This window comes from Balaenoptera ricei, chromosome 10 (genome assembly GCF_028023285.1).
Source record: "Balaenoptera ricei isolate mBalRic1 chromosome 10, mBalRic1.hap2, whole genome shotgun sequence".
Lineage (NCBI taxonomy): Eukaryota > Metazoa > Chordata > Mammalia > Artiodactyla > Balaenopteridae > Balaenoptera > Balaenoptera ricei.
In genome coordinates this window covers 64,709,339-64,781,427 of record NC_082648.1, presented here as the reverse complement: position 1 = coordinate 64,781,427, position 72,089 = coordinate 64,709,339, and the positions used below count along the sequence as shown (strand labels likewise).

The following is a 72,089-nucleotide window of genomic DNA, read 5'->3' as shown; positions in this document are numbered from 1 at the left end:
TACACTAATGATGAAAAATCTGAAAGTGAAATTAAGAAAACACTCCCATTTAGCACTGCAACAAAAAGAATAAAATATCTCAGAATAAACCTACCTAAGGAGACAAAAGACCTGTATGCAGAAAATTATAAAACAATGATGAAAGAAATTAAAGATGATAGAAACAGGTGGAGAGATATACCATGTTCTTGGAAGAATCAACATTGTGAAAATGACTGTACTACCCAAAGCAATCTACAGATTCAATGCAAGCCCTATCAAACTACCACTGGCATTTTTCACAGAACTACAACAAAAAATTTCACAATTTGTATGGAAACACAAAAGACCCCGAATAGCCAAAGCAATCTTGAGAAAGAAAAACAGAGCTGGAGGAATCAGGCTCCCTGACTTCAGACTATACTACAAAGCTACAGTAATAAAGATAGTATGGTACTGGCACAAAAACAGAAATATAGATCAATGGAACAGGATAGAAAGCCCAGAGATAAACCCACGTAGATATGGTTACCTTATCTTTGATAAAGGAGGCAAGAATATACAGTGGAGAAAAGACAGCCTCTTCAATAAGTGGTGCTGGGAAAAATGGACAGCTACATGTAAAAGAATGAAATTAGAACACTCCCTAACACCTCACACAAAACTAAACTCAAAATGGATTAAAGACCTTAAATGTAAGGCCAGATACTATCAAACTCTTAGAGGAAAACATAAGCAGAACACTCTATGACATAAATCACAGCAAGATCCTTTTTGACCCAGCTCCTAGAGAAATGGAAATAAAAACAAAAATAAACAAATGGGACCTAATGAAACTTAAAAGCTTTTGCACAGCAAAGGAAACCATAAATAAGACGAAAAGACAACCCTCAGAATGGGAGAAAATATTTGCAAATGAAGGAACTGACAAAGGATTAATCTCCAAAATTTACAAGCAGCTCATGCAGCTCAATATTAAAAAAACAAACAACCCAATCTAAAAATGGGCAGAAGACCTAAATAGACATTTCCCCAAAGAAGATATACAGATTGCCAACAAACACATGAAAGAATGCTCAACATCATTAATCATTAGAGAAATGCAAAGCAAAACTACAATGAGATATCATCTCACACCAGTCAGAATGGCCATCGTCAAAAAACCTACAAACAATAAATGCTAGAGAGGGTGTGGAGAAAAGGGAACCCTCTTGCCCTGTTGGTGGGAATGTAATCTGATACAGCCACTATGGAGAACAGTATGGAGGTTCCTCGAAAAACTAAAAATAGAACTACCATACGACCCAGCAATCCCACTACTGGGCATATACCCCGAGAAAACCATAATTCAAAAAGAATCATGTTCCACAATGTTCATTGCAGCTCTATTTACAATAGCCAGGACATGGAAGCAACCTAAGTGTCCATCAACAGATGAATGGATAAAGAAGATGTGGCACATATATACAATGGAATATTACTCAACCATAAAAAGAAATGAAATTGAGTTATTCGTAGTGAGGTGGATGGACCTAGAGTCTGTCATACAGAGTGAAGTAAGTCAGAAAGAGAAAAACAAATACCATATGCTAACACATATATATGGAATCTAAAAAAAAGTGGTCATGAAAAACCTGGGGGCAAGACGGGAATAAAGACACAGACCTACTAGAGAATGGACTTGAGGATATGGGAAGGGGGAAGGGTAACCTGGGATGAAGTGAGAGAGTGGCATGGACATATATACACTACCAAATGTAAAACAGATAGCTACTGGGAAGCAGCCGCATAGCACAGGGAGATCAGCTTGGTGCTTTGTGACCACCTAGCGGGGTGGGATGGGGGGTTGGGAGGGAGGGAGACGCAAGAGGGAAGAGATGTGGGGATATATGTATATGTATAACTGATTCACTTTGTTATAAAGCGGAAACTAACACACCATTGTAAAGCAATTATACTCCAATAAAGACGTTAAAAAAAAAAGAACAGATGTCAACAAAAAGAGCAATCAAAGAAATCAGAGAAATTTCTGGAATGGAGCAGCTCCACCAGTAATTTCAAAGCCTTCCTGACTGTAGCACCCAAATTAGAGGCCATGTTCCCACTCCACTGGCCATTGAGAACAGCCATGTTAAACTAAGCTGAGGCGATCAGACATTGATTTCTTTGCCATCCATCTTTTAAATCAACTTTATTGAAGTGTAATTTACATATGATAAACTATTTAAGTATGCCGTTAGAAGCATTTTTACAATTTATAACTACCACAATGTGTAACTACCACCATAATCCAGATACAGAACATTTCCTCACCCAAAAATGTTACTGTGGCTCTTTGTGGTCAACCCCATCTCACTCCCAGCCCTAGGGAACCGCTTACCTGCTTTCTATCCCAGTAGGTTACATTTTGCATTTTCTAGAATATCAAGTAAACAGAATCACACAAAATGTACTATTCTTTGGCTTCTTTGCTGCATAATAATATTTTTGAGATTCTTCTATGTTGTTGTGTTCCTTTCTCTTTATCACAGAGCAATATTCTGTCATATGGCTATACTACAGTTTGTTTATTCACTCACTTCTTGATGGACCTTTGAGTTGTTTCCAGTTTGGTGCTATTATGAATAAAGTTGCTATGAGCTCATGATTAAGGCTTTGTGCTGACACGTAATTTCACTTATCTTAGGTAAATACCCACGCATGGAATTGCTAGATAATATAACTGCATGTTTAACTTAAACTACATAACTCTTTTCCAAAGTGTGTGTACCATTTTATACTCCTTCCAGCAATGTATAAGTTACAGATGCTCCACATCTTTGCCAACACTTGATACTGTTAACCTTTTTCATATTTTAAGCATGCTACGGGGTCAGTAGCGGTATATCACTATAGTTTTGATTTGCATTATTCTGATAAATAATAATGCTGAGCATCTTTTTATGTGTTTATTGACCATTTGTATATCTTTTTTGCCACGTATCTGTTCAAATCTTTTGCTCATTTATTATTGGGTTGTTTGTCTTCCTATTTTTGAGTTGTCACAGAGCTTTATGCATTCTGGATGCCAAAAAAAAATTCCAGAACAAGGATAAAAGTACCTTTTTCGTATATATATATTGAGAATAATTTCTCCCAGTCTATGTCATGCTTTTCACTTCCTTAATGGTGACTTTCCAAGAATAAAAGGTTTTAATTTCAATGAAATCTAATTTATCCTTTTTAAAGATTTTACAGTTTGTACTATCTCAAAAACTATTGCCTACTCCAAAGTCACAGATATTGTCTCATACTTTCCTCTTAAGTTTTATAGTTTTGGCTTTTACATTTAGGTCTATGATCCATTTCAAGATAATCTTTGTGTAAAGCGTGAAGTATGTGCTGAGAGTCATTTTATTCCATGTGGATATCCAATTATCTCAACATCCTTTGTTGAAAACATTACCATTTAATCCACTGAATGACCTTGAAATCCTATCAAAAATCAATTAATGTGTGTATATATATATATATTTTTTTTTTTCTGGACTCACTATTCTATTCCATTCATCTGTGTGTCTACTCTTATGCCAAAATTCATTATCTTAAGTCCTATAACTTTATGACATCTTGAAATTAGATAGCATAACTTTTCTAACTTGATTCTTATTTTTCAAATTACACTGGATAGTCTAGATCTTCTGTATTTCCATATAAATTTGCCAATATCTATAAAAGAAAGGCTACAGGAATTTTGACTGGGACTACATTGAATCAATAAAACAACTGGGGGAATTTTGAAATTTTAATAGCATTGATTCCTCCAATCCATGAATCTAATTATGTGCATCCCCATTTGTTTATATCTTTAATTTTCCTCAGCAATGTATGGTAATGTTCTATATGCAGATATTCAATATATTTTGCTAAATTTATTTTTAGGTATTTTATTTTTATGCTATAAAATAGTATGTGTTTCTTTTAATTTCATTTCCCAATTATTTGTTGCTAGTATTAAAAAAATTCAATAAAATTTTGTATATTGAACTTACGTCATCTGGCTAAATTCACTACTAGTTCTAGTAGTTTTTTTGCAGCTTCATTGGGGTTTTTTACATATACTATCATCTTCTACAAATAGAAAGTTTTACTTCTTTCTTTCCAATCTATACACCTTTTATTTGGTTTCTTGTCTGTTGCAACAGCTATAATCTCCAGGAAAATCTTGAACAAAACTAGTGAAATCACGTACTCTTGCGTGTTCCCAATCTTACAGGGAAAGTATCCAGTATTTCACTATTAAATATGGTATTAGTTGCAGGGTCTTCAAACTCCCTTTATCAGGTTGAAGAAGTGTCCTATATCTAGTCTCCCAAGGATCTTTTAAATCATTAATTAGTGTTGAATTTTTAAAAGTACTTTTACTGTACCTATGAAGATAATAATGTTTTTTCCCTTTTATTATTCTTTAATTACATTTGAATTACATTAATTGATTGTTGAATACTAAACCAATCTTGCATGTCTGGGATAAATCTAATTTGGTCATGTGTGTTATCCTATTTATAGATGATGAATTTGATTTGCTAATATTCTGTTAAGAACTTTTCTGTGTTCCTAAGGAATAATGGTCTTATCTTTTAATATCTTTGTTATCAGAGAATTTCTGGTCTCATAAAATGACTTGGGAAGGGTTCCTTTCTCTTTTATTTCTGCAAGCTTTTATGTATGACTGGTATTATTCTTTCTTAAATTTTTGGTAGAATTCACTAGTAAGTCCATCTGAGACTGGAGTTTTCCTTTTGGGAAGGCTTTTAATTATAAATTCAAATTATTCAAAATATATAATGCTATTCAGATTTTGTTTCTTTTTGTGTCCACTTTGATTATTTGTGACTTTCACTTATGTCCATTTTCATTTATTTCAATTTTAGTAATGTATTTCTGTCCTTTATATCTTTTTTGTCTGATACAAATGTGTAAGAATTTCTGTAGGATATATACTTAGATGCGAAATTTAGTGCTTTGTTTATCCTCTCCATTGTATCTTTATTTTCGTTTACATTAATCTCTGCTTTTATTTTTATATTTTGTTTTCTTTGGCTTTCTTTTTCTTTATTCCATTTTTTTATAACTGTATGTCTTCCTCCTTGATTTTCAACCTACACTCTTTTTCTTTAAAAGAGCATTTATTACTATAAATCTCCTTCTAAATACCTTACTTGCCCATCCCTCAAGTTTTATCCTTAGTATCTTCATTATCATTGAGCTCTAAGTATATTTTAATCTTCATTATTATTCCTTTTTGACTTAGAGTTATTTAAAAATACATTTTTAAATGTTCAAAAGTGTGAGGTTTTGCATTTTTTAATATCTTTGTTATTTTGATTGTATACCAGATTGCATTACTGACAGAAAATATGAATTACATGATACCTAATCTTTGAAATTTGTTAAGGCTTATTTTATGGCCTAGCACATAGTCAGGTTTGTTTGTTTGTTTACTTGTTTGTTTTAATGTTCCTCATATTCTCCAGTATAATATGCATTCTTTCATCAGTGGTTCTAGAAACATGGTTCTATACATATCTATTAACTCACAGCTGTTAAATGTGTGATTCATCTTCCATATATTCATTATATATTTGGTCTACATGACCATCAATAATTGACAGTCATGTGTTGAAATATTCCATTCGAATATTTCATTTGTCCACTTCTCATATAGTTTTATCAATTTTGTTCTATATATTTTGAGGATTTATAAATCTTACATTGTATTTTAGATATTTTATTGAGCTCTGTAAATTTAGAATTACTAGAACTTCCTGTTGAAATAAACCTTTTATCATTTTTATGACTCTCTTATCCATAACAATATGTTTTGTCTTAAAGTCTACTTTAATATAACTACAGAAACTTGAACTTTCTTTTGGTTAGTATTTTCCTGGTATGTCTTTTTAAAATTCTTTTAATTCTTTTACTTTTCCTTCACTTTCAACCTTTCTTAGTCCCTATGTTTCAGGTGTGTTTCTTATAAACATGCAAATGGATTTTGCATTTTTATATCTAACAACCTCTGTCTTTTAGCTGATAAGTTCAGATGATTTACAGATACTGTTACCTGGACTTGTTCCTATCATCTTGCTCTTTCTCTTTACTGTACTTTTTAATGTTTTTTTAATTCTTTCTTTGAGCAAATTGTTGGTTTGCTCTCATTTAAAAAATAATTTTTACAGTGAAATACAAATAACATAAATTTGCCATTTTAATCATTTTTAAGTGTACAATTTAGTGGCATTAGTTACATTCACAATGTTGTGTGACTATCACCACTATTTCCAAAACTTTTTCATCACCCCAAACAAACTGTAACAATTAAACAATAATTCCCTTATTCTTCCTGTCCCCCAGCCCCTGGTAACTTTAATCTACTGCTGTCTGTATGAATTTGCCTATTCTTGATATTTCACATAAGTACACTCATGCAGTCTTCGTCCTTTTGTGTCTGGCTTATTTCATGTAGCATAAAATTGTCAAAATTCATCCATGTTGTAGCATGTATTATAACTTCATTCCTTTTTATGGCCGAATAATATTCTATTGTATGTACATACCATAATTTGCTTAGCCATTCACCTGCTGATGAACATTTGAGTTGTTTCCATCTTTTCTATATTCTGAATAACTGTGCAGCAAAAATGGGTATGCAAATATCTGCTCAAGTCTCTGCTTTCAACTATTTTGGGTATATACCTAGGAGTGGAATTGTGGTTTGCTTTCTTATTTGATTTTTTCTTCGACTGGCTGAAGATTACAGACTCTGTGTCTACTCTTTACTGATTATCTTTTAAATAATATTGGGTTGGCCAAAAAGTTCGTTCGGGTTTTTCCGTAAGACATTACGGAAAAACCCAAATGATCTTTTTGGCCAACCCGATATCTTGCATTCATAATAACTAACAGTCTATAGTTAATATTTTAACCCCCTCCAAACAATACACGGAGTTTAGAAACTTAACTCTGATATCCTCCCTCTTGGCCTACATATATTTGTTATCTAGAATTAGGTTTGTCTTCTTTTTAACCCCATAAATTATTTATTATCATCATTATAATTATTATTACTGGTATGCTGATATGATACAAGTTAAATAACACCACTGAAAGAGTATAAGAAGAGTAAGACTTAAAAAATAAACAGGAGAAGAAAAAATAAAATCTCGATTTAAAAAAAATTGTAAAAGTATCCAGATATTTTTAGCCACTAATAATAAAATAAATTAAAAAATTAAAATTCTCAAAAAAAATCAATACTGTGCAGAGCAAACAAAACACCAGGGTAGCAAATTTCTGCTCAAGTTTAAAAATCTGTGATGTTAGGTTGACATCGCCACTATGTCTAACTCTGGTTTGCTCATATTTACAAACTGATAGAATATATCATTTATCTTGACTGTACTAATGAGTTCTGAATTAAGTACCTAATTTCCTTCCTCAATGCTTTATCTGTGGCTTAGCGGGCCAGTAAGGTTCAATTGTTTATTTGGTCAGCATATAATCCTTGAGTGTCTGGTACATGGCAGCACAGTTCCAGGCACGAGTAACACAGCACTGAATCCACAGATGAAAATCAATGCCTTCAGATATTATTAAACATTTCTCCAAAGACATACAAATAACCAATAAGCACATGAAAAAATGCTCAATATCACTAATCATGAGGCAAATGCAAATCAAAACCACAATGAGATACTTCCTCACACCCATTAAGATGGCTACTATAAAACAAAACAAAACAAAACAAAAAAACAGAAGATAACAAATGTTGGCAAGGATGTTGGGAAATTGGAATCCCGTGCATTGTTTGGAATGTAAAATACTGTAGTCACTGTGAAAAACAGTATGGACATTGCCCAAAAAGTTCAAAATAGAACTACCATGTGATCCAGCAATTCCACTTTTGGGTACATATTCAAATGAATTGAAATCAGGGTCTCTGTGGGATATTTGGGATATCAGGGATATATGTATACCCATATTCATAGAAGCATTATTCACAATAGCTAAAATGCAGAAGTCATCCAAGTGTCCATAGACAGATGACTGAATAAGCAAAAGGTGATATATACATAAAATGGAATATTATTCAGCCTTAAAAAAGAAGGAAATTTTGACACAGGCCACAACATGGATTAATCTTGAGGACATTATGCTAAGTGAAATATGCCAGTCACAAAAAGACAAATACTGTTTCATTCTAGTTATATGAGATACTTACAGTAGTCAAAATCACAGAGACAGAAAGTACAATGGTAGTTGCTAGGAGATGAAGGAAGAGGGAAATGGGAAGCTATTGTCTAATGGGTATAGAGTTTCAGTTTTGCAAGATGAAAAGAGTTCTGGATATGGATGGTGCTGCATAAAAATATGTTTTTAATACCACTGAATGTCATACATAAAAATGGTTAAGATGGTAAATTTTACATTGTGTATATTTTATCACAATAAAGAAATTTTAAAAAAATTATTTCAAAGAGTTTACATATAGTGAGAAAGAAAGAAAATGAACAAATACACAAAACATATGATGTGTCAAATCGTGGAATGTTCTAAAGAAAAACAAAACAAGGAAGGAAGACAGGGAATGCTAGGGGTGGCCCGTAGGTGGCTGCAGTAGTCAGGGAAGACTTCTGAACCAAGGAGATGATGTGTGAGCAAAGACCTCGTGTCGGAGAGAGCTATCTGTCCACAAACATTTGCACTCCCCTTCTGAGAGTAGAACTGTTGCTACGAGGTGGCCTCTGAGCCAGGATGACATTTCCCAAGCCCTCTCACATCCGGACATAGCCACGTAACTAATTCTCACAATGGAATTTGAGCAGATGAGCTTTCTCTTACCTCTAAGCTGGGTTTTTTATGAATCTGAAGTGGCTCCTCCACTGTCTCTTTCCCTTTCTGCCAACTGAAGCAGAAGACTCTGAGGCTTTAGAACAGGGCTGTCCAAGAGAAATACAATGTGAGCCATATATGTAATTTTAAGTTTTCTAGTAGCCACACTAATATATGTATTATTACTTTGTGTGAAATATATATATATATTATAGCTTTGTGTAGTGCCAGTATTGTAGCCAAGGAAGTTCATCCAAGATGTGATTATTGCTAGCAGAAATGGGTTAAATTCATTTCAATAATGCATTTTTGAGCCCAGTATCTCCAAAATATATTCCAGTATGTATTCAATATAAAATATTCATGAATACTTTATATTCTTTTTTCAAAATCTAGTTATGTGTTTTGCACTTACAGCATATTTCCAGTACTGATGGCCACTTTTCAAGTACTCAGTAGCCACAGGTGGCACCACATTGGACACTGCAGGTTTAGAATATGCTGGAGCCAAGATGAAAGGAGGTGGGTCCCTGAATCTCCATGTGGAAGACAGCCACCCACCAACAGGATATAATAATTTTTAGTGTTATATGAGAGAAAAATAAACTTCTTTTATGTTAATCTTCCAAAGTTTTGAGGTCCATTTGCTACAGAAACTGATTCCTTGAAGTGGTGTCTTAAAAAAAAAAAAAACTAACTAAAATATAGAGCATTGACTTAGCAATCAGGTAGGAGACGGCACAAAATAGACATTAGAAGCTGGAAATCAGAGATCCACGTAACGTTAAACTATTAGGTGTGCACACTTGTAAGACAAAACAAGTACCTAGTGATCCTGTAGCATTAGAATAAGTATTTTGAAAGATCCAGAATGCCAAAAGATGCTGCATTAGTCTACTAGGGCTGCCATAATAAAATACCACAGACTGGGTGGCTTACACAGCAGAAGTTTATTTTCTCACAGTTCTGGAGGCTGGAAGTCCAAGATCAAGGTGCCAGCAGGGTTGGTTTCTGGTTAGCCCTCTCTCCTGGGCTTTCAGATGGCTGCCTTCTTGCTGTGTCTTCACATGGCCTTTTTTCTGTGAATATGTACTCCTGGTGTCTCTTCCTCTTCTTATAAGGACACCAGTCCTATTGGATTAGTGTCCCACCATTATTACATTGTTTAACCTTAATTACCTCTGTAAATAAAGGCCCTACCTCCAAAAACAGTCACATTGAGGGTTAGGGCTTCAACATATGAATTTGAGGGGGTAAAATTCTGTCCAAAAAAGATGCTGAATGCTCCTCTCTGTACTGAACAAAGAGTTCAAGAAAGAAATGTGCTCAGGAAAGAACTGGCTAGCTTGCAAACAGAAATGGAACAGAATAAAGAAAATCTAGGAATTAAGGTGGGTTTGAGGCCTTGCAGGCTTAGAAAGCTGACTGCTTCTAGACACCAAGCAGTAGGAGATAAGACCTGAAGTGTTTTGAGCAAAAGCACCCATTAAGTTGCTTTTGTTAAGCAGAGGTGTGCAAAGCTGAAACACAGATCATGGGAACTTACTCTCTTCTCATCAAGCCTATTGCTTCAAGGGGCCTCCAGCAAGCCCCATTAAATTAAGGGAAGTATAGGGGCAAGAAAGGAAAGAAATAGAGCAGGTGTAAGAATCACTTCTAAGAAAGAACTTGGGATATGGTTACTGCACATGGAACTAACTAGAAATCAAGGGAATAATGTTTCTGAAGAATAGTGGTCTGGGCCTTACAAAGCCTGTGACTGTAAAACATCCTCCCAAGGACCTCAATATCCACCAGCAGGAAACAGGCTGTAAAAACCGTGCAAGCTCCAAGGAGGTCATATTCCTTAATGCTCACCTTAGGTATTACCAGAAAGGATAATGGACAAGAAAGAACATCCCAGAGGCCAGAGCCAAGGACCACAGAGAACAGTGAACAAGCAAGTTCCGCCCCTTGAGCGGGAGCATGGTCTAAGGAAGAATCTGCACCACGTCCAGGGCAGGGAGCTTTCACAGCACCTGCCCAGTCGGATTCCTCATTGTTATGGACCAGTTACCGCCAAGGATCTCCCAGTCTGCCCTTTCACACATACAAGTTTCTGTTGTGGTTATCCTGCTCCTGGTCCATATTTTTTATACGAGGTTTGTTGGGGGTGGAAGGGAGAGGTGGCAGGCACTTTGTTTTTGAATTCATAGGTCTCTGGACCAAAGGAACACATTACCCAGAGTGCCTGGACTTTGTCATGGATGAGGCACCTGGGTGGTACTCTGGGTTGTTTCCTTTAGGGAGGAGGTCACACAGATATTTGGTGGCCAGAAGGCAGTCTGTGACAGAAATGACCAGCTGCCCCAGGAGTCCTTACTCCCTGTTCAAAGTGTTAAATTTTTGCTGGGACATGCTACAGAGCCAGTGACCATGATCACAGCTCCCCCTTGAATCCAGCGTGGCCCTGTGACTAGCTGTTCTCTCAAGAGGATGTGAGTACAAGTGACGTATGCCATGTCCACTGTCTGATTTCCCTTCCACTAACAAGAAACAGAGGCCCTGGGGGCCTGGCCAGAGAGACTGCAGGGTCACAAAGAGAAGGAGCCTGGGTCCCAGAGTTGCCACTTACAGGAAAGCCACCTGCCATCCAGGTACACCATTATCAGCTGTCATAGGAGTGAGAGGTAAACTTCTGCTTTGTTAAAGGCGCTGTAAATGTAAGGTTTCTTTGCTACAGAAGCGAACAGCACCCGAATTAATGCTCCTGAAAGAAGTGAAGGAGAGAGGTAAGCAGCTCTCTGGACAAAGAGCATTCCAGGCGGAGGGAACAGTCAATACACAGCCCTCAGGCAACAGAGTAAGTGTGTCCAGGGATCAGCAAGGAGCAGCGTGTGGCCAAAGCCAAGCAAACAAGGGGAAAAGCTGAAGATGATAAGATCAGAGGTGTAAGAAGAGGTCAAATCCTTAAGACCTTGTTGGCCATTGTAAGGACTTTGGCTTTTACTTTGAATGAGTTGGGGAGCCACTGAAGAGTCTGGAGAATGAGAACATGACCTTTTAATTTGGACCACTGTAGCTGGTGCTTAGGGATAAATTACAGAGGGACAACAAATAGAGAGATCTATTAAAACAATCCAGGGAGGAGGTGAAGGTGGCTTGGAATCAGGAGGTGGTGGTGGAGGCCGGGAGCAGTGTTTGGATGCTGGGTATGTCTTTAAGGTAGTGCCAAAGGCTCCGTGTCGGAAATTCAGGCATAAATGCTATTTATGCTTCTGGTTGGCTCACGTCAGACAACTATATCTGCATCAAGAGCAGAAATCGGCTCCCAGCAGCTCATAAAGTACTTACTTGGTGTCCTCTATAGTGAAAAGGGCTCTGCCAATGACTAAAAGCATTATTGTTCCATTACAGGTATTAATAAGTGATGTGCAGGGACTTCCCTGATGGCGCAGTGGTTAAGAATCTGCCTGCCAATCCCTGACCACGGGTTCGAGCCCTGATCAGGGAAGATCCCACACGCCACAGAGCCACTAAGCCCATGCGCCACAACTACTGAGCCTGCGCTCTAGAGCCCGCGTGCCACAACTATCGAGCCTGTGAGCCACAACTACTGAAGCCCGCGTGCCTAGAGCCCGTGCTCCGCAACAAAAGAAGCCACCGCAATGAGAAGCCCGCGCACCGCAACAAAGAGTAGTCCCCGCTCGCCACAAGTAGAGAAAGCCCACACACAGCAACGAAGACCCAAGACAGCCAAAAATAAATAAAATAAATAAATAAATTTATTTAAAAAATAAATAATTGATACGTAAAAAGTAAACAAAACTAACTGAAGGTCTTATGAATGCTTTCTGAGCTACCCAGCCCGTAACAACTTTTCACTGAGATTTAATACTATTAAAATATATTCATCCTCAGTGCTGTCATTAATATTAACCATGAAACTGCCATTAGCCTGAGAGACAAGATTGCTTTGGGTTCTTTCAAACAGCCAACTGTGATTGTTCTAAAACAAACAAAAATGGCAGGCTACCACTTTAAATAGGAAAACGATCAAGATGTCAGTTTTATAGCCATGAAAGTCAGTGAAGCTTGACTCACAGACTGCATGGAGGGTTACCCTCTCTTACTTCTAATTGCATATTTAACAAGAGAATTATTAGATAATGGTGAGAGCAAAATTAATTTCTTACTATTGTACAAATTTTAATCCATCTCTCGCTTTTCCTTTTAAAATTTTAGTCCTATCGTTACAACGTGTGGTATTCCTCTCTGGCAATATTGTCTGCTTTCCTCTCTTTATAATATGTTCTCAGTTATGTCTCAGCTGAGTTTGTAATTTTTTACTCATTTAGAAGAGTCACTGAAAAAAAAAAAGGAATCCATTTACATAACTGTACTGTTCTCCAACTAGCAACTTCGCCTGGTTTAGGCTGACACTGACTAAGGTGGAAACTTCTTGAAATCTGTAATTGTTTTTTAAAAATCACAAGATTACAAAAGGTTTAGGAAAAGAGCAAACACAAAGTACCCTGAGGATACTCTAGCATCATGTCACTGTAATTGCAAACATCAATAAAATATTTAACCATGAGACAAGAAATCAGTAAAATGGAAAAACCAATTCCAGAGTAAATTTCAGCAAGCTTAAGAAAATAATAAAAGTGGCCACATGGGAACATAATTAAACAATACAATACGAAATTCAGTAAATTGGGTGTTGGAAACAGGAAGAAGTCTTCCTTGAGCCAAAAGGATAGGCAGAATTTAATATCATCAGCTAAAAGCATGTTGAAAACTGAAACAAAGAGGAATTAGACACATACACACTCACAAAGGATATTAGACCAGTTTACTAAAGAGGTCTAAGGCCTAAGAGGGGAGAAATAAATGCAACGAAATATTAGACATTATTTGCAAAAAGCAAAACACATAAGGAATAACAAAATATTCTCAGGACTTCACTGGCAGTCCAGTGGTTAAGACTTCACCTTCCAATGCCTGGGGTGTGGGTTCCACCCCTGGTCAGGAAGCTAAGATCTCACATGCCTTGGGGCCAAAAAACCAAAACATAAAACAGAAGCAGTATTGTAACAAATTCAATAAAGACTTTAAAAATGGTCCACATCAAAAAAAAAAAACCAAAAAAACTTAAAAAAAAAAAAAGAAAATATTCTCACTTTACTTAAACTACATAAAACATAAGATAAAATAAAGGAAACTATGCTGTCTTACAAATAAGGATTTACAACTTTAAAAAATAACATTAAACAAAAGAAATAATGTTTCGGCACACCTTTGCACAAAACACAATCACTTGTGATGGGACTTTTATAACAGACAACATGTGGAGAGGAGAGAAAGAGAACTTAATTAAAGTAATTATGGCATCATTAAAATGTAGACCAAAAGACTATGTCCTAATTTGCAAGGCCTTACAGGTCCCAGTGCTAGATGGTACCATTCTTTATAATAGGTGCAGCCAACTATAAGAACAAAAGTCTCTGTTGTACCATCATGGACATGGCAGTTTATTGGACAGGCATGCTGTATCTAGAGATTTTATCCACTGCAGATTTTATTCATATCTTAAATCTTTGACAAGAATAATAATCCAGGGATCCCAAACAATTCCATTTAAGTTGGTCAAGCAAGCCTCCATTTTCTCACACTCCTTTCTGAATCTTTCTCCTTTTCTCAAGAGTTTCTTTCTCTTCCTACCCCACTAGGAACACAGTCACCTCCATTCAAGCTTTCCTCCTGGAGGAAGGAACAACTCCTGTCCCCAATCTTACCTGATTCCACTTCCATCTGCCCCACTCAACTATGCCTGCCCTGAGCTCTCTCTCCTTGTAGGTCCTATTGTCTGCAGACACGTTGATAAACTTATCTAAGTATAATGAGGACATTAATACACATCCAAGAATTGGCCATCTTAGCTTGCAACTAGAGGAGGAGAGAGGAGCATTTGGGGAAATAATTCAACCAAAGAGACCAAAATTTGGTCCAATTACAATGTCTCAACCATGGGGGGTGGGGAGGAATATGAGTATAACATAGTGCCTACTACCCAGATGTGGTCCCCAGCCTGAATGCTTAGGAATAAGGACAATAAGTGAAAAACAACCACCAGGAGGGATTGTTCTCTGACTGCCTATTTCAGCACAGAAAGGAACTGACCTGATAAGACTTTGCTGGGGGGTGACAGGAGGGTGCAGATGGGGGCCAAGGCCATCTCCCATACTCTCCGGCAGCAGCACCAGCGAAGATCCAGATCTGGCTTCACTTGATGGCGGCAGCAGCAGCAGCTGGCGCCCTTGACAGAGGACAAACTGGCATCACAGAGCATCCCTGACTCTCTCAGTGACAACAGCTTCATCGGCAGGAGTAGCCAGACTACATGGAGATATCTGATGTCACGCATCCCCAGTAGGGGTAGAAAGAAACCAACATATTGCAGTGGAGGCCTTGGGTATCAGGGAGGTTGAAGGGACTTGTTTCAGAGTATGTGTGACTGGGGGCGCCCAGAATTCACCGGAGAGGCAGGAGTGAGTCTCTGAACAAGGCTAGAAGGTCCAGTGTTTTATAGAAGATATTACAGAGAAACAATGTTTTGTACTTTAAGGTTAACCCAATTTTTACCCCCAGGTGTGGTCTGAGGATAAATCTCTTAACATACTACATGGGTGATGTCGGTTAAGTGATTACTCTTTCCAGGAACAGTTTGCATTTTAAGAGGGACTTCTTGGAGACAATACCTTAACATTTGTATATCAACATTTCCCCCAACTGTTTAGTGAAGTTGTGGGCTAATGTATCTGCATTTGGGCTCAATACTCTATTTGTCCAGTTTTTCCAAGGCTGAAGGCCCCTGCATACCATGAGGTGGCTCTAGGTTAGGAAAAGATAATATATGAAGTAGTTAAAGTTAAGTTTCCAATCCCTGAGCCCCTAACCCCAAACTCTTCTTTCCACTTCACGATGAAAACATTTTCATTCGGTCCTACAAAGCATTATAATGAAAAAATGCTATTAAAATAGTGCTATTAGGAAGGTATAAAAAGTTACATGCAGCCATTTAATTCTAAGCTTAGAAGAATAAAGATGACACATGTCAGTCTTCGGCCTGATGTTTTTTAACATTCTCATTATTAATGTATGTATGTACATAATGTAATATGATTAGTAGAGATGTGTCCAGTTTCACCAAATATGGAAATTAAAAAGTGACTTCAGCAAACATTCTAACACATCCACACTACGTGATTAGGTGCCAACAGCAAATAGTTTTAAGAGGATATCCTAAGTGTCCAATAAACACTTAGAATGACAGAAATGGAAGGTTCTTCAAAGGTCCTCCAAATCAGACAAACCATTTTAAAGGAAAAAACTGAGGTCTAGGTAGGCAATACCTTTTGTTCCACGGCCAAACTTGATCTAGAACCTATGTCTCTCCACTACTCTAAGTGAATTCCTTCCCTTCTAGATAAGGCTCTGGAGATTAACGGGACGCCTGTCCCCCATTTTATCCAGAATCTCGGTTCCAGGGCAGTGGTCAATCTCCATTTTTACCCTCCAAACATTGTGGTCTCTCCAAACAACCACGCCCAAACCTGCAGCATAAATGTAGCATCATGTAAAGGGGTGTCCCACTATACACTCTCCATTATCACTTTATTCCCGGAAACACCCAACCCAGCTCAAAATCCATCCTATCTGTTGTGGTCTGAAATGTTTGTTACAGCACAACCCACTCCCTGCACCCTTGCCTATAACATGCACACATAAGTACACACATGCAAACATGCACACAATATATGCTATCTTTTCATTAAGTGAGGACGCAAATCACACAATCATTAAGGAAACTGACCTTGCTCAATAGTGCCCAGGATGACAAGGAGTCTGTAAAGATAAAGAATGAATTCCCTCTGTTCCCTATGGGACATGTAATCACAGCTTAAGCAGCTCTCTTTGAACAGCTGGACATCTGGATGTCATTTGAGATGGGAGCCATAACTGCCCTTTGGTATTAATATCTTTTTTTTTTAATTGTTGCTAAGGCCATGAGCAGGAACCAATCATGAACTCATTCTCCTTCTGACATTGCTTATGGTCAGCCAAGAATACATTTTCTGCCTTCTCTGAACCTGCAAGCAGTTAGAGAAGCAAATATATCACATTCCCAGACCCAGGAATAGCTGAAGACAAAGGCCATTTTAAATGGCAGCCCTCGGTTTAAGAAGAACCGTTAAACTGATCCACTCAGAGACCTCAGAATTGCCAGGATGTGAAGTCAAGGTCCTTCTGTTATCCATGTGGGGAAAAATCAGTTTCTAATTCCCTTCTGTGACTGAACTTTTGCGAACAGATGTTACACCAAGATGACTGTGCTTGCAGTGTAGAAAGAAAGGAAAATATCAGAGGAAGTTGACACATTAACTGGACGACTCAGACTAAATGACATGGATTGTATTTCACTACAGTTATTCTTTCTGTAAAGTGTGATAAATCTTGAGATTTGGAACCCCGAAAGGGCAAAAGACTATTTGCAAGTTTGAGAAGGCATGCAGTACGTCTTGTATACAGAGGAATGTCAGTCATCATCTGTGTATATTTTGATCACAGCCCTTGCTGTTCATTCTTCTGTTAACCTCCACCTGCCCATCAGGTTTCTCATTTACAACCTCATCTCCTTCCGAGAACCAGTGATGACATAGCCATAAACCAGGAAGACCCAGCCCTTTGAAACCTCTGCACCTATTCCAGAGAGCAATACACCTGCCCAGCTCTTCCTGTCCTCACTGATGGGACCTGAGGATCCATTTCTGAAACCACTGAGTCAGAAGCATCCAAAGGAATCAATGAATAACCATACAATTAGCATGTGCAAACGAACAAGACACTAGGAATTGAAAAAAACTTAATACTACCCAAGTCCAATTCCAGATCAAGTAAACTAGAAATCTCTGAGTGTGCAGTTCAGGTATAGGTATTTAAAAAAAATCTCTCCAGGTGATTTTAGGGAACGGACAGGATTGAGAACCACAGGCTTAGCACAATACAGAACCCTGGGGACTGTGGCCATGTAGGTAATATCATACTGTTCCGAAGTCAATGATCTTTCAGGCAAAGATTATCGAGGAAGAACTGTAAAATACTTCAAATAGCATGAAACGTGGTGTGGCAATTTTAAAATATGGCCCCAAATTCTTTGTCACTTCTCCCATTGAGAAGTAGGGTATATGTCCTCACCTCTTAAATATGAATGGATCTTTGACTGCTTCGTTTTAAAAAGTACAGCAGAATTGATACTATCTTAGTTCTGAGGTTACATCACAAAAGTGCACAAAGTACAATTTCCACTTTGTAGGCTAGGAGACTCTTTTTGGAGCCCTGAGCCACCACGTAAGTCCAACCAACTTGAATCACCATGCTGTGAGGAAGATCAAGTCACATGGAGAAGGCACATTTTCTTGATGCCCTAGCTGAGCTCCCAGCCACCATCAGCTTCAACTGAGTAACTGAGAAACTGACAGATTATTTACAAATTCTGGGACTTGAAAACATCAATATAAATAAGTGGTACAATATAAATGGAGTACTGTCTCTGAATTTGCCCATCAAACATTCATTTTCTAGTTTTCCTCCAAATCTAAGATCACTCTTGCTTTAAGCAATCAATGAAATTACAAGTGTTTGAGGCTACATATTGTTTTTCGTGTTTTGAATAGATAGAGGCTACATTTTAATTGAAATAGATGGAAAAAATACTCTGAAAATGCTAGGAAAAGGTCTGTAACATAAAACTGCCTAACTTCAAAGAAACAACCAATATTATTTTGAAATATTAGAGAAATGAATGGACTTTAATCATCGAAATGGTGATCTAGAAGGCTGAATGGGGGTCCCCAAAAAAGGCATATCCATGTCCTAATCCCTGGAACCGGTGAATGCTACCTTATTTGGAAAGGTCTTTACAGACGTAATTAAGGCTCTTGAGATGAGATCATTCTAGGCTGTATAGATGGGACCTAGATCCAATGACAGGTATCCTTATAAGAGGCACACAGGAGAGATTTAAAACCCACCAAGAGGAGGCAACGTGACCACCAAGGCAGAGATCTGAGTGAGACAGCCATACATTCGTCAGGACTGCTTACAGCCACCAGAAGCTGGAAGAGACGAGGAAAAGATTCTCCTCCAGCGCACCAGAGGGAGTGTGGCCCTGCCAACATCTTGATTTCAGACTTCTGGCCTCCAGAATTGTGAGAGAATAAATTTCTGGCTTACCAACCAGTCTGTGGTAATTAGTTACAATAGCCACAGGAAATTAATACAGTTGGGGAAAAAAAAAATCTTCATCTAATTTTCTGCTTCTACACAAGTGCAAAATTTAATAAATTGCAATTTTATTCTTTATAGTTGTCTCCTTATGCTTCTACCTACAAGACAGATTTCAGTTTAAAGTATCATTTCTATTATAAAAGTGTCAAATTTGTATAACTATTGTTATTTTTCTTTAAGTTTAATATTTCCCATGCTTTTTTTTTTTGTCTTTTCAATGTATGATCTAGCAGTGATTTTTAGGCTGTATTTATCAGCAATCTAAATAGAGTACAAAGTGAAGCACTTGACTGAGCATTCTGAATTCTGCAGAAAGTTTGTTTAAGTACGTTTATATATTTAATATATAAATTCGGGAGGTGAGGGGTGGAAAGTGAAGCGCTTGGTACAGAAAGGATAATAAGGAGAATGATATCCTTGCTAGAAAGGATACAGTTTGTAGGGAAATGTCTGCAGACATGCTTTAAAGAAGGCTGGCAAATTCCAATAGTGGAACGTCCTACAAAATAACTTACCAGTACTCCTCAACATTGTCGAGGTCATCAAAAATGAGGAAAGTATGAGAAATTGTCACAGCCAAGAGGAGCCTATGGAGACATGAAGACTAAATGTAACGCTGTGTCCTGGAACAGAAAAAAGGACATTGGATAAAAATTACGGAAATCTTAATAATGACTTTAGCTAAGAATAATATAGCAATATCGGTCATTTAACAAACGCACTACACAGTAAAGATGTTCATGAATAGGTGAAACTGGGTGCCAGATACGCGGGAACTCCCTATGCTATCGTCTCAATTTTTCTGTAAATTTAAAGCTGTTCTTAACGTCTACTAAAACACACACACACACACACACACACACACACACACACGGCTGTCTCTATCAACATTCCTATTTTAAGTAAGAAACTAAGGTTGAGGGAAGTGAAACATTTCATACAAATCAGCAATGTTGAGGAAATTTTCTCGACTTTCCCAGAATGCTAGTCCATACTGCAGAGAGTTATTTATTAAGGCTAATTATTGGCGATGTTCTGAAAAGGTAACAACACCAATAAACTTTTCTGGACTTGCAAAGAAAAAAGAAAAAACAGCTGGTTCTGCTGGCAGTCGAGTTCCCAGAGCTAACTGGCGTGCCATCTGCTCGCAGCATAGAGTGGTAACCATGGTTCACGTGTCACACCAGCGTTCGTGTTAAGAAGTTTGCCCCAACAAGCCGGGACAACTTCGCTTCCGCGCAGGTTGCTGGGGGGAGGGGTGGCGGCGGCAGCATCCAGAGCGTGTATATCGTTTTCCCAAACTCCATCTGCTCTCCCCTCCCCAAGCTGTCCCCGCTGTCTCCCCGCGCCACAAGCCGCAAGACGGGCGGGTCTTTTACGCAAAACAAAAGAGTCCTCCTCCTCCTCCTCCCGCCGTCCCGCGCCGCCCCCACCTTGGCTTCCCGCGGCCGCCCGGGCCCGCGTCCCCGGCAAGAATTGGCTCCCGGGCCCGAGGTTTCCAGGTACCCGGAAGGGGGAGGGGGCGAGGCGGCAACAATTAGGCGGGTGAGGTCGAAACGCGCGCCCAGGAGCGCCAAGACTCCGAGGGGCGGCGAGCCCGGGCCGTGCCGCCGCGCGATTGGCCGGGGCAGCCTCGCCGGCCGCCGCTGATTGGTGGATTCTCAAATTCGGTCTCAAGGCGCCAGAGGAGGTGTTTTAGCGGGGACTGCGATCCGGCGCTGGAGTCGCGCTCGGCGTGTCGGAGCGCTGGCGCTGCCCGGACGCCGCGGGGTCCCCGCTAGCGCAGGGCACTCGGAGCGGGGAACTGCGCGCCTCGCTTTCCCCGCCCGATGTCGCCGCCCGGCTACTGATCGACTCGCCCAGCTGATCCCGCGCTGCTGTGGGGTCGTGGAGGTCCCGGTAGAGGCAGGAAGGCTCCTTCTCAAAGGGGGAGTAAGTAGCGTGCGGCCCCGGCGCTGGCGGGGAGGCGGGAATTGGGGCGAAAGGGGACCCTCCCTCCCCGGCTGCCAGCCTGCCACCCCTCCCCTCCCCGGCTGCCGCCGGACCAGGCGTGCGAGGGGTGTCTGGGCTCCAGCTCTCCCTCCGGCCGGGCAGTAGGGAACCTGCCCTTCCTCACGATCTGGGGGTTTCATTGGAAAAGTTTATCTTTGGGGTCTGCTCGGAGGCCTGGGAAAGGGCTGCGCTGAGCGCTGAGTGGGTTTGGTCTAGCGATCAGGTTTCCTTCCCCCCTGATTCAAAACCCCTCAAAGCCGAATTCCTCCCCGTTCTTTGCGCCAAAATTAACTGACCTAGGAGACCCTGTGCTTTCTGACAGATTTGCCCTACACTCTCCTGACTTGAAACTTAATTTTGTCCTGTTGCTTTTCATTAAAAATTTTTATTTTTGTCGGGTTTTTTTTCTTCCCAATTTCAGTAATTACTAAGCACACTTAAGTGTTTGTGCTCGTTCGTGTGCGTTTTGGAGAGTTGGAGTGGCCACAATTCTGAAAATTCCCAGGATGAGTTTAGGGAGCGGAAGTTCATGTTCATGAGCAAGTAATAGATATTTTTGTTGAAGGAAAGAATATCCAATTTAAAGTCATTTTCTAATGTAACTGTGCATTACAGATGGAGGTAAATTGTTTAACACTAAAAGACCTGATCAACCCCAGACTAGATTTTGCAATTGAAGATGGGGAAAATGCACAAAAGGTAAGTGAACTTAAATACCTTAAGTTCTATCATATTTAGGATGGTGAAGTCTAATTCAATTCAGGATTCCAACATACCATTTGTATTTGTCTTATAAGCATAATAATCTTGATGAACATTTTAGGACTATGCTTTTCTTTTTTTTTTTTTTTTTTTTTTTATGGAGGAGGCATCCAACCATTATTGTTGAATTTCTCAGTCATTGTGCAGTGGTTAGATGTAATGTTGAAACTGACTTATATGAATCAAAGATATGCGAGACACTGCAATCAAATGTTTGTAATAATTGTAGTTATCAAGAGTAGAATTAGCTAATGCTGGGCAGGAATATTAAGCCTCAGTTCCCAGGAAAATAGACTTTTTTACTCTAAATGCTAGATTATTAAAGTGCAGTGAAATGTTCTTCATCCTGATGGACCAGCTCCTAGAGGTGGTTCCATTCTCCCAAGAGCATGACCAGTGTCTCCCATATAGGGAGATAAAGTGACTGAGCTCACCAAGGACTCTTTGAATATTTTACAGTGTTACTGCGGGTTTTGCACTGAGCTTTCCCTTGTGGTTTTTGCATGCCTTGTGATTTGTAAGACAGTAGTAGCGTCTTCAAGAAACATTACGAAGTGAACCGGCCATAGCAATGTCTAAACCGGACCCATGTCGGCACAATGCCCTCACCAGCCGGTGCCCTACCGAAAAGGTGTAATAGCTTGTTAGTAGCGAACATCTAAGCATTTTTGGGCAGAGGCAAGTAGATATGACAAACCCAGGTTTAGAAAGTTTAAATATCAATCTGAGCATAGCAACTTCCATAGGCATTGAACTTCTCTGGTTCCTGGGCTTAATTTTAGGCTTAGCACCCACAATGAAATTGCCTGGTTGCAAACCACCTGTTATATGGGCCTTTGAAGAATACTTGACAACCGTTAATTTTGGGTAGGTGTGAAACTGTATGCTTTTTCATGTAGGGGTTTTTTTCCCCCCAGCATTTGATTTATTTTTGTTAGGAAAAGAAGTATACCAAAACATTATTCTTTTAAAGAGCATTTTTAAAGAATTCGCTATGCCATCTGAGAGTCGCAATGCCCAGACTTTAAAGTATATATTCAGAGTTTTGGCTTTGGGAGTTTCAGAGCAAAACTTTTTGTTTTCCTTCATAATTTGGATGGGACAGCCTTGAAAGAATGTGTATACTTTTATTTAAAGCCAGTATCCACCTCTTTCCTTCTGGGTCAATGACTTTTTTTTTAAAGATTTTTTTTTTAAACTTTTTTTTTTTTAATTTATTTATTTTTATTTATTTTTGAGTGTGTTGGGTCTTCGTTTCTGTGCGAGGGCTTTCTCTAGTTGCAGCGAGCGGGGGCCCCTCTTCATTGCGGTGCGCGGGCCTCTCACTATCATGGCCTCTCTTGTTGCGGAGCACGAGCTCCAGACGCGCAGGCTCAGTAATTGTGGCTCACGGGCCCAGTTGCTCCGCGGCATGTGGAATCTTCCCAGACCAGGGCTCGAACCCGTGTCCCCTGCATTGGCAGGCAGATTCTCAACCACTGAGCCACCAGGGAAGCCCGTGGGTCAATGACTTTTTATGGTGCCTTCAACAAGGGTACTTCTCCTACTCTAGTTAGCCCAGTAAGTGCTGTGCCCAGCTGAGCTTCCATATTTTAGTGGGTGTAGAGAAAACCTCAAATGACGCCATAGAGATTTGGGAAAGTGGTTAAAACGTTTGAAATAGAATTCACGAGCAGGGCTTATCTCACCTGTCAAAGAAACGGCACAGGAAGGGAACAGAGTGCTCCTGCGAGATGCTAGGCTGGGCTTTTGTCTCTCTTTTCACATTGCTGTGAAGTAAAGGAAGGAGGATTTCTAGGGCTGCCGAGAGCGTGGGATCTGGAGTCAGAGAGATCTGGGTTCGATTTCCTGCTTTACCATTTGTTAGCTTCATAACCTCGAATAAATATATTTATTCAGTCTTTCAACAAATATTTATGTTTCAGGGGCTGGGGGTACAGCGGTTTAATAAGTCTCCTAGCTTCCCTAAGCCTATTTTTTTCTTCCATAACTTGAAATTAATAAGTAGCCTCTCCTCTCTGGGTGTCTGTAAAGCACCCAGCAACCCATACTGTTCACACCTTACTCATTTGAACTGACAGCCCAAAGACGAATATGATGCAGGCCTGGCCCTCGGTTACCTGAGACACTTTCAGGGACTGAGATGTAAAACTCACCAACTAGACTGTGATTTGGTAAGAGCTATAGGAGTGGGAACCAAGTGCCCCAGCAGAACAGAAGATTAAGAAAGAAATTCATGGGGAGTCTAGAGAAAGTTGGAAAGCTTCACAGAGGTAATACCTGGGCTGAGGACTTCAGCTATAAGGAAACAAGAAGGAGTAAGACGGTCATTATAGGCAGAAGAATCTATATGAGTATATGTGCTGTGGACATTCAAGAAATGTTCAAAGTTTCCAGAGTGGCCAGAAGCTAGTGGTACTTCTTGAAACCTCTGGTGGTTGCCTGGAACAGTATCCTGTGGGTCAGTCGGCATTTAGAGGACTTATCTTTCTTGACTGTCTGATCTTCATTGCTTCAAGGTCTATAGGTAGGCATGCATCTTCTTACCACTCACGGAGAAACTTTTCTTTAAAACATAAAGGAGTTTTCAACGCCATTACCCAATCTTACTGTGCCCAAGTTGTGAGATTATAAGCAAGACTCTCCTCTTCAGTTGTCTACAGTGCATTTAGGAATGACAAAAGTAGAAAAAGGATGGTTTGGGATGAAGAGGCGGACAACAAGGATTGAGCTGTTGGGAGGGCTTTGTGAAGGAGACAACACTTGAGCTAGGGCTTGAAGGGATGAGTGCTAAGACTTAGGCAAGTAGAGAGGAAGGAAACTAGTAAAGAAATAAATCAGCATGGTAAATCTGGGGACACGCCTAGACTTAGTGGGCATGGGTTTTCTTTGAAGGTCATTCATCTTTTGGGAGTGGTTAAAAAAGAAGGTGAGTTCAACTTGAAGCATATATTTGTACCCGTGTGATTACAGGTAAATAAATATGTGCAAGAGGCAGTTGGTTGCCTGATCTGGGAATTCACGGAAAGTCCTAGCCAGATACAAACTTGGGAATTGACAACATACAGGTTGGTTTTAAAGCCTTGTACATGAGTGGGTGAGCTGCCCTGGAGAGAGCAAACAGGGAGGTGTGGAGGGCTGAGTTTCTAAGAGTGGAAAAAGGGGAGCCAGTGAAGGAGGCTGAGAAGGAACAGTCAGAAGAGAACCAAGAGAGAAAAAAGTGGTAGCTCAGAAGGACTGAGAGTTTTATAAAGCCAATAGTCAACAGTCTTAACCGTTGCAGTGAGGTCAAGTGCAATATTTTGCCATTGGCTTGTCAACTGACAGATGACCTAAGTGAGAGCAGTGGATCAGAGCAGACTGGTGGTTTGAGGAGCCCCCTGGGAGACAGGCAGGGGAAAGCCCTCCGTGTGGATTACTCATTCTGGAAAGTGCGCCCTGAAGGGAAGGAGAGTTGTTAGTCAATAGCTAGAAGGAGACGCCTCCTGACATGCCTGTCATATTTGCAATGGGTCTTAAAGAGTAGGTTGGAAAAAAAAAAAAAAGAGTAGGTTGGGTTTCAGTGGGCAAAGCTTAGCCCATGGCGTTAGAGACAACGTGATGGTGTGAGCAATGGCTCAGATGTGATAAAATTCGAGGCAGGTTTGAAGAAGAACGAGTGGACTGTTTGGGCAAAATGTGGGACGTGCATGAGATGGGACTGGAAAAGAGGTTGGCAAAATGTCACCAAGGGCCTTGAACAGGCTGATGACTATGTACTATTTGAGGTAACATGATCAAAGCTGTATCTGAGACAGAAGCAAGACTAGAACCAAGATCTTCTAATTACCAGGTCCTTTCCATGTCAGCTTACAGCTCAGTCATAATGCTGGTATAATAAATAATAATGATGACGATGGTGATGAACACTTGCATAGCACTTCACAGACTACAAACTGCTTTCACTCTCATTATCTGATCTGATCCTCACAGCAACTGCATGGCAGGTAAGCCAAGGTGCATCACCTCCGTTTGCACATGAGAACTGGAGAACCCGTTTCCTGGGGACTCTCTCCGGGCCCTCTCTAATTGAAGAGGTGATTTCCAGGGTGTTGCAGCTTGACTTCCTGGCAAGCAGATCTGACGTGGAGATTAGTGTGCAGGTGGTTTATTAGGGAGTGCCCTGGGGATGGGTGCCCATTTAAGGGAAGGGAAGGCAGCAGAATTAGACAGAGGGAGAAGCAGAGCTGCAGAACAGTCTCAGTGGAAGTTGGGTTTACCCCATGGGGAGTTCTGGGACGACCCCTCGGAGTAGTCCTGAGTCAGGGTAAGGGGACCAAGCTGTCACACGTCAGTGCTGCCTCTCCCAGCCACTGAGGACAGTACCGGCCTCTCGGGAAGGGGTGTGATCCCGGATGAGTCAGCCCTCTTCAGCCAAAGCGTGAAGAGGCTTACTATTGGCGTTACTCCAGCAGCTGGGGAACTGAGTCATTCATTCCAGAAGTGAGCCAGCTGCATCCCAGTGTCCACCACACGGCTGGGTAGCCTTGCTGGAAAGCCTTGGACATATATAATTTGGTCTGAACCCCTTATTTCAAAGATCTGGAAACTTGGGCCCAGACAAAATGAACAATTTGTGCAGTATCAGAAGGACATAGAGTGGAGTCAAAAACCGCTCTATTTCTGAATTCTCATTCCAATCCCCTTTCCTTTGCCTTCTACAGTGTCAGGATTGCAGGACAGACAGGCGGATGGAGCAGAGTGTGATTAGATTGCAGCTGACTTTCTGCCCACCTGAAACCTCAGAAAACAATTTGCTTGGCATTTTTTTCTGTTGAGTAGAGGTGTGATAACGATCGTAACCTACCACGTGACGTAACTCCCCTCCTGCTTTAAGTATTACTTAAACTGTAGTGAAAATATGTCAAAGTGCTGGAGGAAATAATTCATCTGAATTGCTCCTTGGTAGGGGAAAAAGCAGGAGCTCAGTGTTCCTGGGAGGACAGGTACCATGAGGGCAGTGGAGGAGAAGGATGATTCTCTGCACCTCAACAAGCCTGGGACACGCCCTCCACCGTTGGGATACCTTTTGAAATAACTAGATAATCAAGGCCCAGTGTTCCTTGAGCACATGCGCAGGGGAAGGCATTGTGCCAAAAACTGTGAGGAATGGGACGTGTGGAACTAGCTCCCTGACCTCCAGAAGTGCACAGTCTCGTTAATGAGATAAGACACACACCCAGGAAGTTAAATAGCAATACAGTGTGCTATGTTATCTTAGCTCTGAGGGCCAGGATGGATGGTAATAAAGAAGAGGAAGTGGAGCGGGGGGAGGGAGAATAGCTAAGTTTTATTGAGTGCTCACTATATGCCAGGAACTATTCTCATAACTCCGGAGATCAATGTTTTTATGAACTTCATTTTCAGTTGAGAGAATTAAAGTGAGAAGGGAATTAATTGCCTGCTCTCACCCTGCTGATAAGTAGCAGAGGCCGGTAAGCTGGCCCTACCAGCCCGCATGCAGAACTGCTTCCCATACTGCCTCTCCATAGAGGCTACCGGGAATCCGTGGCCTGCTGGATACCTTTTGTTGGAGCTGCGAAAAAGATAACTTCCTCCCAGTTCACACCCAGGACAAGCTTACTTCTAGATGCAGAATTTTGAAAACTTCTGCTGTCAGCTGTTTCTTGCCTTACCAATGACTTTTATACTGAATGAGGTTGTATGTGACCTTGGGCAAGGCACCCTCTGTGTGGCTCAGTTTCTTCATCTGTAGGCTAGAAAAATACTACTACCTCCGTTACAGGATTGGATGAGGAGTTAATAGGTGTAAAGTGCATGAAACAGGTATCATGTGTAGCATGTAATATGCACTCAGTACTTTCCCTTGAGAGTTCCCTTGTAGAAGACTTCATCAGAATTGTATACTAGTAGGGATTTGTTAAGAGATGTGAATAGATGCACTGCCTCAGGCAGGATGCTTACTGCGGCAGTGGCGTGAGAAATCATCACCCCCATCTCCACCCCTTTCCTGTTACCCTAGGACAGAACCTCACCATGGCTAGCTGGCAGCTTCTGCTGACGCAGAGAACAAGAGTTGGCCTGCTACCACAAACTCCAGTTTCTCCCAAACAATTTTTTTTTAATTTATGTATTTTATTTATTTATTTTTGGCAGCGTTGGGTCTTCGTTGCTGTGCGCAGGCTTTCTCTAGTTGCAGCGAGCGGGGGCTACTCTTCATTGTGCTGTACGGGCTTCCCATTGCAGTGGCTTCTCTTGTGGAGCACAGGCTCTAGGTGTGCGGGCTTCAGTAGTTGTGGCATGCAGGCTCAGTAGTTGTGGCTCGCAGGCTCTAGAGCGAAGGCTCAGTAGTTGTGGCGCACGGGCTTAGTTGCTCCGCGGCATGTGGGATCTTCCCGGACCAGGGCTCAAACCCGTGTCCCCTGCATTGACAGGCAGATTCTTAACCACTGCGCCACCAGGGAAGTCCATCCCAAACAATTCTTTTTCCTTCTTCATATGTTGCTCGTTTATAGGAAAACACTTTTTTTTAAACCACTGTTCAGCCAGAATCCAAGCATGCAATAATTTAGAGTGATATTGTGTGCAGGAAAGGGAGTGACAAATATGTAATTCATCCACCTTCCTAATTATGTAAAGGCACTATTACCTGGAGGTGAGTTCAACTCTGGGAAGAGCAGAATCTTTCTGGGTTTGAATGGCAAAAACTTATTTTAGGGGAAAGAAATTTGTTTCGGTAACTTAGTAGTTCGAAACGCGAGTTGGGTGTACTTAGTCCTTTTTCTTCATGGATTAATGGACCCATCATTAATCTTTTCTTTTAATTATCTAAGATAGTCTACTCAAAGAGTCTGGGGGAAGGTGCTATTCCACAAACTATTACCAAGCTGCAAAACATTACGAACAGAACTTGAGGGTTTAGCACTTAGAAACCTCTACAGTAATTCAGTTGATCTTGCCCCTGTGACATCTAAGCCTGGGTTCAGTGGTCTCTTCTTGTCGAACAAGCTGTAGGTCAAGTTGAGTGGCAAACTCAAGAGGAGAGTCACATGTGATGGGAGTTGCATATGAGTCCTATGAAGTAAGACCATGTATCAGTCTCCGGGAGTTTTCAGTCTGTGAAAAACCCTGGTCCTTCAGCAGGGGTAGTTTGAGAAGCACTGCTCTGGGGGAGTGACCTTAGGTAGCTGGGTGGTTTGAAATGTGGCATTTTGTTGGATGCCCTTCCATTAATCTGTCCTGGTAATTGCTCTATTAACACTGGTGAACATTGAACAAAAGCATAATTGCTCTTCACTAGTTAATGCAAACTCATAAATAGTGTTTAAAAAAATATGTCACTTAGAAGCAATATGGACTCAACCCACATTTGCTCTTATTATCATCCCCGCCTATTACAAGCATCCACCAGTGACGCATAACACTCATGACTTCTTTCACAGAGGTGCCGTGAAAGATATGCTTAAAAGGAGTAGTAGCCACTCTTTGGTTCCCATGGATCCTTCTGTTTATTTTCATTAGTCCTATCCTGATATTTTTCAGCCCTGAACATATAGTCTGTTTGTATTTTCATGACTTACTGAATAATGGGAATAAAGTGTACTCTTAGCTGATACCTGCCCTTTCTCATTTTCGCTAAAAGGTCTCTTTTTTAAAATAGGAAAATATATTTGTTGATCGCTCAAGGATGGCCCCAAAGACGCCAATAAAAAATGAACCAATTGACTTATCGAGACAAAAAATCTTCACTCCAGAAAGAAATCCCATCACTCCAGTTAAGCTTGTCGACAGACAGCAGGCAGAACCATGGACACCCACCGCTAACCTGAAGATGCTCATTAGTGCTGCCAGCCCAGACATAAGAGACCGAGAGAAGAAAAAAGGACTGTTCAGGCCCATTGAGAACAAGGACGATGCGTTTACAGACTGTCTGCAGGTAAACAGGCTGTGCTCCTAAGGCCTTTCATAGAATTTTAAAATGTTTACCTGATTATTAAAAAGTCACAGAATTCTCAATTTTTTGGTTACTATTGAGTCAAAAGCAGTACTCCACTTAATCTTTTTATTTATTTACAGCTGAAGTGGAACTCTTATTCTGTATCTCATTTTTCATAATGAATGCTTTCTTTTCTTCTGTATGATACTCTCTTCACCAGTACACATTTTTAAATGATAAATTTTTTAAGCAATGATATTTAATAATTTTGATTTAATGAAGAAATTTGGATTTTTTTTAATGCTGCCATGAATTATAATTTTTGCTTTGATTTTAAGGGTAATACTAATCTAAATGTTTTTGACTTGGGGAATTTTATCATTCTCATGTATGTTCAATTCGTTGGTTTGGGGTTTTAAAGTTAAATCATCTTTAAATTACCTGTCCTGTAGGGAACCAGAGCTACTGAATAAGCAGCATATCTATACTTTTAAAAAACAGTTTTTCTTGGGGCTTGAATTGAGCCTTTTTCAAATGTGAGTTGATAAGACAAGGACACTAGTTTAATGTACTTACAATAAGAAAGAATAAGGAAGAATAAGATTTAGCTCCCCCTGTTCAGTTCCATCAACCCTTGGTAAATTGTGAAAAGTAAAGAGTTTGGTGACACAATGCAGGCAAGAACATCGCACATTTTCACGTTACTAGGAATTACACAGGATCTTAGGAAGAGACAGGTTCTGATACATCGGGTCTGAGGTGAGGCCTGAGGTTTTATATCTCTTAACATGCTCGTGGTGATGCTGATCTCAGTTTAACAAGCCCGCTAGTAGCAAGGGTGTAGCAACCTATAAATGACTGCATTGTTCATTTTTTATTTTAAACAGTAGACTCAGCCTCAAATCACAAAGGAGGAAAAGTTCAGTTCAGAGAAAGCAATAGGTAAAATGTTCAGAAAATTAGATTAGGAAATGTATTTTAACCAGAATCTAGGATGGTATGGATTCGGATGTTCCCCTCAACTCGCCAATACCACCCATTGCAATTTCTCTGTTAAGATGTTAACTGTGACATGTCCCCCCTCCCTCTGTCTGCCCTCTGTAGCTTGATGTTGTTGGGGACAGTGCTGTGGACGAATTTGAAAAGCAAAGGCCAAGCAGAAAACAGAAAAGTTTAGGACTCCTGTGCCAGAAGTTTCTAGCTCGCTATCCAAGTTATCCACTGTCGACTGAGAAAACTACCATCTCCCTAGATGAAGTTGCTGTCAGTCTCGGTATGTATCATGGGATCACCTGGAGGCCTGTCTCCAGTTACGGTGAGAAGTTGATTCCTCGGGCAAGCCAAAGGCTTCAGATCACCTCCTTTACTAAGTAAAGAGCTGACCCTCAAAGGAGTGAGGACAGAGGAGCAGGTAGAGCTTTTCTTCTGTCATCATCATTATGCATAGGATTCCAGGGAGCCTTTTAGGCCTGAGGGTCAAACAAATATTTGGTTTTCTTAACCTTAAAAAATATGTTTACAGAAGACTCACATTACAAATTAATATCTAATATCTTAATTCCATGTTATTTCAGACAGACTCAAAAGATATTTAGAAATATCCTTCTGTTTATTTTTTTAAATGCTTCAAAGAGTTCAGAACTGGTGTTATTTTTGTTATAAAGCACGATTTGAAAGCAAGAGCATTATGTTTGAAGCCCTATACTGTGACCTTCACAGCAAGTCTGCCCAACTAGTAAAAGCACATCTGGATATTACTCAAACAGCTAAGCCTTATAATAAAGAGGAATACATGCGTTCACATGGCATGGGTGTGTGTAATGTGCAATGGTGTCTGGACTATAAATATGCAGACCGCTGATTCAGAATAGAGACTCCTAGTGGACGTGGATTGCAGTTGGTTTCAGGACGAACATACTGTTGACAATAAATAAGTAGAAATCACATGATTTGAAGATGTCAGAGTGTCCCCTTAAAAGATTAGGAGGGTTTGCATACAGGGGGGAAAAAAGTCTCGAAGAAATCAGCCCAGTAGGCTTTATCATAGATTATATTTTTAGTTTGTTTATTAGTTCTATATCTTCCCATAGCCCAAAGAATGTGACCCAGTAGATGATTATCAATCTGAATTATTCAAACTGATGGCTAAAAAGATTTTATTTGCTGGAAACTGAGGTAATGAGGAGCCAGTGTGTTGTGATGGGAAGACCATGGGCTGGACTTTGAATAAGACAGAGCTGGATTTGAAGCCCAGCTCTCTAATTTATAGACTGTGAGAGCTTTAAAAAGTTAATTATTCTTTTCTCATCTATAGCATAGGGACCATAGCACCTACCTTGCAGAAACTTAGAAAAGTTGGGGATAATGTCAGTAACATGCCCAACTCAGAGCCTGGCTTACTCTTATTGCTACATGGAATAGTTTCTACTCAGCTCTCATTAGAGGTACTCCCCCCACCCCCTCCACCATCCTCAAGCCATCCTGTGATCCTCTACAGCTAGGAAGAGGAAGCAGAGGGCTTTGACGGGGAGCCATTTTAGAACCCAGAAATAGAATACAATATTCTGGCATTGGTAGCAATGAAACAGGAAGGGGAAAGCGAGCCAGCTGGACAGAGGCTTGGTGTAGACATAGCTGAGGAACTGGGTCCTGGAAACTAGTCTTAAGAAGATGAGGATAGGGACTTCCCTGGTGACGCAGTGGTTAAGAATCCGCCTGCCAATGCAGGGGACACGGGTTCGAGCCCTGGTCCGGGAAGATCCCACATGCCACGGAGCAGCTAAGCCCATGTGCCACAACTACTAAGCCTGCGCTCTAGAGCCCGCGAGCCACAACTATGAGCCCTCGTGCCACGACTACTGCAGCCCACGCGCCTAGAGTCCGTGCTCCACAACAAGAGAAGCCACGGCAATGAGAAGACCGTGCACCACAACGAAGAGTAGCCCCCGCTCGCCGCAACTAGAGAAAGCCCGCGTGCAGCAACAAAGACCCAACATGGCCAAAAATAAATTAAAAAAAAAAAAAAAAAAAGAAGATGAGGGTAAAACAACAGATCATACAATGTCTTTCTCACTGGGGCTCATGAAGCCACCTTCCTCCATATACCCCGGCCTCATCAAGAGTCCTTGCACTGCTATCAGTGCAGAAGACAAAAGATTAGATGTTGGAAAGCTACCTTACAGGTCCCAGGGAGGACAGAAGAGTGGGCTCCTACTCTCATATGGGCTGTAAATCCCCATGTTATAACCGCCTGGAGCAGAATGCCAAAGATTTTTGCAACAGCTTCCTGCTGTCTCACAATTTCCAAGACCTGCCAGATGAACTTGCCATCTCTCTTCACGTGAGATCGTAAAAATGTGAGTCCCTTCCTAGAAGCTGTTTCGGGGCTAACCATCTCTTGGGATTGAGTCTAAACTCCTGCTCTATCCCAGGTCACAAGCTATAAGACCATATTTTAACCAAGGATGTGCAAAGCATTCAAAGTGCATTCATTCCCAGTTTCTGGTCTCATGTAGATTCGATACTGATATTATAGGTAAGAGGTTAAAGAACTAGGAGTGACTTTAGTGAATGGAAAGTTACACAGCCTGGGAAACTATTTATTGGGCTGAGATGCTCTTGATAAGCTCTATGGGGCATAAGGGAAGCATGGTAACAATTGGTAAATCCTCAAGGGCATAACTAATGCCATGCCCACGATTAATCGGATTGCCTTGAATACAAAAGAAAAAGAAGGCTCAGTGCCAGGGAAGACTTTCCTGGCAGAGCAAGCCCCAGAGTTACCTGCTGGACTTGAGACCTGTGACGTGGGACGTTTAGGCGCACCCAGCCAGTGGACAGTTAGTCCAGATTGCAAAGGTGAGTGATTATTCAGGCAAGTAGCTGCCTATGGGCTTTTGCCAGCACCACCTTCTGAACACTTACGGTGCGTATCAAGCATCATCTTCCTCTCTTAGTTGTCCAAATCTTCCTTTATTTCTTGAGATGTCTAGCCACTAGATGGAGACTTAGCAGCTTGTGTCTAATACAGAATAACAAAACAGCCAGACCTATGGCTGGCCCTGGGCTGTCTCAGTTGCATTCACATGACATTTCTAATGGGAAGGTTTATAACGTTCCACTCTCAACAAGATGTGTTAATATATGAAAACAGACTGGAATAAGGAGCCAGGCAGATCTGGACAAGGGGCTGCTGACTGCTCTGGCCAACACCTTCCAGCAGGCATCTGGCACCAAAGCCTGAGCTTTTGAGAATGAAGAACCTTTCAGGGTCATGAGCCGAAATGTTCTGATTGACTGCGAAATGCCTCTTCATGCATGGGATAGAATTTCTTCTCAGCTCCACAGTTTTCATTGTAACCTGGTTTATTTCTTGTGTTAAATCTTTGAAAGGCCAAGAGCTATGTGCACCAAGTCTGCCCTGATTATAGAACAGCTCTTGGCAAGTGAAGAGAAAGAAGGCATTTTTGTAGCTGGGCCAGTTTTCTGGGAGATGCCTGGAGGCTTTTGTTACGGATACTTAGGCGAGAGCACAAGGGGCCAGTTGAGTCCCCAAAGCCTAAGGGCCTATTGCATAACAGGATGAGTCAAGATGGAAGATTTAAAAATCTGTTTCTACTGTCACCTCTTACGCTAGCAGGAATTTTAGGTATCTCCAGTGCCACGCAGGAAGTACTGATATTTACCAAATAACATACAAAGAGTAGATAAATTTATTTACCAAATAACATACAAAGAGTAGATAAATTAACACCTATCAGAAACCCTTTAAGTTTATGATCACATTTAATCCTCATCATTTTATGAGATAAATACTAAGGCTCAGAGAGATCAAGTAACTTCCCAGGCTCACCCGACTAGTAAGGGATAACGCAGGGATTCCAGTTCATGCAGTCTGACCCTGAAGCCCCCGCACTTAACCAGTGTAAATATTTTTAGTAAATTCAATAGACTGCTCGTAATCCTGGCTATTTAGGGAGTGTTGGGAAAGTGGGTAGGGAATTGATAGACCGGATGGTCAGCCTGTGCTAGAGTTTCTGTGCTTTATTAATGGGCTGTTTGGCAGGATACAGTGAATGGGAGCACAGGGAGAGTTGTCCGCAGGTGTGATGAACAGAGGGAGACTTGTATGTTGTTCCAGCCCTGGCACTAGCTTCCTCCAGCAACTTGAGAAGGGTGCCCAAGCTCTTGACTCCTGAGTTTCCAGTGCAAAATGGGAAACAAAATATTTACCATCTGCTTTCCTTACTGGCCATTAAGAGAATTAACAAGTAATTTTTTCACATCATTCAAACTCCAGGAAAGGAGAATATGGTCCAATAATGCGTTAACAGTTACTGGACACAGTTCTATAGTCTGTATAACTAGGAATACAAGTCAAAATCAACCATCCAGCATTCATCAAGCATTTATTACTATGACGTGTGTGGCTCAAGCCCACCAGTTTTAACGCACTGAAATGTTCATGTGGTTTGCCTAACAGGTCCAAAGAAAAGTTGCTCTACTATTTATGTAATACAGATGAAACTATCATCCATCTCAAGGTGGATGTTTATCCTAGATCTTATCGAGAGTTGGATCCCAAGAAGAAAACAATTTCTTTTGCTTGCATTCATATAGTATGAATTTGTTGAGCAATTATATTTGCTGGGCAAAGTATCACACAAAATAGCCCACAGACAAGGTCCAAGCCTTCAAGGAATTTATACTCAAAAATGTTGGTCGGCATGATGATGGCTGGCTTCTCTCTTTCAAACAGGCGTTGAAAGGAGACGCATCTACGACATTGTGAATGTGCTGGAGTCACTGCATCTGGTCAGCCGGGTGGCCAAGAATCAGTACGGCTGGCACGGACGGCACAGCCTGCCGAAAACCCTGAGGAACCTCCAGAGGCTAGGAGAGGAGCAGAAATACGAAGAACAGATGGCACACCTCCAACAGAAAGAGCTCGACCTGATGGATTATAAATTTGGAGAACGCAGAAGAGATGGCTGTCCAGAGTCCCAGGATCCACAGTTACTGGATTTCTCTGAACCCGACTATCCCTCTTGTGAGTCCACTGTACCCACACGAGTAATGGCAGGGAGAGGGCGATGGTGTCTTCTGAAGAGGGTCACTGCTAAGAACGGGAAGAGCCAAATGGACCACCCTGGAGGGAGATGTCCTCTTATTCTCTCTCCTGAAGACAGGGAGACAGATGGCTTCCCGACTGGGCTGCCCACTCGACCTCACTGAAAAACTGTCTCGTGGCAGTTTCACTTGGTATTTGGTGTGTCTGGACCGTAGATCTCGAACAGCGCTCCCGTTTCAGATTGACAGCCCCATGCTGATTCCGGCTCGTGAGCCTTTAAGGAAAATTTACTTGGAAAGAATTTATCTCTTCAAAGGATCCTATTTGTTTAATTATATACTGGAGTAGATGACTTAGAAAAGACTATGTGGAGGGTATAGTCTAGCTATTGTGGGCTCAGAGAAATAAAAGTGGAGACCTTGCCATTGAGGGAAGAGTTGATGTCCTGAAAACAGTTCCTGAGCCCTAACTCTATCCTTTTATCCCTCTACTTTAATCTTTTCCAAAGTTGCTTCAGGAAAACTACTTCATGGCTTCTATTCAATGAAGTATGAATATAAAGCGTTTCAGAATTTATACCTACTCTAATTTTATGACCCACAAGAAAATCTGTCTTATTTCTTTGTGAACCATCTTTTTATGATGTGTGTCCAACAGGCTTCCGCTGATCACTGTAACAAGAGTGATGTTTCCATCTGCTGATACAGTTAGATAGGCCTGGCAAACTAGAAGTACAGTCTCTCTTGGTGGTAAATTACGTTTTGACGCTTTTGTTTTATTCCCTTTGTAGCATCTGCAAACAGTAGAAAAGATAAGTCTCTGAGAATTATGAGCCAGAAATTTGTCATGCTGTTCCTGGTCTCCAAAACCAAGATTGTTACTCTTGATGTGGCTGCCAAAATACTGATAGAAGAAAGCCAAGATACGCCGGATCATAGTAAATTTAAAAGTAAGCATCTTCACCTAATTCCACTTATCAGCACAGAAAGAGTGGGATGTCATATGCTGATGTTTGCTGCCTCAGAGATTTAAAAAATTATTATTTTTTTTTGAGACGTGCACTCCTTCCTGCCTTCATAAAGGTTCTTGGTGCTGTGAGAGGTAAGCTGGTCACATACTAGAATTCCTGTGAAAGTTCTGTCCGATGCCTTTTCCTCGGCAGAGTGGATGGTGGAAGCAGAATGGCATCCCACAAATGCAGGTCAGGGAGGATGTAAGAGGCTTTGCATTTCTCTTTAGTATCGCTGCATCCAAGACGGAATGTCTGAGTTTTCTTTCCCTTCTTTCCTTGCCCCCTGCATACTCTTCTGATGGGTGGACATGAAAGTTGTCTACAGGTAAGAACCAGAGGAATGAGCAGGGTAGGGTTATAGGGGTGGTGGGACGTGCCTGCTGGATGAGGAAAGTGTTTCCAGGTTTCACACCCCGTGCATCTTCCTTTTCCATCAAGCCTGGGTGCTGAGCCAAAGGGCCCTGGCTCCTGGTAGCTCATTCAAGCCCTGAGAAACCATGAGCTGAACATTCTCTAGCTTTTGTTTGTTTGTTTCCAGCTAGAAGTATAGCCACCCTGTGGGAGAAATGACTAGATAAAATCCAGCTCTATCCAGATTGGGAAGAATATGGCATCTGGGGTGAATGCTTGATGTTTCTGGTCGGTAATCAAAGCCCTTTGCTTGATCCTAGCCCTAAGTTCAAGTAGGTTTCCGACCTGTAAGTTGATTTCTTGAATAGAACTTACTCTGTGGGCATCATCCTGCCTGTTTAATGTGTTACCACCCCTCTGAATTTCTCCTCCAATCCCTGTATTTTCAAATGTCTCTCCCAAAACCTCTTCAGACTCAGGGAATGCCCCTCCCACCCCTCCCCCGCTGGGCGGCCAGAACGCTGGGATTAAAGGGGAGGCGCTGCCTGTCTTCAGCACAGTCCTACCTCGTAACCTTGAACCCTAGACGGTCTGTGTGCCCAGCAGTGCAGCCTCTCAGGAAGCTCTGGGGAATCCCTGTCATTTTCACAGCCTAGCTGCCCTGTGGAGCAGGTGCCACCACCTCCTGCTGGAAGAAACTCCGGGCAAGCTTTTGACGAGCCACAGATCAGAATTACATTTCCTAAGCCTTTCATTACAGCCCATTTCCCTCTCTTGGTACGTTTGCAATCACAGCGATCCTGGCCTGTCACCAGGTACCTCTTGTACGAGGTGTGAAGTTGTGGAAATGGGGGAACACAGTGACCTTCCCTTAGTGTCATCAGATACATAAATCCTGGGTGATTTCACGCCGGAGCCACTGGTCTCTTCATACTACCCCACTACTCTCTGCTAGAGGCTTATATATGGTGGCTAGAAAGTGACCTGTCACATAAACTAAAACGTAATGGTGTTGCTGACCAATGTATGGTGTGACCGCAATTGTCTTTATATCTTCTAGCAAAGGTACGACGCCTCTATGACATAGCCAATGTTCTGACCAGCTTGGCACTGATAAAGAAAGTGCACGTAACAGAAGAGCGAGGCCGGAAACCCGCCTTCAAGTGGATTGGGCCTGTGGATTTCAGTTCCACTGGTAAGGCATGGTTTTGCTAGGGACCGTTCTATGTATAATCCCCAGTTCCTTTTCCAAATCATACACCTACCACACAGTGAGATTGCTCTTCACCTTCATTTCCCATCACCCACATCACATTCAAAATTAGACTAGTGACATCAGTCTTGGAACAATGAGCCTTAGTCTACAAATGGTTATGCTGGTTGGCTTACACACAGATAACTTAGAACCTGGCAGTTTCTGGAACTATTAAAGCACAGCTCTATTGCATTTTTTATTTTATTCCAAAGTTCCTGGAAGTTTGGGACTGAGGATTAAAAATGACACTTCATAAAAGAAAAATTTTTTTAATTTTTTAAATGACACTTCTTATGAACTCTGGTTGTTTCTGCATTAGCAGAATAAAACATTGTTTTTCTTTGAAATTCCAGATAATGTAAAAATTATATCAATTACTATCCCAAAACTCATATGTGGTAAGATGGCTTCTAAATATAGTATGGATGTAATGAACACCTTTTTTGTAATTTATTTAAAAGGTTGCTAATGTCATAATTTTACTAAATTAGAGCAAAAGAGGGTATTATCTTCTACTAACTTCAAAAGTAATATTTGCACAACTGGGGACTGGATCCTTCTGCACCAGCTACTTTATGTATGGCTATGCTGCCTGGAAAAAAGCCACTGAAGTTATTTTTTTTTTTTTTTACTAAAGTTATTTTTAAGTTACCTTTCCAATTTTAGTCTTAGTAGCATAAATTCCTGCACTTAACCCAGGCTTATAAAAGATATAGCTCTCTACCTCACTGGTAACACATTATTCACTTAGGAACTAGATGAAACCACTTAAAACCAAGTATAATTAATTCAACCCAGCAAGTACTTACTTCATGTGGACTATGCAGGCATACTTCATGTTATCGCACTGCGCAGATACTGTGTTTTTCACAAATTGAATGTTTGTGGCAACCCTGCCTTGTCAGGTGATGCTTAGCATTTTTTAGCAATAAAGTATTTTTTTAACTAAGGTATGTACATTGTTTAGATATGGTGCTATTGCACACTACAATATAGTGTAAGCCTAACTTTTATATGTACTGGGGAACCAAAAAATTCATGTGACTCGCTTTATTGCAGTGGTCTAGAACCAAACCCGCAATATCTCCGAGGTTTGCCTGTTCTAATGCCGTGAGAGATTCAAAGACGTGTGTGATATGGTCCCTGCCAGCATGAAGTGTACAACTTTGCCACTTTCTACTCCTCTTCTGGCTTCTCCCAGTCTTTTCACCTGTGAAGCTCTCTTCCCCCTTTCAACATAAAAATATTCTATTCAACCTTCAAGATCTCACTCAAACATCAGCTCTTGCATGAAGTTCTCCCTGATCACCCAGAGCAGAGTGTCTCATCTAAACTCTTGCAGTTTGGCGTCATGCTATTGTACTTGGTGATGATATTATGCTTTGTCCCTGCTGTACAATTTTGAGGGCAGACACAGTTTTTATTCACCTTTGATTACACCCTAGTACCCAGATCAGTGCCTTATGCATTTCAGTTGGTTAATGAGCTTCTATTGAAGGTGTATAATTAGCACACATTTGAAAATTAGAGAACTCTTAAGCACTACCCATGGCAGTACTGGCTCGGTAGGAATTCAGAGAGGATGTGGGTTAAGTTCTTCCCAGTGATCTCTAAGGGATCACTGTCCTGATGTCCAGTGTCTTGAGAGCCACTGTTTTATATATTTTGTCCAATATTTTATTTGTTTCAGGAAGGAGGGTAGATATGATCCATTACTATCTTGACCCATTTTCTTCTTTTTGATTCTATAACTTCTGATTTTTTTTTTTAACTTCCGATTTTCTAAACAGGACATCTGTTGGGTTTTTGTTATAAGAAAAAGAAAACTATAAGTGATTTTCTTTTTCAATATTTGTGTGTTTCAGAAAATGTAAGTCTAGCTGGGCCTTTCAGTTTATTAAATCAGTCTTATAATTTAAATGTACATGCTTTGAACTTACAAAAAAATAGCACAGATGAGCGGGGTAGGAATGACTATCTGAATAACAGGGGTCATTTCTTTATAGAATCTAGGCCTGGTTCTGTATAGAAATTTCTGTCCTGATTTCATACAGGCTTATTTAAGCATAAAATGTGCCTCCAAAGCCCAGCCTTCTATTATCTTCACTGTTCTGCAGCATTTCAGCCGTGAAGTTTCTGCTGACCTTATTCCTTTGGTCACTTAGTAACTGAGCCTCCTACTGCATAAGAAAGAAATAATAAAGCATAATAATAGAAAACACAAGTTCTTATACTCATTGCCCTAGGGCTGTGGCGTAAGAGGCTGATCTCAATTAATGTTAAAATCTCTAAATATGCATGTTGGGCTGAGTATGATTGGGTTTTCCTTGGATATCTCTGCCCAAAGAAAGCATCTAAAATGTCAGGTCCGTTCTAATTTGGGTTATAGAACATCCTGTTCTACTTTTTTTGCAGTTTAGATAATTTTAGAATATATATGGATTCAGTCTTACTTTAAAGTCATCCACTAACTTTTAAAAAGGACTAGTACAATACATTGAAAGAAATTGGGGTTTGACACAAGGCTCATAAAGTTCCTTTGATTGTCTTAGTTTTTAATTTATAGGGTAGCTCCATTACAATGATAGGTCCTCAAAGCCATATCTTAAAAAGGCTAAAATTATCCTGAATTATAGCTGTATAACAACACTACCAATTCTCTTATTTATTTAGATGAAGAACTAGTGGATGTTTCGGCATCTGTCCTACCAGAATTGAAAAGAGAAACGTACGGCCACATTCAATTCTGTGCAAAACAGAAGCTTGCTCGACATGGCTCTTTTAACTCAGATCAGGCTTCTGAGAGGATCCAGAGGAAAGTGAACTCAGAACCCAGCAGCCCTTACAGAGAAAAACAAGGTATCTGCCTTTACTTAATCCATGGAATCCATCAGTCACCATGTAATTGTAGCCCGACCCATGCACTGTCATTTTAAAGTGAGCTGACTCTAGGCTTTGCCTGTTTTTTTCACTTACCTCAAGTGAAATGATTTGGGGGGGTAAAAGAGTTGGTGACTTCAAGGTTATAAACATAGCCCCACACCTGAAATTGATTCTAGTCGGCCTTAAAGATTGAAGATCATTTGGTTTGCCATGGTTGGCCTGTTAGATGCATCTCAGCAATTCATCAGACTTACAGAGCAATACTTGCTTTGTTTTGTTTTCTTACTAATATTTGATGAGACCTGCATTCACCATTAACAGCTAGCTCCTGGACATTTCTCTATTTGAATCAAAACCAGAATGGATTTGAGATAGTCTTATAATCCCTGAGCTGTGAATAATGAATCCTGCTATATATAATTGGTGTGTATAATTCCCTTGCTATATTCGCTAGACCTTCATTTTCCTTTTTAGGATCAAGTGGCTACTCCTTAGAAATTGGAAGTCTGGCAGCTGTCTACAGACAGAAAATAGAAGACAATTCACAGTAAGTAGTCTTAAAAACTCCAAGTATATTTTTTTCTATTTCCTAGTCTTAACTTTGACTAAATTGAAATGCCACCCATCAAAAGGTAAAATTTAACAGTCCTGCTCAAAAGTCAGCCATTTGTTTATTAAGAATTTTGTAAGTTTCCCCCTTGAGCCCAACACTGTGCAGGATATGGCATCAGGGACACAAAAGTATGAAAAATTTATTCCCCTAGGCCATGAAAGCTTACAAGGAAAAAAATAAATAAAAAGGCAAATACAATGAGAAAAGACAAGTCACTACTAACGTGACACTGAGAAATGACACATCATAGTCCCATGAACCACTTTGTCATCATTGTAGCTAACGTTGTTTATGAACTACCAGGTACTATTCCTGAAGTTTTATGTGTATTATCTCATCTAACATCATAAAAACAACCTTTTGAGGTTGGTACTATTATCCTCATTTTACAGAGAGGAAACTGAAACCCAGAGAGGTTAAGTAACTTGCCCAAGGTCACAATGCTATTAAGCAACAGAGCTGAGTCAGATTTGGGGTCTGATTTTCAAGGAAATCATATATTAGCAGAGGAAATGCTAAAGCGAAGACAGGAGGGGTTTATAATGCCAGACATGGGAAGAAACAGATTGTTGAACCAGGATCAGGGAGTGGAGGGGAAATAAACTGGTTAGTCTGGCCTTAATGATTTGTCCAAATAGGATCGTGAAAGAAAGTATTTATAAGAAGAGCTTGGGATATTGGAGGTAAGTAGGTCAAGTTGGCAGAAAGCTTTGAAAGCCAAGTTGAAGAGTTTGGATTTATTAGTTGGATGGTAAAGAGTTATTGTAGGTTCACTGGAGAAGACCATTCTGGCTGCTTTAAGCAGGTGGGGTTGGAATAGAGAAGGGCTTCAGATTAGGAGATCATAGAATAGAGCATTCCGAGTCATTCTGGTCTGCTGTGGTGCTGGTCTGAGCCGTGTCAGCTGTGGATGGAAAGAAATGGAAATCAGTATAAGACAGTGAGTCAGCAAGAGTCACTGAAGTAGAAAAGAGGCATCACAAAGAACACCTGGGTCTCAGGTGACGGTGGTCTTACTGGTGGAGATGGGGAGGTTGAAGGTGAATGGCCAGAGGTAGGGCAGTGGGCGCGACCATCAGCGTGGGCACGTTGTTTCATGGAGCTGAGTGATAGCCATCACTCGTTCCGGGAGGCTGTGGTTGGAGAGCTTTACTCATCTCTGCAGCCCCGTGCACTCCGCTTATTCCCAGCACCACAGGGGGCGAGAATGTGGGCAAAATTGCTCTCAGTGATTCCATCACAGAGGTTTAGGGAAATTCCTGTTCTCTACATACTAGTTCTTAAAGGAGTGTCAAAAGAGTCTTCCTCATTTACTTCCAAAATAATACTAAAAATATAAACATGCTTTCTAGTATTTGGAAATTTTTCTCTATAAAAGGCCCAGACATCGTTTATAATCTCCTAGATTGAGGGGACTTAATTTTGAATGTGTGCTGCTTAAAAATTCTGTAGTAATATGGAGCAGAATGGGACAAGAATAACAGAAAATAATTTTGTAGATAAAGTTATTTCCTCACTCACTGCCCACTTCATTTATCTCACAGTGGATTTGAGACAAACTAGGTGTGTCCTTTAAATCAATGTCTGGCCTAGACTCTGTTATCTACCCAGGATCTCTCACAGTGACTGACTGTGAGGCGCCACTGGGTGACCTTCAGTGGGTGGATTAGCCTCTGAGCTTCAGTCTTCCTCCCTAGTAGACGGGGTCAGGGGGGATGGATGAGAGTAGTTAGTGTTATAGTAATTATGTGAAATGATTACCCTATTATGCTAGTCATTGTAGCATCTGTGTGCCTGGGAAGGGGTACGTGCTGGGTAGCTGATGACTACTGGCTGTGGGAGAGGCAGGGGGGGAGCCGCTATTAGCCCTCACCTGAGATCCCCCTGCCCCACCCCTAACCATCCATCCAGGTGATATGGTCACCTGCCTCTGGAGTCGGCTCACGTGCTCAGAGAGTGCGCTTTAATAGCATCCTGAGCAGTATTCTCTCACTCCTGCTTTGGTACCTCTCTCTTTAGGAAAGCAGAGTCGGGAGTTGGTAGAATGTGGTAACTGGATGGGCCCCACTCTGTTTCTTTTATTCCAGGGCAGAAGCTTTTGCCAATCAGAGAGCGATACCTCCATCAAGCAGCCTGGAGGCCGCTGCTCCTTTCCCCGGCCTCTCTGTTGACTCAGAATACTGTGTTAATGCCTTGGCCCACCCAGTACTTTCCGTGGCTCCAACAGACTTGCAGGCCTTCTCTGCCCAGAATGGTCTGAACAGACAAGGAGGTGTCTCCCTCGCCTCTGCCGCCTTGGACGCGGAGAGCCTGAAGCCAGCTCTGCTGGCCGGCCAGCCCCTGGTGTACGTGCCCTCCACCTCGCTGTTCATGCTGTGTGGGAGCCTGCAAGAGCCGCCGTCCCCGGGGTCGGGGTCAGGGTCCGAGAGGGACAGCAGGGGCTCGGAAGGCACAGCAGAGTGGTCAGCCACGCCCTCAGTTCAGAAGCGCCTCGGGGAGGAGAGGAAGCCGCAGGAGGAGGAGGAGCCGGCCACGAAGAGACAGAGCAGGGACTGCGAAGACGGCCCCCTCTCCCTCGTCATGCCCAAGGTAAGGGGTTCAGGTGGACGTGCCCGCTGACGGCCTGTCGACCCGTAGTTCCTTCCCAATAGAGACACACGGATAAGCTACTGAGTCTGGAATAGGAAGTAGTGCATGTGTCACCTGTATAATTAAGCCCAGGACTGGCTGTCCCAAATAATCTTGCCATGAAGCAGTACTGTAATAAAAGTGATTTTTATAAAAATCACACTTTGCATAAAACGCTAAAAAGTATAAAGGGTTGGGGCTTCCCTGGTGGCGCAGTGGTTGAGAATCTGCCTGCCAATGCAGGGGACACGGGTTCGAGCCCTGGTCTGGGAGGATCCCTCGTGCCGCGGAGCAACTGGGCCCGTGAGCCACAACTACTGAGCCTGTGCGTCTGGAGCCTGTGCTCCGCAACAAGAGAGGCCGCGATAGTCAGAGGCCCGCGCACCGCGATGAAGAGTGGCCCCCGCTCACCGCAACTAGAGAAAGCCCTCGCACAGAAACAAAGACCCAACACAGCCATAAATAAATAAATAAATAAATAAATAAATAAATAAAAAAGTATAAAGGGAAAAAAACCTACCCATAATCCCACCACATAGAGGCAATCACTGTCAACATGTTTGTATATTCTTTCCCAGTCTTTTTTGCTATACTTTTTTTTTTTAACACGTTGATGAAATAATCATCTTAATCCAGGGTGCACCTGAGGTCCACAGTCAGGAATGTAGGTGCCGTTTGGCTCTCAGTGTCTATGTCAGTGCTCGTGTCACTGCTCAGAGAGCCCATTCCCCTAGCCACAAAATGAAAAGAACAAAAATCTGAGCTGTCCACGGTGGCCTTTCGGAGGTTAATGAGATATGACTGGTAAAACTTTCAGAAAGCAGAAGCACTCCCTGCAGCCGTTTGTAGAGGATCAGTGAGGCACACCTCATGGAAATCAGTCCATTAATTAAGACCCTTCCTCCTCTATGCCTTCCTCCTGCCAAAATGAATTTTTCTAATTTTGTATATAGCCTGGGGTTGCAAAACAGAAGGAAAAGACTGACTGGTATATGTATATATACGTGTCTTAGATAACCAAGACAGCTTTGGGTCAGCCCTGCAATTCTTATCAAGCCCTAAAAGCCTGCAGCATCAACACCCTTTATGTGTTCCAGCTCAGAAATTTATTTCACAGTCTAAACACCATACCCAGTTTCCCATTATTAAAATCTCCATCGTTTCTGTGCTTAAGAAATCATAAGCCTACAGAAGCCCATGACGTGACAGTGATCTTCAGGCCATTCCTATAAATATGACAGAAACAACTGACATACACAAATCAGGGTGGCACACAGCTGTGTCTGACCTTTTTGTTTATGTGTTAGCTATTTGGAGAAAGCTGTTATTATAATTTACTGCTGGGATTTTGACTTGCTTTTCTGGTTCCTGGTTGGGTTGTGCTTAGAAACCCTCAGATTCCACAGACATTGCGTCTTCCAAGACCGTGGATAAAAGGGGACCTGCACCCCATGAAGACATTCACATGAATGGACAACTTTCTGCTGCAAAGGAGGTTTCGGGAAAGGCTACAGCAGACTGCTTCATTTCTTCTGAGTGGGGAAATCCTTCTAGAAATACAGAGATAGAAAAGCCTTCGAAAGAAAATGAAAGCACCAAAGAGCCCTCTTTGCTGCAGTATCTTTATGTGCAGTCGCCAACAGGTAAGGGGTGTCATGTCTTCGAGTCCCTTGGGGTACTCGGGCCATAAATTTGATGTTTAAATTTTTGTTCATGTCACCCGACCAAGCTGGTGCATTGATGAGCTGCCTCCTCTGAGTCATTTCACTCCTAGCCCCTTGCTTTCTCCATCGACGAAATGAAGGCAGAGGCTGCTTTCACTTTCACCAACCTCACGGGTAAGGAGAAAACAGTTAGGGCAGGTAATTTATTTTTAATGCATTCAACTTTACTTGGTAAAAAAGCACAACGAATTCAAAAGATGATTCTGTTTTCATAATTCAGCTGAATCTGGCAGTGGTTCAGTTTAACAATATGAACGTCCTGGCCACCATGTGCAGCTCACATGCTGATCTCTTAAATATCCAGAAGTGCTGACATGCCCTTGTGGTCTAGTGCAGGGCTGGAGTGAGAGGGCTGGACGTTAAAACCACTTATTATCTGCGTGAACTTAAGTATTCAGCCCTCCTCATTGGTAAAACAGCAATAATAAGAGCACCTGCTTCACGGGGGTGCTGTGAAAATTGGATTAAATTTAATAAGATAATACATCTAAAGCACTTAGAATAATAGTGCCTGACGCTTAGTAAGACTCAATAAAATGCCCTTACTCTTGAAATAAAGCTGAAATATAACAGATACCTAATTTTTAAAATATGCATTGTGTACATGAAGCTGCTCTCTTGCAAAGAGACTTAAAGTGATTTTTCTTCAATTCCTTGTTCCCATCACAGGTTAGGTAGGTGTTTGTTATTACTCATTTATCTAGAAAACATTCTTTATTCCTTTAGCAAATATTTTGTGAGGGCTTCGTCTAAGCACGCTACTCAGTGTTGCTGATAACCTTAATAAATAAAAAAACAGACCCGGCTTCTTCAGAATGAAAATGACAGCCCAGCATAGGCATCAGTAGCTTTTTCTGAGCCATGGGCCCTTGGACACTATGGTGAAGGCTGTGGATTCCTCCTCAGGATGTTTACAAATGCAGAGAATTAAATACATAGGATCACAGAGGAAGCCAATTATATTGAAATCCAGTTAGAAAAGGAATTATTTTAAATTATAGTAATAAAAAGATCTGACAGCAAGTGCAGGCCTCTCATAACTTCAAAGTTGTGGGGACCGTTAGACTCTTAAGACATCTGCCATCGTGGTAACATTACATGAATACATCCTGTGCTTTTTACTAGTGATAAAGTCAAGGTACCGTTCATTCTGTTGTGATTTGTTGCCCGTGGTCTTAATTGAGGGAAATATAAATTTCTGTTAGAAGTTTGTAAAAAAAGGAAGCTATCATTGTTCCCAACCAAGTTCACTTTCCTCCTCAATTTGGATTCAGTGGAGCTCACGTTAATAAAGTCTCTCAGGAGACTCAAGCATCCACCAAACTGTCACATAGGTAACTGTGGGAATTCAGCGGTGGCCACTGTGGCAAGGAGGCGGTGCGGGGCTGGGAGAGCACAGAGGGGGTGGCCGGGCTGCGGCGTGAGGGTTGATCGACAGTGGGCTCCCGTTTGAAAGGGCGCTGAGGGGTGGGAGCTTGGACGGTGTCTTCACATTGCCCTGACTTTCACCTTGTTCTGCTTCTCTTCCAGGATTAAATGGTTTCAGTGTGCTCTTATCCGGCAATCAGACCCCCCGCGCTGTGGGACCATCTTCAGGTCCGCTGCCGCCGCTCAGTGTTCCATACATGGTCTTGCCATCGCCGACACTGGGCCCTTTTCCTGTTCTCTATTCACCCACGATGCCCGGGCCGGTGTCCTCTGCTCCCAATGCTCTCCCAAGCACGGGACCTGTGAATCTTGGCTTGCCTGGCCTCGGATCAAGAGCTCATCTTCTCATCGGCCCTGCTGCCCTGGTTAATCCAAAATCATCGATGCTCCCCTCCGCAGACGCTCAGCTTCAGGGTCCGCACTCACTTAACCTGAGTCCGGTGATGTCACGATCACACAGCATCATCCAGCCCGAGTCCCCCGTTTACGGAGGACATCCAGCCTCTGTGGTGAAATTACAACAGGTGAGTCCTGAGGTTCATTTCAGCTCCGCACAAGAAGGCGCTTCACTCCGTGATAGCATTCGCCTGCGTTTAATCGGATTTTAGTCAAACAACCGTAGGACAGGGGTTCTACATCAGATTCTACCTGGCTTCCACTGTAGACCCAGAGGTATCTGCTTAGTTCATAAAGCGTGGAGACAGAAGGTGGGAGATCCTGTGCTTTAAAGGCAAAACTCGTTTTAGGTGTCAATCTGTTTCTTAGAATCAGAAGGAACTTATTTAAAGCATAGTTCCTGGGGATTTTTGATGCACGCTGAAAATTCAGATGATTTCTCCAAGCTCTCATTTCATTAGGTCCATAACAGAGACCATCCTGAATTTTAATTGTGCAGCTATAGAAACAATCAAGGGAAACGAAAGTCTTGATACTAGCTCAAAGATTTTTAGCGTCTATCATTTCATAAAATGCATTGTTTAGGAGGCAATGGCTATATATTAATATATCCATTGTTTCCTTGATGTGTATATATATACATACTCAAAATCGATACAGATGTACATAGATAAATGTCTGTAACCGATATAAATTAATCAGTACTTTATTTGCCTCCCCCAACTCCATCTGTAGTTCAGTCAGTGAGCATTTGTTGAATTCCTGTTATGCATTAGGCATTGTTCAGAGCAATTATTTCTCTCCCAGAGAAAGAGTTACGTTGTGGCCAAAAGTATTTTAGATAAGTAATTCAGGGGCTCAAAAGTTTGTTAGACATTGAAATATACATGCTGGTTTTTAAACAAGGCGATTATAATATAGCATATGCTTCCTGATCACCAGTTATGTGCCAGGCACTGACCTAAGCAGTAAAGATATAACAGTAAACAGGATAGTGGTTCCTGCCCTTTTAGGGCACATTAAAGGGATAAATATTTAACGTGAGAGGATAAATATTAGCAAGTAAACAAAAAGAGCAAAGACACATGCACATACTACTTGCCTGGCATGATCCAAAGTGCTTTATTAATATCATCTCCTTTAATTGTTACAACCCTGCTAAGTTGGTACTTTTATCGTCCCCATCTATGGATGAAGAAACTGAGGGATAAACTGGTTAAGTCATTTGCCCGAGGTCACACAGCTAGTTATGGCAGAGCCCAAACCCTGGCTGCAGGTGTCAGTGCCACACTTGTGACCTCTTCGCTAGGCTGCCTTTCTGCACACAGAATAAATCAGCTAATTTCCAGCTGTGGTAAGCGTTGTGAAGGAGATACACTGGAGGAGTGTGACAGAAAAGCAAAGAGGATGGAACACCTGCATGGGGATCACAGCGACACAGGTCAAGAGGGGGCTCCTACACTGTTAGTGGGAATGTAAGTTGGTGCAGCCACTATGGAAGACAGTGTGGAGATTCCTCAGAAAACTAAAAATAGAATTATCCTATGATCCTGCAATCCCACTCCTGGGCATATATCCAGACAAAACTAGAATTCAGAAAAATACATGCACCCCTATGTTCATAGCAGCACTGTTCACAATAGCCAAGACCTGGCAACAACCTAAATGTCCACTGACAGATGAGTGGGTAAGAAGATGTGGTATATATATACAGTGGAATACTACTCAGCCATAAAAAAGAATGAAATAATGCCATTTACAGCAACATGGATGCAACTAGAGATGATCATACTAAGTGAAGTAAGTCAGAAAGAGAAAGACAAATACCATATGATATCACTTATATGTGGAATCTAAAATATGGCACAAATGAACCTATCTACAAAATAGAAACAGACTCACAGACATAGAGAACAGACTGGTGGTTGCCAAGGGGGAGGGCAGGACTGGGAGTTTGGGATCAGCAGATGTAAACTATTATATGTAGGATGGATAAACAACAAGGTCCTACTGTATAGCACGGAATTATATTCAATATCCTATGATCAACCATAATGGAAAAGAATATAAAAAACAAACGTCTGTATGTGTATAACTGAGTCACTTTGCTGTACAAAGTACAGCAGAGATTGGCACAATATTGTAAATCCACTATACTTCAATTAAGAAAAGAAAAAAAAAAAGAGGGGGCTTCCAGTTCAGAGATTGGGTACAATTTGACTTCACTTCCATTTTTATGTACTCTTTTTTTTTCCTTCTCTATTTTAGTCACCAGTTCCAGTGACCCCCAAGAGCATCCGACGCACACATCGAGAGACGTTTTTCAAGACACCTGGCAGCCTCGGGGACCCTGTCCTTAGGAGAAGAGAAAGGAATCAGTCACGAAACACCAGCTCAGCACAGAGGAGGCTCGAAATCCCCAGCGGCGGGGCCGACTAACCTGAAGCTTTGCCCAGCAGGGGTGGGATGGAGGTGCCTGAATTTCCCTGTGTTACAGGTCATGCATGTCCTAATGGTGAATGGAAACTAGAATGCAAACCATCCGGTCTTCAGCATGCATCCTTCCTCTCTCCTGCATCCCCTGGTTCTAATGTTAACTATCCATCTTCAGGAAGCATCTATTTTCCTGAAAGTAATTGTTCCTAATTGTGCATTTCTTACCAGTTAGAGTCTAGACTCTGTGCGTGGTGTCACAGTGGAAGCACCAACTGACTGTTGTGGTTTTCACTCAAGAATCATCTTATTGCTGGAAGGAGATCTGAACAGCCTCCTGGAGCCTTGTGGTTTTTCTAAAGGTGGGGGGGGGGCGCCCGTCTAGCACTTAACTGGGTTGAGCGTTCTTGACGTGTATTCCCACTCACCCCGAGTAGATCCGTGGTGAGAGAAACTTCCTTTCTGCAGTTTGAAAAAGCTACTGCTTCCTTCGGCTTCATCAGGAAGCCAACTTCAGTTTGAATCCTATGGTATTATTTATTTTTTTCCTGAAGTGGGATTTAGTGCAAGAAGTTTACAACGACAGCAAAACATGTTTTTCAGGGTATGACGACTTGAATGTTTGTACTTTTTTCCTATAATTTGCCCTGCACTTACTTTACAACCTAGTAATAATGTGGATAAGTGTATATACATGACGGAATGTCAAGACCAAAATAACTGTGAAGACACACCTTGCTATAATGAACTGTGCTAGCCTGAGCTGGGCCTGAGAACTAAGATGAACTCTAGCAGCCAGATAGCTGCTTCTCAATAACTGTGTGAATGGTGAGGTTTTACTGTTCGTTTGTAAAAAAAAAAAAAAAAAAACAACAATCCTACTATGTTCAGTTTCCTTCACTACATGCCCTTGTGGTTTTTTTAATTTAAATGTTAACTGTAGAACGTCAGGTATGGGATGTCTTCTAGCAATTGCTGTTTATTGAATAAATCAGGATGGTAGAAAGGAATTATATGGAAAATTGGAACCTAGTTGGGACCTTTTAGTAGAATTCTGAAGAGTGACAGTGTAGAAATTGATGTAGGACAATAGGTGATACTTTATTTTTTTTCTTTTACTTTTTTTTCTTCATGTTGGGAAGAGTAAGAGGGAAAACTGACACGTTGATGTTCAGAATCCAAGAATATTCAAATCAGAGTTATTTTTCATAGAACTGCAAAATAAGAACAGAGAGTGCAGGGGATCGTTGTTCTAGCATAAATATAATTCTGGAAACTTACCAGTATCCCTTTGTTAAACCATATTACTTTAGGGTTTCATTAAGTAGCCAAACTAGATCTTTGTATGCCTAGATGTTTTATTTACCTCGTCTCTTCAGAGTAAATGGCTTCCTCCTTCCCTCCCTCCCTCCCTCCCTTCATTTTTCCCTCCTTTCCTTCATTCCTTCCTTTCTTTATTCCTCTCTCCTTTTTTTATACTTCTTAGCTGTGGAATCTTGGTGTAGAATTTTATTTTTATTTTTTGGACCCAAGAAAATGTTATATGAAAGAATAAAAATATTAATTTAAGAGACTCTGGGAGTCTGAATAAAGTAGCTTTATATTAACTACAGGATAATATTAGCCTTATCACCCCCACAAGATTTTTGAAAACTTGAGGTAGGTAGCCAGATTAAATAAATTTGCTATTATATAAAATTTTTATCAACACTAAACTTTTAAAGTTTACAAGATGGTATTTTTTTCTCCCTTGTTCACAGTCTTCTCTAGAGTTAAACTGATAAAAAATGTGATTCTCATCATCAGCTAATCTAATTGCATGGTGACGATTACCCTGAACTAATATGATGGTTTGCCTATCGAAACAAAAATATGCCTTTTTCAAGTAGATTATAAGACACATGGCATATAAATCTGCACAGGATACATGCATTTTAAATATATCATGCTTCAGACCTTCCACAAAATATTTTCACTTGAGAGGTCTATATTTAGATGAAAACACAGGCCGATTTTCCCCTTACAGTTCTTGGATGCCCGCCACTTTAACTTCTCTGCTATCCTTTTTTTTTTTTTTTTTTAATTCTGTTCATGATATGACCACATAAACCTCAGAGGATTCACAGTTCTTGAGGGGTGTTAAGAAACAAACCCATAAATGAGATTATGATTCTGTGACCATACTTAGCAATAGAAAACCAAGAGCAGGTTCCTTTTGTACTCAGTCCCCACTTCTTCACGTGTCTTTGTGAGGTGTAGAAATAATAATGCAGTGGTTGTTTCTGTCGGGAATATGAATCTGTTTGTTACAGAGCAACTGATGGTAGTGGAGCAGCTGAGCTAGACTTGGATATTAGGGGTGGTGAAGAAGCCGTGGCAATCTTGAGTCTATCGTTGTAGAATTTCGTAAAAGAAAAAAAAAAAAAAAAAAGATTGTCCACGATCCTGCTAAGGAAATGCAGCTTCGAGTCAGCACTGAGGGAGGTGTGTGTGTGCCCTACACTGTCTGGGGTTTGTGAAACCCTTTCATTCTGGTACAAGAGTTGGGGGTATAACTTTTATACTTGAATCTACCTACCAAGTTTACATTTCTCAGTTCCTTTTTGTGAGGTGCTATTTCTGTATTTAAATAACTTTTTTCCCAGTGTAAAGCTGCTTTCTGCTTTATCTTATTGCACTGCTAGTTTTGTGTAGGTATTAATTTTATTGCTGCTTACTGCTTTTTTTGTATCACTTAGCCCTGCTCTTTCTTCTAATGGCTATATTATCTATATAATTTTTTCCTTTAGCAAAGTATTAAGCTTTATGAAATAGCAATAAAAGTTAATTCATTTTAACAAGAGTTGTTGGTTGTGTTTATTGGGCTTTCTGTGGGTACCGATTTCAGTAAAACCATTCACCGTTGCAGAACAGCCAACTAGACCTTCATAAACCCAAGTCAGATCCTTTTGCTGAGCCCTTCCAGTGGTTCCCAAACGCCAAAACTTACTGTATCAGAATCACGTGGGAGCTTGGGAGGGTTGAGGAACTATACTGTTGAGCTTTTGATTTCTACCAGAGATAGAATCACTGGGGGTTTGGAGCTTCCAGATGACTCTGAAGCTTCACCAATGTAAGAATCACAGGTGAGACTACCTCCTGATTTCTCATGTTACCTGCAAGGTTAAATGCTTCTCAGTCTAGCAAATGCCCACCTGTAGTTCAAAGCCAGATTCTACTGTTAACCCTCACTTGTAAATGAACCTCCACGCTGACCTACTCTGACTTTCCTTAGCTCGTATGATCTCCGGAGTCCATTAGAGGCTGCACTGTTGTCAGTCTCCCCTGCTAAATTGTCAGGTGCTGGGGAAACAGCTTTGAAACCCCAGCGCCAAGCCTGGCACTTGGGACTCTGGAAGCCCCCAAAATGGTGAATGGAGGGACCGTAGGACCTGCCGCAACAGGGCTCGCCCCTCTGCCAGCCTTCAGTTAGATTCAACACATCACTTCTTGTCCCAGTTTTCCGCCTTCATCTGACAGACGTGTCTAAGATAACCCAGGATAGATTTGCTTCTACACACACGCCAGGATTAGGATTTTACCAGCCTATATTTAGTGGCATGTTACGTTATAACAAGGCCCTGCTGTATTGCAGGCACCTACCAATATCTTCTCACACATGCCCGTCTTGGTTGTCTTTAACAGTGTAAAGGGTACATTGAACAAGCGGAACTCACGGGGTAATCGTGGAAGCAAGTTGGTTTTGTCTCCCAGTGTCCCTTTAAGCCTGGTCAGTGGGGGTAATGCACTAACCCTTGTAGGAACATGAGGTCAGGTGCTGTGACCTCCTTGTTACTGTAAATAATAGAAGTTCTATAGTCATTTTAAGTTAAGACAGTCTCGGTTCACGATGCAGAATGAGCATTTAAAACTTCTGCCACTGGGGCTCGCTGTAGCCTGGTCACCGATGATGGTCCGTTGTCTTTTCTCTGCGGGGCGTCTCTCCTCTCCCAGTGAGCTGGCCTAGATTTCTGTGCCCAGCGAGGTCAAAGCAGGGGCAGTGGGAGAGGTAAAGGCCGCAGCGTATCAACGGTTTAAGGCTCTGTCGTAAGCAGGCTTCTCATACGGTGGGGCTGGCAGAGGTTGGAGCTCTTTTGTGTGGACAGTTCCTCAGAAGCCTCAGCTTGGGAACACTTGCCTGAACTTTCTGTGCTGCAGGCAGTTCATTTTCCTGCAGCTGATATTCTCCCTCAGTCTCCGGTTTTCCTGCATCCACTCCAGATACCCTACTGGGCAGGATTTAGAACAGCCCCGGGCTGGCTCTATCTGCCGTCTTAGCCCAAATCCAGTGCTCTTTGCCCTGATTCGTGGAGAGAAGGCCCAGCCAAACTCACGCAGCCTCCCCCCTCCCTGCCAAAGCTGCGATCCCACCCAGATCCCCCGGGCCAGAGTCATACAAGAGAACGCGTCTCAACTGCAGGCAAGAGGTGAGGCGAGCAACACCCCACAGCTCCCCTTAGTGGCTCTAGGGAGGCCTCCCTAGAGCCACAGGTGAAGAACCACAGCATAACTCTCCACAAAATCCATTTCTATTTCCATTTGCTCAACCCTTTCAAGGCTCTTTCAAGGCCTTGTGGGTAAAGGGGTTCCATAGTGTGTAACTGGTTTGCAAAACCTCCTTGATCAATTGTTTGGAATGCAACTATAATTTGCTGCTGCGGCCAAGCTCACCATTTAACATCCTGTTAAAATAGTTATAACCTTCCACGCTCCAAGATTTGCATCTTCCTAGATGATTGTTATGGCACTTAATATCTCATCTTTAAGAAATTAATTTTTGATAGCTATTAATGTTTTTAGTATTAAGATCAGTTTGATTAGTTCAATGTCCTTTCTGTCCTCAAATGCTTCTGAAATGAAGAAATCATACCTGAAGCTACAATAGTTTTCTTCTTTTCATTCTCTCATATCTAAACCCTTTTTTGTAAATAGCACAATGGTAGCCTTAAGTTTGATTGGTTCTTCTATACAAGCAGCCGGTCTTTCCCCAACTGTGCCCTGAAGAACTCAACTGCTGATAGATATTAGGAGTCAAAAGTGGGTAATTTTGGTAAAACAAAATTAAATAGTTAATTTTTTACTACAGGATTTATTAGAGGTTGAAATTTGCAAGAGGAAATAAAATACAAATTCTTTAAACCTGGTTTGATAGCGGGACCATATTTTTTCTTAGCATCTTACAAGATGTTCATCTTACAAGGTTCAGCAGAAGTTACTTTGAGAATCAATGAATTAATCTACCAAATAACCCTCTAAAACTTTCTTAGTCTTTACCGAAAAGAAAAAGGACATTAGCTTCTTAATGTCAGAGACCATGGGTGCTTTATATCTGTATTCACAATGCCTGCCACAAAATGTGCGCCCAATAAAAAAATGGGTGATGAGTTAGCACAAATACAGTTAACGCTTGAATGACGTGGGCATTAGGCACGCTGACACTCCATGCAGTTGAAAACCCGCGTATAACTTACAGTCTGCCCCTTACCCTCCGTATTTGGTGTTCTTCCACATCCTGGTTCTGCATCCACAGATTCAACCAACCCCAGATCGTGTAGTAGTACTCTAGTATTTATTTTTGAAAAAAAAAAAAAAGTGTAAAAGTGGATCCGTACAGTTCAAACCTGTGTTAAGGGTCGACTGTACATAATTTAAAAAAAAAAACCTTTAGAGGACTTTTTCATTACATGGTTATACGTATATTATTTATTTAATAAATCATTGTGGTATAGAGCTTGGGGTTTTCTTCGTTTAGAAGAATGGCATCTACTATGCCATCAATGCTTATAAAACCGATTGAATTGTGAAAATCCTGCTTTTAACTTTCAGTGGCATCCCATGCAGCATTTTCTGATACTTTTAGCATGCCTTTCCAGTCCCCTCACAGTCTGGTCCCAACTTGGCTTCCCAGCTATGCTAGATATTGTCTATTGACCCTCAGCATTCATTCCCACTCCCTTTCTGAGTTCTTTATCACAGGGTCTGGGAGGCTGGGAACTACATTTCCCAGATCCCCTTGCTACCAGGTTCTAGATGTGATCCTGTCAGTTAAATACACTCATGCAGGATTTGGTAGAGAGAAAGGAAGCTGAAGTTGTTCTTCCTCTTACACTATAGTAACAGATGGCATCAGGCTGAGTTTTGTACCAGCCATACTTTATTCTACTGTCCAGTCAAAGACTATGTACCAGCTGTGATATTGGCAGTGGTTTCACACTGTTCCCAACCATTGTGAGGAAACAGCATTCCCCCAACCTCTGGGTAGCAGCCGTGGTGACAGGATGTAAACACTGCACAACAACCCCCTACTTCGTTTCCCTCCCTCCCAGCAATTTTGTAAGCACCTAATTCTCTCCGTGAAAACCTTCCTACTAGAAATACCTAGAGTGTTTTCTAAATCCTCCCACCACCCATCCTCTGTGGATCACTCCACTCTCAGTGCCCTTCATATTCTTTTCTGCATCCATGCCTTTGCACCAGCCATCCTCTCTTCCTAAAATGCCCTCCTCCCAACCCCATTTCTCTTTCTCTATTGGGCTATCTCATATGCATTTTCCAAAATCCAGTTTAAATGCGCCTACCTTGGGAAGAATGAATTATTTTCCCCACCATCGTGGGAGATCCTCCAAAGCAGGACTTAAGTTTTTCTCATCTAGTGCCTAGCCCTGTGCCCAATGAGTATGTGAATAAATGGTCAACCAAGCTGAAGAATACATAATAGGGTACCCTAAGTTTTCAAGGTAGCTATAGCTTCATATGCAAGGTTCACATGAAAATAGCGAGTAAACAGCAGCTTCTCACCAGCATCAATATTCGCATAGCTCTACCTACCCCACCAAAATCATGCTAATCATTTATTCACTCCATAAACATTTATTGTTACTATGAAAATGGCAATAGTCTTTGGGGGGGGGTGCATTTTTCTCTCCCTTCTGTTATCTCTCTTTGATAATGGTAGAGAATTATAGAAATGTAGAGTTCAAAAGTACCTTGAAAATTCATATTCACTGTATTTTACAGAGGGGAAATGGAAGGGGCTTAAGTGACCTGGCCTGGATTACCCTGCTACTTAACCACAAAGCTGGACCAGAACACAAGCCTCCCAATAACCCAGTCCAGCACCTTTGTCCTATGCCATGCCAGTTATCAAGTGAAGGCAAAATCTTCTAACAAGATGTTGAAGGAGACATCCATGCAAATCTATCCAATTTTCAGGATGTATGAATTTTATAGACTCACAAACTTGGGTGTGCAGAAAGTTGTGACTTTATTTCCCAGGCAGTCCTCTCTTTACACAGCAAGCTGAAACTGTGCAAAGCAATCTTAACACCTGACCTGGGTTTTGAGAGATGCATATGAGACTGCCAGGTAGAGACATAGAGGTGGGGGGAGGGGCAGAAGGAATGGCTGGTGCAAAGGCATGGATGCATAATTACAATTGTTCTGTGATCTTTAAACATTTTAATCAAAACATTAAAAACTTTCTTACTGGGGCCTCCCTGGTGGCGCAGTGGTTGAGAATCTGCCTGCCAATGCAGGGGACACGGGTTCGAGCCCTGGTCTGGGAGGATCCCACATGCCGCGGAGCAACTAGGCCCCTGAGCCACAACCACTGAGCCTGCGCGTCTGGAGCCTGTGCTCCGCAACAAGAGAGGCCGTGATAGTGAGAGGCCCGCGCACCGTGATGAAGAGGGGCCCCCACTTGCCACAACTAGAGGAAGCCCTCGCACAGAAACGAAGACCCAACACAGCCAAAAATAAATAAATAAATAAATAAATTAATTAATTAATTAATTAAAAAAAAAACTTTCTTACTGTTGACTATAAATATTTAGGGAAATGAAAAAGTAGTAAAACTAATATTGATTTAGTATGTAATTTAAAACATTAGAAACATTGAGAATTAAAGTGTTTTATTTCTTCATAAAAAAAACTTATCAGGAATAGTTTGGGGACTTCCCTGGTGGCACAGTGGTTAAGAATCCGCCTGCCAATGCAGGGAACATGGGTTCGAGCCCTGGTCCGGGAAGATCCCACATGCCACGGAGCAACGAAGTCTGTGTGCCACAACTACTGAGCCTGCGCTCTAGAGCCCGTGAGCCACAACTACTGAGCCCACGTGTCTAGAGTCCGTGTTCCGCAACAAGAGAAGCCACCGCAATGAGAAGCCCGCGCACCGCAACGAAGAGTAGCACCCACTGGCCGCAACTAGAGAAAGCCCACTCGCAGCAACGAAGACCCAACACAGCCAAAAATAAATAAATTATATTAAAAAAGAAAGGAATAGCTTGAACAGCGCCTAACTTCTTATCCTATAAATTACAGTGAATACTGATCATCTTTTCTATGTCTTGATGGATTAGTATACTCCTTCCTAAGTTTGAGTCAGCTTCCAAATTTTATCCTTTGCACTTTCAATTTCATGAAATATCTCTATGAGGTCATTTAATGTGGCATTTTTGCAGGCATCACTCTCTCTGGGGGCATCTATATCCTTTTCATCCCAATCGCTTTCCTCACGTACATTGATAAATTCACCTTCATTAAGTTCTTCTAACTGTATACCTATAGTCTCTCAAATGGTGGCAGGGTCTACATCCTCACTATCATTTTTTTCTTTCTAACTACATTTATATTCAGTTCGAATTTCACCTCCAGCATTATCGCTTTTTTTCTTTCTTTGCTTCACTCTCATCTTTTTTGGCCATTCTTTCTTTCCAGTATTGATTTTATTAAAATATTATGGGTTTGCATCACTGTGAAACGCAGAGGCAACATGACTACATCCCTTTCTGTCTGCATGAACAGACTTTGTGCATGAACAACAGACTTTGAAAGAACTGACGTGATTGGTCATTGGTCACAACGGGATCTGTTATTTATGTAGTGATTTGTGGACTGAAACAGCGAAATTGATACTTTTATCCAGTTACACACAGTTAATATATCACATCAGAGTAACTGGAATTTGAACCATGTTTATGTAACTAAAGCATGGTAACTGACATGCGTGCATATCAGAACTGTGCAAAGCAAGGACTGCTTGTATATATTCTGTGATCAAAATTAATATCTATTTGAAGGTTTAAAGACTTAAACATAAGACATCACACCATAAAACTCCTAGAAGAGATCATAGGCAAAACATTCTCTGACATAAATTGTACCAACGTCTTCTTAGGTCAGACTCCCAAGGCAATAGAAATAAAAACAAAAATAAACAAACGGGACCTAATGAAACTTAAAATCTTTTGCACAGCAAAGGAAACCATAAACAAAACAAAGAGACAACCTATGGAATGGGAGAAAATATTTGCAAACGATGCAACTGACAAAGGCTTAATTTCCAAAATACACAAACAGCTCATACAATGCAACAACAAAAAAACAAACAACCCAGTCAAAAAATGGGCAGAAGACCTAAATAGACATTTCTCCAAAGGAGACATACAGATGGCCAAACAGGCATATGAAAAGATGCTCAACATCACTAATTATTAGAGAAACGCAAATCAAAACAATGACGTGTCACTTCACAATGGTCAGAGTGGCCATCATTAAAAAGTCTACAAATAGCAAATGCTGGAGAGGATGTGGAGAAAAGGGAACCCTTCTACACTATTGGTGGGAATGTAAGTTGGTGCAGCCACTATGGAAAACAGTATGGCGGTTCCTTGAAAAACTAAAAATAGAATTACCATATGATCCAGCAATCCCACTCCTGGGCATATATCTAGACAAAATTATAATTCAAAAAGATAACATGCATCCCTATGTTCATAGCAGCACTATTCACAATAGCCAAGACCTGGAAACAACCTAAGTGTCTATCAACAGATGAATGGATAAAGATGTGGTATACATATACAATGGAATACTACTCAGCCATTAAAAAAAAACCCAAAATAATGCCATTTGCAGCAACATGGATGGAACTAGAGATTATCACACTAAGTGAAGTTAAGTCAGAAAGAAAAGACAAATCCCATATGATATCACTTATATGTGGAATCTAAAATATGATACAAATGAACTTATCTACAAAACAGAAACAGACTCACAGACATAGAGTAGACTTGTGGTTGCCAAGGGGGAGGGGGAGTGTGAGAGGGATGGACTGGGAGTTTGGGGTTAGCAGATGCAAACTCTTATATATAGGATGGATAAACAACAAGGTCCTACTGTATAGCACAAGGAACTATATTCAGTATCCTGAGATAAACCACAATGGAAAAGAATGTGTATACACGTATAACTGAATCACTTTGTTGTACAGCAAAAATTAACACAACATTGTAAATCAACTATACTTCAATAAAAAAATAATTTCTATTTTAATCTCTCATTCTACCTTATGGCAGAAATTAATCTCAGTCAATTTGGAATAATATCAGTCAATTCAGCACACTCCCCATTCCTCAACATACACTTCCTGCCACTCTCTAGAAGCAGTACTTGTAGTGACAAGTATTTAAAAACATAATTCAAACAGGCTTAAACAATAAAGGGCCTGGTTTGCTTACATCATTAAAAGCACAGAGGTAGGACCATGATTCAAGCTCATTTTCACTTCAATTCCTTTGGTTCTGCCTTACTCCACATGCCAGTGTTATCCACAGGCTTCAGCAATTACATTTGCACTCAAGCCAGGTTCAAAGGAAGAGAAAAACAACGTGTTGGAAGTTCTTCCAAAGGAGTAAGAAAAGGCTTTCTCAGGGTTCCCCCAGAAAAATCTCTCCTCAGTTCTTATTGGCTCAAATTTTATTACAAGTCCATTTTTAGACGGATTACTGGCAAGGGATGTAGGATTGCCTTTATTCCATTTACACCTATATTTGGAACTGAAACATATGGGCTCTGCAGGCGAAGGGTTGACACCTGAACAAAATTGGGTTCTAGTAGAATGGGAAAAGCAGGAAGTAGCAATAGCAATTTCACTACAGTCCATGGCATCAGGGCATCAGGAAGGATATATGGGTTCTCAGTCCTTATCTGTTCAAATTGACATCAGCTCAGCTGTACATTTTTCCTTCCAATCTTTGGTCCTTATTACCCTTTTGATACCAAGTCCACTCCCACCCTCGGCATTCCCTGCTGGGCCTTTTTCATCCAACCCCAAGGCATCTCCAAGTCTGCTGGTTCTCAATCCCATGTTCACCACACCACTCACAGACCCTAGGAAAACCTAGTTTTCTAGGATGATGATCTTTCATCTGCTTTGAGCACAACTCAGAGGCCCAGGAGAGTCTTGTGAAGCTGTCTCTGATTCTCTCTGCCAAGATAGTTTCAGGAAGACTGGGCCACAGTGTCATTTTTTGTTGAGTCTGCCCCTTTGGGGCCACCATTTATAAAGCTTCAACTTGGTATGCAAAAGCAATTAGCTTTTCGACCCTGAAAGGCCATTCTGGTGAAGTGTTTCAATCATTTAGAAGGCATAAATCTTAGAGAAACTCTTGTCTTATACACAGAGATACATATATAGGTGTTTATCATTCCATTGTTTGTAACAGCAAAAAGCTATAAATGAACTAAAGTTCCAACAACCTGGATAAAGTGTGATCTATACATTATCTCATGCTACTACTGAATACTTTAAATGAAACAACCAGATCTATATCCATCAACACGGATACAACTAAAACATATAATGTTGAGTGGAAAAAGTTGTAGAAAAATATATACATTTTACATCACGTATATTTTTAAAGCACTTTGTAACAAATATATAAAAGAATAGGCACAAAGAAAATATACTAACATCAGAATAGGGTTAATTCTAAAAAGTTAGGGGTTTAGAAGGGGAATGAGATGGGATTACTGGAGGTGCTTCAAATGCACCTACAATGTTTTATTTCTCTTTGTGACAAAGGGATCTGAGGGAATATGGAAAACGTTAACATAATTATCCCCTGGTAATTTGGGATATAAGTACTCATGTCTTTGTGATATTAATCTCTATACTTTTCTGTATGTTGGAAATATTTTATAATTCTAAAATTAAAATAGCTATTTTAATTTAATAATTTTAGAAAATGATTACCATCTTTTGACTGTAAATTAATGGTTCCTAGAGTTGGGGTTTTTATGGCTGTTGGGGGCTTGTACTATCTGTCAGAACATCTGCTGCCTCTTCCTGGACCAAGTCTGTACTTCCTCACCGTGTTGAACTCAGCAGAGGCCATGCACTTACTTTTTCCAAAGAAATGTAGATGGAAGTGATGCATGTCCCTGGGAGCAGGAGTTTTAAGAGAATGCTCATGACTTTCTATGCCACGATCCAGCTGTCCGAGAGAGGGGCTGCTCTGTCATGGTCTTAAGCAAGGAGCAGAGACACAGCCGACCTGCAATGAACATACAGCGTGAGCAGAAATAAAACTTGTTCTCAAATCACTGAGATCTGGGCTTGTTTACTACGTCAGCCTATTCAGGCTATTCTAACTGGCACAATTTAAAAAGCACTATAAGTGAGACACCAACATGGCATGGGCTTTCAAAATCAATACTGACATCTCTTAGCACCATATTTCTTTTTTTTTTTTTCAATGCAGAAGACATTACAGCAAAATAAGGAAGAGTTATTTAAAGTCAGCAAATTTAACACTTTGAAAACTTAACAATGCCCCCCTCTGCCCCTACCACCACGGTCCTATTTGGCATCAGACTTATGGAAAGCTTCATCATAGACTGGCTTTTGGGATAAACCAGTGATTTCAACCTGGGATGTGCAAAGACTTTGCAAGGGATATGTGTGTGTGTGTGTGTGTGTGTGTGTGTGTGTGTATATATAAAATTTAAAGGAAATACATTTCCCTTGTATCTTCAAATTCCATTTGTATTTGTTTCCAAATTTGATAATCTTGGTAATTTCTAAAACTGTTAAACTTGATAGCCCTGGTAATCTCTGGCCAGCTGTTATGCTGGTATAACTGTGATGTTGTGTCATGTTGTTTTGTGTTGTATTGTTATAGTACTCTGTTCCCATCTCCCCTTTTTCCTATTAAAAGAAGAGCTTGGCGGGGCTCCCCTAGTGGCACAGTGGTTAAGAATCCGCCTGCCAATGCAGGGGACACGGGTTCGAGCCCTGGTTCGCGAAGATCCTGCATGCCGCGGAGCAACTAAGCCCATGCGCCACAACTACTGATCCTGTGCTCTAGAGCCCACGAGCCACAACTACTGAACCCACATGCGCTCTAGAGCCCATGCTCCGCAACAAGACAAGCCACCGCAATGAGAAGCCTGTGCACCGCAACGAAGAGTAGCCCCTGTTTGCCACAACTAGAGAAAGCCCGCGGGCAACAAGGAAGACCCAACACAGTCAAAAATAATAAGTAAATAAATTTTTTTTAAAAAGGAGAAGAGCTTGGGGAGTTCCCTGGAGGTCCAGTGGTTAGAACTCAATGGTGCACCCAAAAAAAAAAAAAAAAAAAGAGCTTAATTCCCACACAACCAAAGGTTACAAAGGTGCACTGTTTGGGATACAGGTATCTATGGGACATCCATCACAGGGACAATTTTAAATACTGGTATCTGTGCTGAGAAAGTAAATGATTCTAATGACTGAGTTTCTAGTCCTTTTGTGGGTCAGGTAGCTTCCAATTCTTTTGCTCTTAATAGCATTGAACCAAACTAAGCCAGTTGCCCACTGATCATTAAAAAATATATCTTGAAAGAGTACTAGGTTATATTTAGCAAGTAACTTAGAAATCATTCAAAAAATTGAGTTACATTGCCTAATAAAAGTTCTTCCAGTCTCATTACTTACTGCTGTGAATGAAAGTTTCTTGAGGCTTAAAACTAGAAAAAAATGATTAAAACAGAGAATATGGATGCTGACCCGTCTCTCATGCTAACAATATTGAATATTCATCATAGATAATTGAACTAATTTTTTAAAATACCTATATTCCTCACTAAGATGTAAATTTCCAAATAAAACACTACTTTTAAGTTTTTTATAATTGTTGGTCAACATTTATATTTGTTTTAATCAATTGTACATGTAAAAAATATAGATAACTAAAGCGTACAGTCACAGAAATATTTTGTAATTTAAATTCTAATTTACATACTTATTTCTTTAAAGAGAAACATATATAAAACTTTATATATATAGCATTTTATATATATAACATTGTATCTTATATATAAGATATATATGCATAAAACATTACAATATAAGTCTTTTGGGGAAGTGAAATTCAAATACAAGTTTAAGGAGAAAAAGAATTGTGTGAAAATTATTCATTTAAAATTTTTTGCTCATGTAATATTACAATGGCTGATGGTGTAAATCAAATCCCTTTGGCATTTAGCTTCCATTGTATACATTTAAAGGAGTGTTACAGCAGTTTTATTTTAAAATGTCGATTTCCACAACCACAGGAAAATCTATTCCTTACAACCATTCAAACTTACAATTTAAAATTTTACATACAAACTTAAAAGTGTACTTGAATTTTTCAAAATTATTCTAAGGGGTACAGACCACTACCATATTCCCAGAGATGGACCCTCTCTCATGCCCATCCTTCACGCTTCATCTCCCAGTAGACTCCCAGCATTGTCCACATGGTGGCAGTAGTGTCTGTGCAGAAGGACGGATTTCCAAATCTAGATGACTTCTAAATCATTCCCATATTTCATTTTCAGTCAACATGTTAAATAAACAGTGTACATATAGCATTAGAACAATAAAATGTCCACTGTGACTTACCGCTGCTGAATTTTAAAATTTTCCAGTCATGTAACAAATAAGTTGTCGTTATAACTACCAGAGCTATGTAAATCTCTTTTCACCCACCTGGGAATGACCTGGACATTAAATTCATTTTTTACACTCTTCTCTGCTTGTCTCTTCCCCGGTGCTTACACAGTCTCTGGCCAACCCCCAGCTTCAGTTGCTAAGCAACTAAGAGAGCTTCCTTGTTTTTGAACACTAACCATTAACTGCCCTCATTTTCTCTAATGAGAACATGGCTGCAGCCCAAAAATTACCTCCTTTTCCTGAAAAACAGAGCAGGATGCTTATGACTTATGCTAATAGTAAAGCAAATCACATCTCAATAGATAAGTGCAGGAAAAGGAAACCCAGAATGTTTGAGCAACTCTGAACACAATACCCAAACACTGTGCTAATAAGGGTTCAGTTTGCCTTATTTTTAAAAATCATGATATTATTAAGCACCTATTATATGCTAGGTACTGTGCTAAGTGCGTCACACTTATTATTTCTTTTAATCTTCAAAATATTATTTCTTTTAATACTCAACCCTATTTTTTGAAGGTTTTTACAACACTGGACAGAGTAACTTTATAAGATTCGGTTGAGTGCAAGGTACATTGTTTTTTTTTTAGAAAGGACTATTGCCAAAAGGGAGGAAGGAATAGGAAACTTTGACAGGTAACCATTCACCAGTCATTCTTAGGCAAATCTGTTTTTTTTAATTTTTATTTTTATTTTCATTTTTCAGATCGGAAAGCTGAGACCCATAGAAGTTAAATGACTTGCCTAAGTCACAGAGCCAACAAATGGCAGATTTAGATTCTGTCTGACTTTTACACCATTATGGCACACTGCCTCTTGCTCATATTAGGTTCAGAATGTGACAGGAATTACTATCTTGGCTCATTAATTCATAAAATGGTGCGCTTTTTCCAACATGTAAAAGTATGATGAGAATTTCACTAGTAAAGCTCTAGCAGGCTCTTCTCTATACACAAATGGAATGTTCTCAGTCCCTGTGTGAGCAGAGTTAAACTAACCCAAGTTTAAACTTTTCCTTGCCACTCGTATAACCTGAGAAAGGGAGAAAGTCACCTCCTCACATTGAGCCTCAGTTTCTCCTCTATTAAAAAAAAAAAAGAGCATCTATTGCATAGAGATGATTTGAAAATTAATGTATGTTCAGCAGGATATGTTAAACTGTTGCAACACATGGACTCCCAAATGTATAACAGCTCAAACAGTACAGGAGCTTCCTTCTCACTCTCACTTTAGCTCAAGGCGGGCGTGCCTCTTCGGCAGCACACCTCTCCTTCAAGGTAGCAGGTTGCTAGCAGTTGCGCTACCTTCAATAAATGACTTTCAAGATCACCCTGGGCATCAGCTCCATCCAGGTAAGCTAGACAGGGGAAGAGTTGGAGAAGCACGTTTGAGAGGCTTTGTAAAGTCACTGGAGGTGGGATACCTCACTTCCAGTCACATTCCATCTGCTGGAGCTCAGGCACATAGATGCAGCCATCTGTAAGGGCCTGGGGATGGAACCTGGCTGAAGGCCCAAGAAGAAAAGGACCTCGAATTCAGGGAACATCTCAATCTCTGCCAAGGGATCATGTTTCTGTGACCATTTCTTACCACACACAGAGTAAGAGTTGAGTAAATGTTAGTTTCTTCTCTCCCTCCCTTCTTTCTTTCTTTTTTTTTTTTTATGGAAGGGGATTTTCTTTTTTTTCTTTTTTCTTTTTTCTTTAATTTAATTTATTAATTTATTTATTTATGGCTGTGTTGGGTCTTCGTTTCTGTGCGAGGGCTTTCTCTAGTTGCGGCAGGTGGGGGCCCCTCTTCATCGCGGTGCACAGGCCTCTCATTATCGTGGCCTCTCTTGTTGTGGAGCGCAGGCTCCAGACGCACAGGCTCAGTAGTTGTGGCTCACGGGCCTAGTTGCTCTGCGGCATGCGGGATCTTCCCAGACCAGGGCTCCAACCCGTGTCCCCTGCATTGGCAGGCAGATTCTCAACCACTGCGCCACCAGGGAAGCCCCCTTCTTTCTTGCTTGCTTTTATTTTTCTCTTTCTATCATCCATTCATCTATATAGAAAATATTTCTCATATAAGACATAACCATTCATTGTGGTGTGATAACTCTTCAACTGACATTAAAACAGTAAAGTAGCGATGAGATGATTTTTTATAGTGAACAACATTTTGTCAAGCGGGAATCTAAGTCTCCTCAATAAACATTAGCTGTTTTCATTATGATTATGATTTCCTCTTTTTTAAGTTGTCATTGCCTATAAAATACTTGATCTACTCAGTCACAATATAAAGAAATATTCGAAACAATACTGGATCCTCCATGTTTCACTTTGTAAATATTCTAGAATATTGTAAGTTCTCAGAGTTGGAAGGGCCTCTCAAGGTCAATTTGACAAATATCCTCAGTTCAGAGGTGAGAAAAATAAAGTGTAAAGTGAGGTGATATGCCCAAAATCCCACAGCTAGTCCATGGCAGGGCTGGGGCTTTGCACATCTAGTCAAGCTCTTATAAGTGATCAAGAAATGGTTGTAAATGTTGAAGAGGTGCATGCAAAGCTCTTTGAGAACCCAGAGAAGCTTAACAGAAATGTAGAAACAATCCTGATTTCCTCAGAAGGCTGATGTTAAAATGCCAATTTTATCTAGAATCAACATCATTTTGGGTTGAAGTCATTTATCAAATTAGCTAAATAATTTCAAGGCAAGAAAAAAAAATAGGAGAATTGACTTTTGATGGAGGGATAAAGTGAGACCTGGGGAAGGTCCAGACCAGGGTGTGAGGAGGGGTTTTGAAAGACAAACCTAAGTGGAGCAGAAGATATTTGCATGGGGGAGGGATTGGAGGAGGGGTGGGGGAAGGGCTTCAGATGCCAAGAACCAGCATAAAGCCTTTGAACATCTCAGTCAGAGGGTTTTTTAACCTTATTTATTAAGAGTTTATATAGCAAACAAAAAAACAAAAACAAAAACAAAAAACTCCGAAGGTGGATAGTGAGAGCTTATATAGCAAAACAAACTCAGAAGGCAGATAGCAGAACATTTTAAAGATGAGCAAGTTAATGCTCAGAGAGCAAAAACGACTTGCCAAAAGAAATAGCAGAGCTGGGATTTGAACCTGGTCTTTGGACTTTGAATCCATTAAACTTTCAACTAACATATGCTATAGGAAAGGGAGCATTGAGTTACCAAAGACAAACTTCATTCACTTCATGAATTCACTGTTACAGGCCATTGGTAGACATTGTAAATATGGCCCCAATTCTCCACTCACTCTCATTTATCCATTGCTCATTGCAATGCAACTTTACAAGTTCCTCCTGTTAGTTGATAGAGTCCATTTTCCCATATCTTAAATCTGACTGGCCTAGTGACTTGCTCTGGCTAAAAGAATGAAGCAGAAATCAAGACATGCCAATTTGAAGTCAAACTATAAGAGACTTCATGTGTTTCAGCTTTCTCCACTTTGGACTTCTGCCTCCAAATTAAGAAACAGTTTGGTCTAGCCAGATGGAAGATGAGAGACCATTTGGTGTAGAGATAATTCATGCCAACAGAGACCTTCCTAAACTAGCCAGATCCCAACCAACCCACCAGCTAACAGGAAACACATGAAGAATCCAGATAATATCAGTCAAACCTGGCCCAGATCAGCAGACCTGCCAAGTAGACCCACAGATTAACAATAATAATGGTTATTTTAAGCCATTACATTTTGGGATGATTTGTTACTCAGCAAATGCTAACTGATACAAGGGGAATCTTGCTTCAGAACTAGCTTGAGGATCAGCATAGCCCAGCAATCCACAAAGATTCGCCCAAACATTATAGGAATATACTGAAAATTTGTGCCAACTACCTCTAGTTTCCACAGTTTTCTTTTGTAACTGGTAAAATGTATATTGCTCCTCCTCTGCAAAAGCAGAAAATATCCTTAAATAAAAAACAAAAATTTCTCCTCTCAGTCACAACCATACCCCATTAAAGAAATGCTGAACAAATGTCTAAAAAATTAATCCTAAGGTCATCAAATAATTAGGTTGTCAAGGAGCCTCTTTGTTTTTGTTCAACCTTGTCTGCTTTGTGTATAGATCATGGCATAAAGATGCTAATAGGGTCATGTACTAATTGTCCTCATTTCCTTGGAAAACATCAAAAGAGAACAACAAGAAGAGTACTTTTTTAGTCCAGAAACAGAGAAGTTATTAGGCCTTTGAGAGGTAATATCAGGTCAAAAACTGATGGCTGAAAAAGATGTCTCATTCCTCCCAGTCTGTAAGTCTCCCCTCTTTCCTAAACAACTCATCCTGTGTAACAGGCTAGCCTTTAGAGTATCAGTTCTAGACAACAACTCATCTTCAGACTTTGCTGAGTTTGGAGTTTGGAGGGTCAAGTTTCAAGAAAACCAGGCAAAGTCATTTATGAGTTATGTGAGAGTGGATATTCCATATGGTTTCTGCCTTGTAAAAAAATATTTTTTTTAACTCTATCTTCTCCACCCAAACTTGTTTTTTTTTTTTTTAAGTATAACCTTGTCTTGTGGTTACTCTCTAAAAGAAAGTATTTTAAAAGGTCTACTTTGGAAATAAAAAAGTTATTCAAGTTCACCTTTGGTCTGTGTCAGCAAGTGTTTCCACAGGCTGTTTGCCAGCAGGCTGTTGGTGCCATGCAATTTGCTCAAAGCAGCCTGCCCTTCTTCAGACCTACGGTAGATGAAAAAAGGAGAGTGATTTGACAGTTACATTTTAAATCTAGTTAATATTGAAAACATTTAAATAGAGCATAAGTAATTCAGTTCTCTTATGCCAGAGGCCAATTATTCCCCCACTTAACTTATGAGAAGGTGTTATCCCACGGTTGGGAGCATGGGTTTGACACTCCAGTTCTGCCGTTTACTTGCTGTTTGACCTCAGTTTCCTCCTCTGTAAAATGGGCTGATACTAATGTCACAGAGTGGTTTTTAGGAAAGGATGCCAGGTACATAATAATAAGTGGCCAACATTTATTGAGCTGAGCCCTGTACTGAACATGCAACACCTCATTTAAATCTCAGATGAGGAATTGAGGCTTGGTGGTTTCATGCTTAGGCTATAGCTTGCAAATAGCAGAGCTCATATTTGAGCTCAAATGTGTCTGATTTGAAACCTCCTCCATGCTCTTCCTCTTCCCCTTCTGCCAGCTCTTTACAGATGAAAAGAAGACTCTAGGGAACAGCTGAGACACAAGCAGGAAGGGATTTGAATTGCTGATTCCACACGTGGAGGGCAGCCTTGCTCTGGGTGGTGAGTGAGAGAGTAATAAACTTCACTTATGTCGAGCCATTGTATATTGAGGTCAGTCTCTTTGTTACAGCAGTTTGGTCCACTCCAACAAATACAGTTGACAAGTACAGAATTCAACACCAAATATGTTAGTTGAATGATGTTAAAGGCTAGTGAGATCAATCTGTGATGATCTAATATCCCCACCTCCTGAGGAAAACATACATGAGAAGCAGGAGAGCAGGGAAGTAAGAGCACGATCTTCCGTTTCAGACAGACCTGGCTTGAGCCCAGCTCTGCCACTAACTAGGTGTGAGAGAGCAGGTAACTTGTTGAACCTCTCTGAGCCTTGGTGAACCCAGGTGTAAAGCGGAGATGATAATAACCACCTAAGGTTTTGTCAGGATTGGATGGTATCATAACATATAGTGCTCAGCACAATCAATAGATTCTATGACAATAATCATATCAAAATGCCATCCGATTGGGTGAGAAAGTTTCCACCAGCTGGTCAGAGCACCCTTGCTACAAGACAGAGATATGGTGACACGTAGACAGTTCTTACTCTTCAGGCTGTCCTTCTTGTCTCCGGTTTAACTTCCTCATCCTCCTTGCTCCAAGGGTAGTCTTTCAGATATAACAGTAACATTAGGTAGGGTACCACTTTCTCTCACATTCCATCTAGATTTGATTTCCAGTCTTTGCCATTCTTCCTTTTGACCTATAACATTTCCTTTTTTTTTTAAATGCTATTTTACTAATTTAACTTAGATGAAGAGAGCAACAGTATTTCCAAGGTTTCCAAGGTTTAATGTACTCGTTCCTGTCAGCCCCAAGTACTAATCACAGATATTCAATTCTAGGCTCATGTTGCCCACTCATCAGTGGGAGGAAACTCATAAAAAGAAAGAATATCTTCACAGGCCAGCCTGACCACTCCACGGAATGAAAAAGAACGCTCAGATCCACTTACAACTGACAAGTAGCATCCATCGCTGGAAAATAGCCCCACTGAAATTTTCTACATCAGCTGAGGCAGTGACACCATCTGTGTGGCCTCGCGTCACATGAGGAAGGACCCATAGTTACCATCCGCCCTCATTTATCCTGATGAGGTGAGAATCTTGGGATCCGCCCAAAACCCAGAGAGACAACCTCAAAGGGGCAGGTGTCCCCTCACTGAGGTGGCTGCTGCCATGAGGAGAATGTCCTGGGTCTTGAAAACCATCCTGTGTCTAAATTTCACTTCTTGCCGGAGGCTTGGGGCAAGGCAGGTGTACAGCAATCTGCGCCGCAGGCCAGGAGGGTTAGATCACTTATTTATCCCCTTTCCATTGCCCTCCCCCCACCCCCTAAATCCCACTAGTGCTACAACTCT

The 72,089-nt window shown here is 40.9% G+C and overlaps 1 protein-coding gene across 1 annotated transcript; it reads left to right on the top strand.

Annotated features, from left to right (window-relative positions):
• Nucleotides 1-21,786: 21,786 nt before the first annotated feature.
• On the top strand, nt 21,787-50,668 carry E2F7 (E2F transcription factor 7). The gene is made up of 12 exons (XM_059934705.1): nt 21,787-21,870; nt 29,594-29,869; nt 30,974-31,142; nt 35,628-35,918; nt 36,730-36,888; nt 38,363-38,497; nt 41,231-41,416; nt 41,915-41,987; nt 44,141-44,642; nt 46,069-46,324; nt 47,936-48,357; nt 50,498-50,668. The coding sequence occupies exons 1-12, from the start codon at nt 21,787-21,789 to the stop codon at nt 50,666-50,668; spliced, it is 2,724 nt and encodes a 907-aa protein (XP_059790688.1).
• Nucleotides 50,669-72,089: the final 21,421 nt, after the last annotated feature.

Excerpts from the sequence above, each read along its gene's own strand:
- E2F7 (XM_059934705.1), top strand. The coding sequence starts at position 21,787 with ATGGAGGTAAATTGTTTAACACTAAAAGACCTGATCAACCCCAGACTA. Across the intron at positions 41,988-44,140 it reads AAAATAGAAGACAATTCACA|GGCAGAAGCTTTTGCCAATC; the intron begins GTAAGTAGTCTT and ends CTTTTATTCCAG. Across the intron at positions 46,325-47,935 it reads TTATGTGCAGTCGCCAACAG|GATTAAATGGTTTCAGTGTG; the intron begins GTAAGGGGTGTC and ends CTTCTCTTCCAG.